The sequence below is a fragment of the Emys orbicularis genome, chromosome 7 (genome assembly GCF_028017835.1).
Source record: "Emys orbicularis isolate rEmyOrb1 chromosome 7, rEmyOrb1.hap1, whole genome shotgun sequence".
Lineage (NCBI taxonomy): Eukaryota > Metazoa > Chordata > Testudines > Emydidae > Emys > Emys orbicularis.
In genome coordinates this window covers 74,945,992-75,002,549 of record NC_088689.1, presented here as the reverse complement: position 1 = coordinate 75,002,549, position 56,558 = coordinate 74,945,992, and the positions used below count along the sequence as shown (strand labels likewise).

Genomic DNA, 56,558 nt, shown 5'->3' with positions numbered 1-56,558 from the left:
TAGGGCTTGACCTCTCCATGCTGCCTGGCTCTGTGGGGTTTCACACATGGAGCTCCATGGGTTGCTCCCACTTCCTGTTGGTTTCTGAGGACATCACAAGGCTCCAGTGCCCACTGTGGGCCCAATGAGCTACAAAGCCCATTATGGTTCGGGTCCCATGTATCTTAGGGTAGGGCCACACTGCAGCTTCAGGGGTAATGGCCAGCTCGGATAGACATACACGCACCAGCTCCGATTGACCTAGATTATTAGAAATAGCAGCAAAGCTGCAGCAGTGCTGGGGCGGCTCGGGCTACCCCCACACATACAAACCCCTCGGATACTCTAGGTATGTAGGCCTAGCCCGTCTTTCTGCCCATGTTGCTGGGGCTACACTGATCTTTCTAGCACACTAGCTTGATCAGACTAGTGCTTGTACCTTCACCCAAAGCTGGAAATTCCACCTCCAGCTGCAGAGCAGCCATACCTTTAAATATCTCCTCACGCCCCAGGGGTCAACCCGGCAGCTGCAGGCTCTAGGGATTCTTCAAGATCAGATTCTTTTGACTCTGCTGTGAGCTGTACTTGTGCATGCTTGCTGGAGTTCATAGGCCCGACTCTGTGCTCAGCTATACCTACAGTCAGTGAATTTCTCACAGGAGTCCTCAAAATCTGTTACACTGCAGAGAGATGCTGCCTGTCCCCTTTGCTCTTTCCGCCAGGGTGAAGAGGTCAGTGTTAAGGTTATCTGGGGAGCATTAGCACTGCATCGCCAGTTGACAATGGAGGTTTGCTTGGGCTTTTCCAGGTAGCCTTAACTTTGAATTTTTCTCTCTTATTCCAAGAAGTTACTATGGTCCGGTCTGCACCTAAAACTTAAGTTGAGCTAGCTACATCGCTCGAGGTGTGAAACATTCACAACCCTGTGAGAGGTAGCTAAGCTGACCTAAGCCCCAGCGTAGACACCCCTAGGTCGATGGAAGAATTCTTCCAGCGATCTAGCTACCACCTCTTGAAGATGTGGGTTAACTACATTGATGGGAAAACCTCTTCCATCGCTGTAGCAAGTATCTACTCCAGAGCGACGCAGTGCCGCCGTTCTGCCATAGCGCTTGTAGTCAGGGAAAAATTTGCAAGCGGCGGGGGAAAAAAAGCCTTGATCGGTGGCACTTCGGCGGCAGCTCTACCGCCGCCGCTTCATTCTTTGGCGGCAATTCGGCGGACTGAGGGACTTGCTGCCGAATTGCCGCCAAAGACCCGGACGTCCCACCCCTTTCCGTTGGCCGCCCCAAGCACCTGCTTGCTGCGCTGGTGCCTGGAGCCAGCCCTGGTTGTAGTGTCCATATTCCCTGAGACGCAGCTAATGGTCCTGGCTTAAAACAACACAAGAGTGTTCCCCAGCAGGTGGCAGTCAAGTCCTTTCTTTCCTTACTAATCTGCACCCACACCGCTTTCCCCACTCTATCCTCACAGTGGCAGCAAAGAGCAACAGTCTGATACCTCCAGGCAGAGCCCGGTTCTAGTCCATTCCTAGGCCTTTATTAGCACAGCAACGTAGGTGTGGGGGCTGTAAAAATGGGATTGAGCCCCCAGGTATGCAACAGAGGCAGGGACGACCCACCCAGCACAGCTCGCACACTGTGCTCGGCGAGGACTCTCGTCTCAGCAACGGCCCCTTCTTCCTGGTGACAGGTGACTAATCCACAGCCAGTGATGGGACACTGGATGGGGAGGGCTCTGAGTTACTACGGAGAATTCTTCCTGAGGTGTCTTCCTGGTGGGTCTCACCCACATGCTCCGAGTCTAACCAATCGACATATTTGGGGTTGGGAAGGAATTTTCCCTCAGGTCAGATTGGCAGAGACCCTGTGGGGTTTTCACCTTCCTCTGCAGTGTGGAGCATGGGTCACTTGCAGGTTTAAACTAGTGTAAATGGTGGATTCTCTGTAACTTGAAGTCTTTAACCCATGATGTAAGGACATCAGTAACTCAGCCAGAGTTAAGGGTCTGTTACAGAAGTGTGGGTTGTGGAGCAGGGGGTGGGACCTTGCACAGGCTCAGACAGGCACTCCCTGTAACGCAAAGCTTTGGGGCCCCTGGTTCGCAGGGTCATAGCGGGGCTGTGGTGATAGTGCGGCTTGCTGCTCTCGGTTTGCACAGCATGGCGACCCACCGCTCCATGCAGCATAGCAGCCACAGTACGTCCAGGGGCCAGAGAGCTGCATGCCCATCTTCTTTGGCCAGGGCCAGGAGTGGGCCAGCTCTGGGTAGGTTCTGCAGTGCAATGACCCAGACTCTGCATGGCTGATACAAACTATCTCATATGCCATGTGACCTGATTTCCTGCTACCAGAGAGGCTGAAGATATGTAAACCGTCAGTTCATAGATAACATGCTGGTAGATGGTGCTCAAGCCTGCGTGGCAGAGTCCCTGGGCTTAGCAGCACCAATTAAACTCATGCTCTGCGGATGGCTTCCCTGGCAGCTCCTCAGCTGGTGTTTGCGGTGGAATGAAAAAAGAGGTGAAGGGGAGTGGCAGGCCAGCCCTGGTGGAAGTACAAGGGCAGCTCTGCACTGCCGTCGTTATTGCCCGAAGAGCAACTGAAGAACAAAGATCCCCAGGGGATGCCCTGCCCCTGAGTGAGTCCCTGCCACACGGATACAGATATGGGCAAGGCTGACAGTGGGTGGCAGGGGCATTCCTTGGTCTGCACAAGCTGCATGTGCCCCCAGCTACGAATACAGACCAAAGGACACAGAAAGAGAGAAAGAACAGATTATCCAGCAGGGCCTCCCACCCTGCCAGCCCCCTGCCAACCTCTCTGTACCCCCAGCAGCCCCATCCTTGCAGGCATTGATTGTGGGGGTTACCCACATAAGAGCCTAACAGATAGGGACTGTGACTCACTGCGGTGAGGACGTGCTGGTGCTGCAGGTGCAAATGCAACGGTGGCCAAAAGTGCCTTTGCAAGTTGACCCCCTGTGAGACCCAGCTCATCCCAAGGGGCTTCAGCCAATGCTCCCCCGCGCACCATCACCGGGCTGTCAGGGGGAAAGGCCGCTCCAATCTCAGAGCCGAGAGAGAACTGGGGGCTGGGACGGGGCTGATGAAAATGTGCTCAGGCGCCGTCCCTGGGAGCAAATTGCCCCATAACCGGGCTCTACAGGGGGTCTTGCCCCTTCCTCAAGAGCAGCTGGCACCAGCCACTCATGGTGGCAGGATACTGAATGAGCTGGACCCCCGGCTCCGATCCACCCGGGCAGCTCCTGTGCTCCTAGTTGCTTGGAGCCCCCTTCTGCCTACTCCTTCCTGGAGTTGTGTTTAGCCCCCTTGAAATCTATGGGCCCACATGGAGGGAGGTTCAGCTCAGCCCTAAGAGACAGTATGGGTGGGTTGGGGGGTGGATCATCCCCCCACAGTGAAGAGAGACAAGGGAGGCCAGCCCCTCACAGTCCCTGCCCATGTGCTCTAGAGGGACATTCCTTCCTGACTCCAGGTCTGGCTGTCGCCAAGATAAATGTCACCGGCTCCTTCATCCCATAACAACTGCACCAGTCAGCAGTTTTCTCCTGGCCAGTGGGGCCTTTTATTCCTTTCTGGGCTCCTCCATTTAAAGGTCTGAGCATGCGGGCAGCAGCCACTGGGTGCTCAGAGCTGCTGCAGGTGATGCACACCCTGCGCTCTCCCCGGGGGTTTACTGCCCTTCTCCCCACACCCTCAACTGAAAGTCCTGTTGCAGGGAAAGGGTGTGAGCTGCTCTCTGTGTGAGGAGACAAACGCAAAGCTAGGTCTACGGTCGGATCTGCCACCAGCGGAGGGATGCAGCCTTTCCAACGGGGCCCGTGACAAGGCACCACCCTAGGCAGCCTCTAGAAGAACCCAGGTGTGCCTGCCTCAGTTTCCCCTCTCTTCCACCCACGAAAGGAAGTGTCTGATACAAAGCCCATCTCTGGGCATAATTTATTCTGTGCTGCCCCAAAAGCCTTGTGGTAAAGCACCTCTCCCATTCCTACAATACACACGGAGAGTAACAGCAGGTTTTTCCTATTCCCCTCTCCAGGGACACCCCCTCCAAGACACCACCCAAGAGTCAATAGCACCACTGCGATCCCAGATCCCGCTCTCCCAGCCTCCCGCTCTCCCAGCCTCCTGCTCATGGGGGTCCACCCTCCCAAAACAACCCTCTAGCTTCTGGGCCTGGTGTCCCCTGACCCAGCTGGTTCACCCCTGCCCCTAGGGGTCACTGCTTGAGCCTTGCACTCATCAGGGCTCCCCAGCTTGGGTCAGTTCTCCCCCACAGCTCCCACTTGCTGCTCTCCTTAGGCTTCTTCCCTCAGAAATTCTGCTGACTCCAGCCTAACAGGGGCAGCTGCCCTCCCTTAACCCCAACTGGGGGGATCAGCTGACAGGTCACAGGTGCAAGATCAGGGCCCCACTGTGCTAGGCGCTATGCAGACCCATAGTGCCCCAGAGCTTCCAATCAATCAGCTGCCCCAACATGCTGCAGAATCTCTTCTACAGGCTGCCAGACATGGGATTACAAGAGAGCAGAGACAGGATGCCCACCCGTTTGCAGGGAACTAGGGAATTACCAGTGCTTGGGGCACACGCTGGCACTCCTTTGCTGCTGCAATCTTTCCCTGGCTGCCTTTCAACCCCTCAGTGCCATGCTCCGCTCATCCCTAGCACACTCATGTTCTCCGGCTGCTTGGCCGTTTGCAGTTCACACTCTCCAGTGCTGGGAATTTGGTAGCAGTGCCTTAGTGATCTGAGCACGGGCCTGGGAGCCAGGGGCCCGGGCGCTGTCACGCCCCCTCCATGGCCTTGAGCAAATCACTTAATCTTGGGGTTAATGAAAGTCACTCACCTGCCTGCCAGGAGATTCATGGATTTACAAAGTGTGATAAAAGTTAAAGAGCAGCTTGTGAGAGGTATCAGGTATTGTGAAAGATGCTTGGAAACAGGGAAATAGTCCTTACTTTCCTCACCACTCCCTGTAGTTTAGTTGTTGCAATAATACCCAAAGCTAAATCCATCCTTGGTGAAGCCCCAAGGAGTTACACCATGAATAAACTGTGCCCAGAGTTTCAAAATAGTCATTAGTTTTGGTTGTTTGTTTCCTTAGGTATGTTGTCTAGTGGTTAGAACAGAGGCCTGGAAGCTAGGACTCCTGGGTTCTCTTACCGGATCTCCCACTGGCTTGCAAAATCATAGACTTGTAAGGCTGGAAGAAACCTCGAGAGGTCATCTAGTCCATTCTCCCCCGTCCCCACGCTGAGGCAGGACCAAACATACCAAGACTGTCCCTGATATATGTTTGTCCAACGTGTTTTTAAAAAAAACCAAAGACGGGGATTCCAGAACCTCCTTTGGTAACCTATTCCACTACTTAACTATCAGTATAGTTAGAAAGCTTTTCCTAATTAACCTAAATCTCTCTTGCTGCAGATGAAGCCCATTACTTCTTGTCCTGCCTTCAGTGGACATGGAGAACAATTGATCACCATCCTCTTTATAACAGCCCTTCAGATATTCTCAGCCTTCTTTTCTCAAGTCTAAACATGCCCATTTTCTTTAACCTTTCCTCATAAGTCAGGTTTTCTAAATCTGTTTATCATTTTTGTTGCTGTCTCCTGGACTCTCTCCAATTTGTCCACATCTTTCCTAAAGCGTGGTGCTCAGACTTGGACCCAGGACTCCAGCTGGGGCCTCACCAGTGCCCAGCGAAGCAGGACAATTATCTCCCATGTCTTACATACGACACTCCTGTTAGTACATCCCAGAATGATATGATCCTTTTCTGCAGCTGCATCCCATGGTTGGCTCATATTCAGCTTTTGATCAACTTTGCAGCAGTACGACCACTTAGCCAGTTATTTCCCTTTTTGTAGTTGTGCATTTGATTTTTTCTTTCTCGGTGAAGTACTTTGCACTTGTCTTTATTGAATTTAATCTTGTTGATTTCAAACCAAGTTTCCAATTTGTCAAGATTGTTTTGAATTCTAATCCTGTCCTCTAAAGTGCTGCAGGTTGTTTTGAATTCTAATCCTGTCCTTCAGTGTGCTGCAACCCCTCCCAGTTTGGGGTCATCTGCAGATTTTATAAACAGACTTTCCACTCTGTTATCCAAGTCATTAATGAAAATGTTGAATGGTATCAGACCCAGGACTGACCCCTGCAGGACCCCACTAGACATGCTCTCCCAGTTTAATAATTACTCTTTGGATACTTCTGTTAGTCTTAAAGGTGCCACAGGACCCTCTGTTGCTTTTTACAGATTCAGACTAACACAGCTACCCCTCTGATCTTTGGATATGGTGTTTCAACCAGTTGTGCACTCACCTGGTAGTACATCAATCAGGCTCACATTGTCACAAGTAGCCTCTAATTCTGTGGGCTTGAGAGGAAATGCTTGGAGCCTGGTTTGCAGGAAGTGCTGATCTCCTGCAGCTCTCACAAACATTGTCACCTCTGAAAATCCAGCAGAGGGTGGCCGAGGCCAGGAACTCAAAATTAGGAGCCACTTGTGAAAAGTCGGGCCTTAGCCTCGGTATTCCCATCTGTCAATTCTTACTCTCACACAGGTAGGGTGCGGTTTGTGAAGGTCCGGGTGGATGCTGGCTGAAGGATGCCACATATGCGCGAGTTACTCTTGTCGTCAGTCCTTCCATTGCCAACGCCCAGGGCACTGGCTGTTCCCCCTCTCTCTCCATCAGGTCAAGCTTCCCTTTTACTGAGAGCAAGGTCTGGAAGCCAGGAACTCCTATGGTGTAATCATGGCTGTGATTCTGACTTCTTCTAGAGCCCTGGCTGGGCAAGTCACTTTGCTGCTCTCTGCCTCATTTTTCCCCTGCACAAAATGGGGAGGATAATCCTGAGCCCACTCCCGGGTGCATGGGATGATTCATAAGGGACTGTTTGGAGAGCTATAAAACACTGTGCAAGACGCTGCTGACACCATGTGATTGTGTTTGGTAGCCAACAGCTCTCTAGCTATGTAATGATCCAGTCACAGAGCCTCAGGGTACGTCTACAGTACGAAATTAATTTGAAATTATTCTATTTGAATTTTCAGAAGCGATTTTATACATTCAGTGTTGTGTGTCCCCACTAAAGCACGTGAATTCGGCGGAGTGCGTCCACAGTACCGAGGCTAGCATAGAATGTCGGAGTGGTGCACTCTGGGTAGCTATCCCACAATTCCCGCAGTCCCCGCCGCCCATTGGAATTCTGGGTTAAGCTCCCAGTGCATGATGGGGCAAAAACATTCTCACGGGTGTTTCTGGGTGTGTGTCATCACTTGCTCCTCCCTCCATGAAAACTACGGCAGACGCCATACTGCCAGCAGAAGGTGCAGTGAGGTGCACCGCCTGTCTCCTGGTACTATGAATCCACCTCGCATGTCCTCTCGTCTTTCTATCTACTCTTTTATCTAACCATTTCCCCCCTTTTTTCAGCCACCGTGAACTGAGCAGCACAGCTTCCGCCGCAAACTCTGCTCTCCCGCTCTTGCAGCGCTAGCAAGCTTCCCACCTCCGTGAAAGCTACAGAAGACAACCATTTCCCTCCTTTTATCGGCCATCTTGAACCGAACAGCTCGCCTAAGTTTCACGCCCTTTTTCCAGGATTACCCGTGCAGGCGCCATAGCGCAGCAAGCATGGAGCCCGCTCAGATCTCCGCTGCAGTTTTGACCATTGTAAATACCTCGCACATTATTCAGCAGTATGTACAGTACCTGCAAAACCGGGCGAGAAAGCGACGACAGCGTAATTACTAAACTGATGAGGACAGGGACACAGACGTTCCTAGAAGCACGGCATGTGGCGATGGGGAGATCATGGTGGCGTTGTGCTGGGTTCATGATGTGGAACACCGATTCTGGGCCCGGGAAACAAGCACAGACTGGTGGGACTGCATAGTGTTGCAGGTCTGGGATGATTCCCAGTGGCTGGGAAACTTTCGTATGCGTAGGGCCACTTTCATGGAACTTTGTGACTTGCTGTCCCCCGCCCTGAAGCGCAAAGACACCAAAATGAGAACAGCCCTCACAGTTGAGAAGCGAGTGGCCATAGCACTGTGGAAACTTGCAACGCCCGACAGCTACTGGTCAGTCGGGAATCAGTTTGGAGTGGGCAAATCTACTGTGGGGGCTGCTGTGCTGCAAGTAGCCAACGCAATCATTGACCAGCCGCTATCAAGGGTAGTGACTTTGGGAAATGTGCAGACCACTGTGGATGGCTTTATTGTGCTGGGGTTCCCTAACTGCAGCGGGGCGATAGACTGGACACATATCCCTATCTTGGCCCCGGCACACCGGGGCGGCCAGTACTTAAACCGCAAGGGGTACTTTTCCATGGTGCTGCAAGCACTGGTGGATCACAAGGGACATTTCACCGACATCAACGTGGGATGGCTGGGAAAGGTGCATGACGCTCGCATCTTCAGGAACTCTGGTCTGTTTGAACAGCTGCAGGAAGGGACTTACTTCCCAGACCAGAAAATTACTGTTGGAGATGTTGAAATGCCTATAGTTATCCTCGGGGACCCAGCCTACCCCTTAATGCCATGGCTCATGAAGCTGTACACAGGCAGCCTGGACAGTAGTAAGGAGCAGTTCAACTATAGGCTGAGCAAGTGCAGAATGGTGGTAGAATGTGCTTTTGGACGTTTGAAAGCGCGCTGGTGCAGTTTACTGACTTGGTTAGATCTCAGCACAACCAATATTCCAATTGTAATTGCTGCTTGTTGTGTGCTCCATAATATCTGTGAGAGTAAGGGGGAGACGTTTATGGTGGGGTGGGAGGTTGAGGCAACTCACCTGGTGGCCAATTTCGCACAGCCAGACAACAGGGTAATTAGAAGAGCGCAGCAGGGCGCACTGCGCATCAGAGAAACTTTGAAAGCCAGTTTCATGACTGGCCAGGATATGGTGTGACAGTTGTGTTTGTTTCTCTTGAAGTTACCCGCCCCTTATATATAAGAAAGGAAATAAAGTCACAATTGTTTAAAAACTGTTCTTTATTATTTGTTGCACAACACATTGAGAGAAATCAGAAGGTAGACTGAGGAGGGGGGGAGTATTGGGTTTGGGGGGTGGAGGAGGAGGGAAGGACAAGTCCAGAAACCAAATCAAAAGTTCGCATATGCCAGCTTTCTGCTGCTTGGGCGATCCTCTGGGGTTGAGTGTGTGGGTCCCCGTAGCCTCCCCCCTCATGTTCTTGGGTGTCTGGGTGAGGAGGCTATGGAACTTGGGGAGGAGGAAGGGCGGTTATACAGGGGCTGCAGTGGCAGTCTGTAGTCTTGCTGCCTTTCCTGCATTAGATCCACTATACAGTGCAGCATGTCAGTTTGCTCCCCCATGAGCTTGACCACAGCATCCTGCCTGCTCTCATCATGCGCGTTCCTCCTCTCTTCGTGTTCCTGTAATGCTTTACGGGACTCCGCAATTGTTTGCCTCCACACATTCAGCTAGGCCCTATCAGTGCGGGAGGACTGCATGAGCTCGGCGAATATGTCGTCCCAAGTTCGTTTTTTCCGCCTTCTAATCTGGACCAGCCTCTGGGACGGAGTAGATAGGGGCTGCGTTGAAACATTTGCACCTGCGGGAGGAGAAAAAGGGAGGGTAGTATTTTAAAAGATACATTTCAGAGAACAAAGGGGACACTCTTTCTCAGTGAAACAGGCAATTCATAGTACACAGCACATGTTCTTTCAGTACAAGTTAGCATTTTGCCTTTTATACTGAAGTGCCTGCCACTTTGGTGTGAGTAAGCTATCACACACGGCCGGGCAACAGAATTCAGTTTACAGGCAGCCATGGTAAGCCCTAGGGGCACGCGGGGTTCTGCTTCTTCCACATTCATTTCAGTGCTTTCAAACTGCCGGGCCCCCTTTCCCATAGCAAGTAATGCCTGGTGGGTTTGCCATATAAAAGGAGGGCCTGTGGGCTCTCTGAGATGATCGCTTCACACAATACCCCCACAACACCCACTGCGTGGATGAGACTCTGAGCAGGGATGAGCCCTTTAAACTAAACGCGAACAGCCCAGCGCGGCTGGGTTTCCCCCTCCGGCCCCCCACCGCGTGGCTCCAATCAGGCTCTCACTCACCAGAAGTACCTTCTCCAGGGTCATGGTCCGGGAGCCCGCCTTGGGAGTGGGGGGAGGCTATTGGCTCCAGTGTTAAGAATAGTTCCTGGCTAGGGGGGAAAACGGATTCCCCACTTGCCGCCTGTACACTGTCTTCCTCCTCCTCCTCCTCTTCGTCCTCCAATGACTCTTCCTCCTCGCTCCGTGCAACTCCCCCCTTGCAGGTGTCCACGGACAATGGTAGGGTAGTGGTGGCATCACCCCCCATAATCTTATGCAGCTCACGGTAGAAGCGGAATGTATGGGGCTGTGACCCAGAGTGCCTGTTCGCCTCCCTGGCTTTTTGGTACGCTTGCCTAGCTCCTTGATTTTTGTACGACACTGCTCTGTGTCCCTGGAGTAGCCTCTTTCCGTCATGGCCCTGGAGACTTTAGCATATGTATTTGCGTTCCTTTTTTTGGAACGTAGTTCTGCCATAACAGATTCGTCTTCCCAACATGCGATGAGATCCAGTACCTCCCATTCGGACCATGCTGGAGCTCATCTGCGAATCCGGGACTGCGTGATCTTTTGTGATGGTGGACTCTGCATGGTCGCCTGTGATAATGGACTGTGCTGATGGTCACCTGTGCTCACGGTGACCCAACAGGAAATGAAATTCAAAAGTTCCTGGGGCTTTTCCTGACCACCTGGCTAGTGCATCGTAGTTGAGAGTGTTGTCCAGAGCGGTCACAAGGGAGCATTCTGGGATAGCTCCCGGAGGCCAATAACGTCGAATTGAGTCCACAATACCTTTAACCCGGGATTGCGATCTCGATTTAAGCGCTACTCCGCTTGCTGAGGTGGAGTACAGAAATTGGATTAAAGAGCTCTTTAAATTGAAAAAACCGGTTTGGTCGTTTGGACGGAATCATATTTTTTTCAAATTAACTCGGCTAATTCTGAAATAACCGACTAGTGTAGACCAGGCCTCAGGCACTGAACAAACTTTTACTGATGTCTACAGAACTGCTTCTCTAAAGAACTACAGTGAACCCAGCATTTCTCCAAGATCTAACTGCCTACACACTCAGACCAGCACAATTTGTAAACCCATCTGGAACAGCTCCAGCTGGTGACCCTCTATAAATTACACTCTGTTTTTGCTAAGCCCTGACATTCCCTCTGAGTTCACTTCTTCCCAGTGTCTGACCAACCCTCTATCCTCCTGGCCCCTCCTGGCCCCACGTTTCTTTCCATGGCACTTCCAAGCTTGGGACACCCTTCCTAGCAACCCTTACTTTCCTCTGTCCTTTCCAAACCCCTCCTGCATAGACTGTACTAGAGATTCCTGATGAAAAGAAAGTGCTAGAGCCCCCAGGCCAGGGCACCCTAACACCCACACATTCCCTGTGCTGACCGGTGCAGATTGCACCTCTTTGTAGCGTGAGGCTGTAAAGCCTTCGGGGCTGGGTCCCATTGTCCTGTGTTTGTCTGCGCTGAGTTCAAGCACTGTGGGAGGCCCTGCTGCTAGGGGAGTAAGAACATGTCGCTGGCCTGGCAGCCCCAGTGCCCAAAGGTCTCTCTGCACAGACACAGTACAGTGCAGGAAGTGCCAGGAGGAGCTTCCAGCATGCCTCAGCCCTGGCCTAGAAGGGCCCTGTTGGGGCCAGCGGTTTGCTCTGGTTCTCCGCCTGTACCCATCACCGTCGTGTCTGTCTTCAGAAGAAGGCAGACTTTAGCAAACTCAGGGAGCTGGTAGGTAAATTCGCATGGGAAGCAAGTCTAAGGGGAAAAACAATTGAAGACAGTTGGCAGTTTTTCAAAGGGAGATATGAAGTATGGCAAGAGGACACCCTGGCTTAACCAGGAGATCTTCAGTGATCTGGAACTCAAAAAGAGAGTCCTACAAAAAGTGGAAACTGGGTCAAATTACAAAAGATTAATATAAAAAAATAACACAAGTATGTAGGGACAAAATTAGAAAGGCCAAGGCACAAAACGAGATCAAACTAGTTAGAGACAAAGGGTAACAAGAAAACATTCTACAAATACATTAGAAGCAAGAGGAAGACCAGGGACAGGGTTGGCCCATTACTCAATGAGGGGGGAAAAACAATAACAGAAAATGTGGAAATGGCAGAGGTGCTTAATGACTTCTTTGTTTCGGTTTTCACCAAGAAGGTTGGTGGTGATTGGACGTCTAACAGTGAATGCCAGTGAAAATGAGGTAGGATCAGAAGAGGCTAAAATAGGGAAAGAACAAGTTAAAAATTACTTAGACAGGTTATATGTCTTCAAGTCACCAGAGCCTGATGAAATGCATCCTAGAATACTCAAGGAGCTGACTGAGGAGATATCTGAGCCATTAGCGATTATCTTTGAAAAGTCATGGATAACAGGAGAGATTCCAGAAGATTGGAAAAGGGTAAATATAGTGCCAATCGATTAAAAGGGAAATAAGGGCAACCCGGGGAATTACAGACCAGTCAGCTAACTTCTCTGCCCAGAAAGATAATGGAGCAAATAATTAAGCAATCAATTTGCAAACATCTAGAAGATAATAAGGTGATAAGTAACAGTCAGCATGGATTTGTGAAGAACAAATTATGTCAAACCAACCTGATAGCTTTCTTTGACGAGGTAACAAGCCTTGTGGATGGGGGGAAGCAGTAGACATGGTATATCTTGACTTTAGTAAAACTTTTGATACTGTCTCACATGACCTTCTATAAACAAACTAGGGAAATGCAACCTAGATGTAGCTACTATAAGGTGGGTGCAAAACTGGTTGGAAAACCGTTCCCAGAGAGTAGTTATCAGTAGTTCACAGTCATGCTGGAAGGGCATAACGAGTGGGATCCCCCACGGATCAGTTCAGGGTCCGGTTCTGTTCAATATCTTCATCAGTGATTTAGATAATGGCATAGAGAGTACACTTATAAAGTTTTCGGACAATGCCAAGCTGGGAGGGGTTGCAAGTGCTTTGGAGGATAGGATTCAAATTCAAAATGATCTGGACAAATTGAAGAAATGGTCAGAAGTAAATAGGATAAAATTCAATAAGGACAAATGCAAAGTACTCCACTTAGGAAGGACCAATCAGTTGTACACATACAAAATGGGAAATGACTGCCTAGGAAGGAGTACTGCGGAAAGAGATCTGGGGGTCATAGTGGATCACAAGCTAAATATGAGTCAACAGTGGAACACTGTTGCAAAAAGGTGAACATCATTCTGGGACGTATTAACAGGAGTGTTGTAAGCAAGACACAAGAAGTAATTCTTCCGCTCTTCTCTGCGCTGATTAGGCCTCAACTGGAGTATTGTGTCCAGTTCTGGGTGCCACATATCAGCAAAGATGTGGACAAATTGGAGAAAGTCCAGAGAAGAGCAACAAAAATGATTAAAGGTCTAGAAAACATGACCTATGATGGAAGTTTGAAAAGAATGGGTTTGTTTAGTCTGGAAAAGAGAAGACTGAGGGGAACACACTAGTTTTCAAGTACATAAAAGGTTGTTACAAGGAGGAGGGAGAAAAATTGTTTTTAACCTCTGAGGAAAGGACAAGAAGCAATGGGCTTAAATTGCAGCAAGGGAGGTTTAGGTTGGACATTAGGAAAAACTTCCTAACTGTTAGAGTGGTTAAGCACTGGAATAAATTGCCTAGGGAGGTTGTGGAATCTCCATCATTGGAGATTTTTAAGAGCAGGTTAGACAAACACCTGTCAGGGATGGTCTAGATAATACTTAGTCCTGCCATGAGTGCAGGGGACTGGACTAAATGACCTCTCCAGGTCCCTTCTAGTCCTATGATTCTATAATTCATGGCTCAGTCACTCCTTGACCTTCCTGGTGAGTTGCCAATGAGGGTGCAGTGCTGTGGGGCCACCCCGCCCCCAGGACTTTGGAACAACCAGGGAGGGGTCATGGCAGATGAGCCCAGTGCATGCTAGGACAGGACTATGGGAACAGAGTCAGGGCTGGATCCATGCCTTGCAGATGTGAGCAATAACATTCTTGGCTGTGAGCCTCATTAATACCGAATCTTGCTTTCATCAGTCAGCTCCCTGTCACCAGGGGCCAGTCCCTTCCCCGGTGCTGGGGGGCTTTGCAGTGTGGGAGTTGCCCACTCCCTGACTGAGGGTGCACGCCTTTAGCTGCTTCCCAACCCTCTCAGAGACGTCCCTTCTCTCCTCCCCTGGCAGGTGGCTGCTGGGGTGATGCCACCCAGGGAACTGAGGCACAGCCAACCACAGTCCCTCTGGCTGTGAACTTGTAACCCCCTGGTGGGCATGTTACAGGGCTCCTCTGCGGATCCACATAGGCGAGGGTCTGTCACTGCCCCAGCTACATAGCTTAGCTCATGCTGTAGCAGTTCATGCTGCTAGCTCTGAATCTTCCTGTCCAATCCCTGGTGTGTGGCCCTCACAGATTCCCAGGCAGGGCACCAGGGAGGCTGGACATGGTCTGCCTCCTACATTAGTTCAGTTTGCAAGCGGGCAGACTAGGGAAACGGAAGGGTTACAAGGAGGTGAGCAGCTCTAAAGGTTCGTTATCTACTTAAACCAAGAGTCCATCTCCCATCCTGCCTGCTTTCTCCGTGCAGTGGGTGCCAGGAGCTGCTGGCTTGGCCTGTGTGCACCAGAGCAGGAGTGGAATGGCCTGTGGGTGCCAGTTCCAGAGCCCGTGTCCAAAAGCCTGATGCTCCGTTTGCAGCCACCAGGAAGCAGGCCTGAGCCCACCATCCTGCAGTCAGTTCTGGGGAGGAACATGGCAGCTGTTTAGCAACGCACAGCAACATGCTGTAACAGCTTGGGGTAGGATGTGAAAAGGAAGAGCATGTCCTCCTGATAGTGAAGGGGGAATTCCTACACTGGGGAGTTAGGGTTTGGCCAGACACCCATTCTCTCATGGGTCTGCCCACAGGGATCTGTAACGATCACAAGTGGTGAGTGCCTTGGCTTCACGGCTCCTCCAGAAACTGGTCCCTCCCCCTCACCTTAGGCCATGTCTACTCTAGCGAGTTTACAGCGGGCACAGCTGTACCGATGTAGCTGCGCCGCTGTAAGATCTCTCGTGTAGATGCTCTGTGCTGACGGAAGAGAGCTCTCCCATCGACCTAATTAAACCACCCCAACGAGCGGTGGTAGCTATGTCAGTGGGAGAAGCTCGGCCACTGACATAGCACTGTGCACACTACCACTTATGTGTTTTGTTCACACCCTGGAGCGACATAAGGTTTGCCGACATAAGTGGTAGTGTAGACAGGCCTGAGTGTTGTTACCTGCTGGATGGAGCAGGGTTAAAATGCTTCTCCTGGCCAGAGCAGGAGGCATTTGGGTCCCGGGGTGCTAGGGATGCAATGAATGAAGGTCTGGCAGGGAAGGATCTGGCAAAGACAGTGGGAATCCCCGCACCCGAACTGCACCGCTTCCCAGCAGGACCTCAGACAGGCTGAACCTGTGAACATAGCAGGGCTGTGTCTGCAGAGCCCAGGGTATGTCTCCACTGCAGAACCCCCCTGACAGCAAGTCTCAGAGCCTGCGTCAGCTGACTTGGGCTCGCGCTATGGGGCTAAAAAATCACAGCGTAGAGGTTGGGGCTTGGGCTGAAGCCGGGGTGCTGAACCCTGGCGAAGGCGGGGGAGGTTTGGGAGCCCAGGCGCTGAACCCCAGCGAGGGGGAGGGGCTGGGAGCCGGGGTCCCAGCCCGAGCCCAGATGTCTTACACTGCTAGTTTTAGCCCTGTACTGTGAGCCAGAGACAGCTGAGCCAGGCTCTGCGACTCACTACCACGGGTGGGTTCTGCAGTGTAGACGTGCCCATAGACCAGAGGGGTCCGGGGCCTGGGAGCAGAGCTGGGCTCACAGACACACGAGATCTCACTCAGGGACAGAGAGAGAAAGGCGAGGTGGTTCCAACAGCAGTGTGGCTGGTGGCACCCCGTTTACCGCCAGTCTGAACCCTTCCCTGAGCTACCCTGGGGCTTCCAGCACTGTAGCCCCGGGGCCTATTGAAACCATCTGTCTTGTAAGGGCTGCCTGGGGTCCCTGCACATATGCACCTGCAAGGCGGGGTCAGTCTCCAACTTGCTGCTCAGAGCTCAGGGTGTGACACAGGTGTGTGGCAGGCTGAAGGCCCAGTCTGAGAGACACTGAGGCTGCATGGCCCTCCCCTCGTGGAGCAGCCTGGCCCCTTGTGGGTCTGTCTGGTGCACTAAAGGCTACTCCCAGGAGACTGTTTAAAGGCTGGGGCATAGCACAGACCCCGGTGAATCCATGACACATGATCCCTGCAGGGAGAGCAGGCAGGTGAGCCTGTCAATACAACACTCAACAGCTCCCTCTGTGTGTGAGGGCAGGTTCCCTGCCCACTTGCCACCCATGCTGTGCTGGGACTTGTTCTCCCAGGGAGCTCCTCTCAAGGGCGCTGGAGGGACGTGTGGATGCCTGATACTGAGCAGGATCCCACTAGAACATGTCTGGTCAGGCTGGAGTTAGAAACACCTCAATTCCCCCATGTCGGCCCTGCAGCCTTGGGTTGGGATGGCATAGCAGGTTGTGTGGCGTGGTGTCAGCCAGGGCCGCTGCTTCAGCGAGCGCTCAGTGGAGCATCTCTAGGGCTGGGGAAGGCCCCTCTCTCTTCTTCTCTACCAGCCTCTTTCTCTCTTCCCCCACCGTGGCAGATCCCGCAATTCCGCCTCTCCCCCCCCGATTCCAGCTGGGACGGGTGTAGGGTATTACTTTACCAGAGCGGAAGAGAGAATCCAAGTACAATTGCATAAGAGCATAACTGTGAAATAGACCTGTCAGATTAATTTCATGCTCCCCTCTCCTGCGCCCAACTGGTGCAGGAGGCAGCTTCATGGGCACTGCCCTGGCAGTTAGCAGGCAATCCGGACGTCCTGGGGACTGTGACTCACTGCAGGGAGGACGTGCTGGTGCTGCAGGTGCAAATGCAATGGTGGCCAAAAGTGCTGCCAGACAGCAGAGGCAGACGCCGCTCTAAGAGATAGTTTGGCATGTGTTGGGCTGCTCCCTGCCCTGCCTGGCCCCCGGCTGAGGGGCCGCTCTCCGCCCTGTGAGCATCTTCCCGGAGCTCCAGGACCCTGCCCGGGAGCAGTCAATGCAATGCTGGTTCCCAGCGAAGGCCGAAGGCGGCTGCTGGTGGTTGCCCAGCACGCTGGGCCCTTGGCAGCATCCTGATGTGCGTGCTGGGGGTAGAAAGACACCGGACAGAGGGACAGAGCCAGGCTCTACAATGAGCGCACTGTTCCCCCTTGGATTCATGTGCCCTAGTCAAAAGACAGCCTCGCTGCTCTGCAGGGCTGGGCGAAGCGGCCAAGGGTGGGTTGTGAGGTCATCCTTAATGAGAGCAGAAATGCAGTGTCAACAATGCCACCCATTGTAGAGCTGTGCTTGTCCACCATGGCTGGGTTATTTCTGCTCCCAGAACGGGGCTGGGAGCGGGGCCAGTGGGGGCGGGAGGCTTGGAAGGGAGTCAGGCAGCGGGGACTGGAATGAGCCAGGAGAAAGCAGAGAGATAAAGGTCCTTTCTGATAACCCATCTGTTAGCGCTGCACATTATAGGTGCTGTTAAGATAACAGGGTGGATCGTGGGGACTTTAGCCACATCGGGCACATTGGCTAGGGACAGCCTGGCACCTGGGTCAGAGCTACTCCCCCAGGGCCCTGCAATGTGGGACTGATGATTTCATCCACTCTAAGTCATCCCTTATCTAGCTGCAAACCTGGCAGCTCTCTGCCAGAGAACTGTAGAGCCTTGGGCTGCATCCCAAGCCAGTCTGCGGCCTTGGGATCCTGCAGAGGAGTGGGCAGGCTGGGGGAGACGGGAACCAGCTCCTGCCCCCGCACCAGCCCTGCAAAGCCCCTCACAGGCAGCCTCTGCTCGGGGAGCTTCCGTTAAGGGTGGTCCCTGGGGAAGCCCTAGTAAGTCTGTAACACAACTCCAGTGCAGCCACGCTGCCAGAGAGAAGTTGGCTCATGGGAGCCCAATGGATCTATGGGACCCAGGGCGTTAATAGGGCAGCTGTTTGTTCTGTCTAGTGGGGAAGCACACATGTGGTATGGGAGAGAGCGGCAGGAGCCGTGTTGCCAACTCCTGTGATTTGATAGAAAATCTCATGAAATTTGGTGTTTATCTTAAAGCCCCAGCCCCTGTAGTCAGGAGATCCCGGAGAATCTCATCTCTTATTAAAAAGCCAGTTTCTAGCCCTAGTGGCTGCAGATAAAATCTGGAAAATGGGACCCGAGTCCACCCCAAAGACTCAAAACCCAGAAAGCCCATGAAAAGCCCCCAGCATTATATTGTGTTTAATAAGCTCATGATTTTGTGGGACCTGGCTCATGATGTGTGAATGGGTGAGTTGGCCATACTAGTGGATGTGCATCTATGTCCATGGAGATACATTCATGGTGTGTGCATAGATATCTATTGCTCGTGGAAGGGACAGTTTATTGAGTGACAGTATTGAGTAGTGCATGAAACATCAGGGGGCCAGGAACTTCTGGGCTCTGAGGCCAGTTCTGCCACTGATTCACTGTGCAGCCTCGGGCAAGTCACTTCACCTCTCCGTGCCTCAGTTTCCTCACCTGTGAAAAGAGGCACCAGGAATAGGCTGTATGCAGTGGGGAACTTTGCAAAGAAATCAACCCCTTTGAAAACCACATAGCCAATAAACTCTAAACTGCTGGTATGTGATCAGAATGATGGACCCAAGGGGCATTCAGATGCTGTGGAGATGGCAGGATGTACCCAGGATAGATAGATGCTGTAGGATGGCTGTTCGGAGGGTTGGGTGAAATGATTCAGTGGGTCTCGGCACATCTCTTAGTGCAGGGGGTGAGCAAACTTTTTGGCCTGAGGGCCACATCTGGGTATGGAAATTGTATGGAGGGCCATGAATGCTCATGAAATTGGGGGTTGGGGTGTGGGAGGGGGTGAGAGCTCCGGCTGGGGGTGTGGGCTCTGGGGTGGGGCCAGAAATGAGGAGTTCAGGGTGTGGGAGGGGGCTCTAGGCTGGGGCACGGGGTTTGGGTGCAGGTGGGGGGTGAGGGCTGCGGCTGGGGATGCGGGCTCTGGGGTGGGGCTGAGGGGTTGGGAGTGCAGGAGGGTGCTCCGGGCTGGGACCAATGGGTTCGGAGGGCAGGAGGGGGATCAGGGCTAGGGCAGGAGGTTGGGGTGCAGGAGGGGGTCAGAGGTGCAGGCTCTGGGTAGCACTTACCTAAAACAGCTCTCGGAAGCAGCGGCATGTTCCCCCCTCCGGCTCCTACGCAGAGGCGCAGCCAGACAGCTCTGCACGCTGCCCTGTCCGCAGGCGCCGCCCCTGCAGCTCCCATTGGCCACAGTTCCCGGCCAATAGGAGCTGCGGGAGCCGTGCTTGGGGCGGGGGAAGTGTGCGGAGCCACCTGTGCCCCTACACGTAGGAGCCGGAGGGGGGACATGCCGCTGCTTCCGGGAGCCATGTGGAGCCATGGCATGCGTGGAGCGGAGCAAGACCCTGCTCCCCGGCTGGAGCTCAAGGGCCGGCTTAAAACATCTGAAGGGCCGGATGCCGCTCCCGGGCCGTAGTTTGCCCACCCCTGTCTTAGTGGGCAAGTATCCACATCACAGAAACCACCACTGCAACTGCGTGGATTGACTGGCCCATGAAGACTGAACATAATGTAAGAACACAAGAATGGCCATACTGGGTCAGACCAAAGGTCCATCTAGCCAAGCATCCTGTCTTCCGACAGTGGCCAATGCCAGGTTCCCCAGAGGGAATGAACAGAACAGGTAATCATCCAGTGATCCATTCCCTGTCACTCATTCCCAACTTCTGGCAAACAGAAGCTAGGGACACCATCCCTGCCCATCCTGGCTAATAGCCATCGATGGACCTATCCTCCATGAACTTATCTAGTTCTTTTTTGAACCTTGTTTTCGTCTTGGCCTTCACAACATCCTCTGGCAAAGAGTTCCACAGGTTGACTGTGCATTGTGTGAATACATACTTCCTTTTGTTTGTTTTAAACCTGCTGCCTATTAATTTCATTTGATGACCCCTAGTTCTTGTGTTATGAGAAGGAGTAAAAAACACTTCCTTATTTACTTTCTCCACACCAGTCATGATTTTATAGACCTCTATCATATCCCCCCTTAGTCATCTCTTTTCCAAGCTGAAAAGTCCCAGTCTCATTAATCTCTCCTCATACGGAAGCCGTTCCATACCCCTAATCATTTTGTTGCCCTTTTTTGAATCTTTTCCAATTCCAATATATCTTCTTTGAGATGGGGCGACCACTTCTGCACACATTATTCAAGATGTGGGCGTACCATGGATTTATATAGAGGCAATATGATATTTTCTCTTATTATCTATCCCTTTCTTAATGATTCCCAACATTCTGTTTGCTTTTTTGACTGCCGCTGCACATTGAGTGGATGTTTTCAGAGAACTATCCACAATGACGCCAAGATCTCTTTCTTGAGTGGTAACAGTTAATTTAGACCCCATCATTTTATCTGTACAGTTGGGATTTATCACCATTGAATGTCATCTGCCATTTTGTTGCCCAGTCACCCAGTTCTGAGAGATCCTTTTGTAGCTCTTCGCAGTCTGCCTGGGACTTAGTTATCTTTAGTAATTTTGCATCATCTGCAAATTTTGCCACCTCACTGTTTACCCTTTTTTCCTCAAGATGGCTCCTGGATTTGGTGAAAACAAGGGTGCATTTTCAGCAGAAAGAAAAAAAAAAGTTGAAAATTTTCTGCAGAGATTTTTGTTTTTTAAAAAAAATAATTTGTTATTTTGGGGTTTTCAGTTCCCTCCCCACTTCCCGTCTTTTCCCCTTGCCTTTTTTCCATTTCCACTGACAAAATGGAAACTAGAAAAGATGGGAAAAGAGGAGAAAGGGGGAGAGAAAAGGGGTCAGGTGGGGGGCCCAAACAATGCAAAACTAACCTCGACACCCAACATCATTTCAGTTCTCAGCTATTTCAGTGTTGGAGGGGGAGGGGTCATTGAAAACGCCAAAAAATGTCAATGCAAATTAAAACATTCCCACAAAAATTTTGGTTTAATTAAATGCATTTTTTGATGAAAAATTTTCAACCAAACCTAGATGAGTCCCTCTAGGGCAGAGGTGGGGCATGTTGCTGGGGCAGCATGGGGGCAGTGTGGATGAACACTGGACTGGATCTCAGAAGACCTAATTCCTATTCCTGGCTATGCCACTGGCCTGGGTGACTTTGGGCAAGTCACTTTGCCTCCTTGTGCCTCAGTTTCCCCATGTGTTAAATAGAGATAATGATACTGACCTCCTTTATAAAGTGCTTTGAGAGCTACTGCTGACAGGTGCTATAGAAGAGCTACAGATTATTATTACTGTTGTCCTGGAGCTGCCCAGGCTGAGCCCAATCAGGGCAGCTTTGACCAGCCTTCAATGAGCTTGGACACGTTTCTAAGTGGAGGAAAGTGGATGCTGAAAGCTGGGATGAGCAGCTCTCTGTTGCGTGGCCACTTTGTCCTTGCCCCTCAGCAACAGCACATCTGTTCACTGCCACACAACCCAGAAGATTGCATCAGGCCCTGTTGTGTAAAACCCCATGACATCCGCAGGCAGGAGTCACCAGACATAGACTGCCTGATCAGTTTGCCCAGAGGAGTCAGGAGAGAGGGCTAGAAGGCCCTCTCATACACTCTATGATTCACTTCTCATTCCCAAGAGGAAATCTGGGTAATACGGCTCCCTGTGACATCAGGCAAACAGCTCCCTGTGGGTTATGGGGCCTACCCCAGCAGAGCAGCTTGCAGGATGGGGGGTCCCTGAAATCAGCAGAGCTCTGCTGATTTAACACCAGCTGAGGATCCGACCCTACGTTTCCAGCCCTTACAGTTGTGGAGAAACAAGGTGGGTGAGGTAATATCTTTTATTGGATCAACTTCTCTTGGTGAGAGAGACAAGCTTTCGAGCTTCTCTCACCAACAGAAGTAGGGCCAATGAAAGATCTCACCTCACCAGCCTAGTTTCACTAACATCCTGGGGCCAACACGACTACATACTGCAGACTATTGTGGAGAATGCATTCATGTCACATTTTGAAGGTTAAGTGATTAACACAATAATGGCTGCAGACAGCCTGCAACAAAGCTCTGAGAGAACAAACTGCCCCACTTATCACATTGTGGTATTAACTCTGAAGCATAGTGATGCTCAATAAAGTGTGAAGAGAATTATTTCACAGCTGATCAAAGCACATACTAGAGAAGAGGGTGAATCATATTATGAAGATCTGCACTATCTGCTGTGAATGGTGTCTCCTTTTGGCATCGAAGAGGGTGGAGCTTGGGTAGTGGACTGAGCTTGAAAGATGACCAATACCTTTTTGCGTGCTGTGTAGGAAACAGTAAGAATACCTGCTTGATCCCTGAGTGATTTTGTAGTGGAGCACTTAGAAAATTATCTATTGATGTATAACTGAGCACATGTGATCTGGAAACTGCTAAAAGATGATAAATATGTTGTCATTTTTTGAGTCACTGTCACTATCTACACTTTAAATTGCTTCTTTGTGATTAAGGTTTCCAAGGAGGAAATTGAGAAGTTCAAGGGCGTTCAGCAAACTCAGGTGGTTGCAAAGTTGCAAATCCAGGATCAGTTCCAAAGTTATCTGAGCCATCAAGTCACAAAGACATTTCTAACGCCAAGATCCCAATAGCCTCAGATTTGCACTCGTATGCCGCTTACTAGGCAGAGATCCAAGCCCTTCCCACAAACACTCGTTAATTCTGTCTCTAGCCACCAAAGTCAGTATTACTTCCCCCCATTTTACAGATGCAAATAATTTTTTAAAAATTAAACATATTCCTTTTTTCCCCCTTCTATCCGATGGATAAAGCAGACCTGAAAGTTTTTTTGTTTTTTTTTTAATTTCCTTCTTGTTTTTATCTTTGAAATGCCAGAAGGGTCGAGTCAGCTCTCCTTGCTTTTCCAGGAGGACTTATGAGAGTTTTTAGATGTTTGTTGTGAGCGCTGACACCTCACAAGGGGTGAGGCTGTTGAATCTTTAACAAAGACTTCTTTCCTTCATTAGCCATCAAAGTTGTTGTTGAAAAAATTAACAAAGAGTTTTAAAGACCCTGATTAAAGATATCTTTTCCCCCCACCCCTGCAGCTCAGCTTTCGCTCTCTTGTCTCCTGGGATGTCACAATTTCACTAGTTCTCCGTGCACCACAGAGTGTTCCAGGCTAGATGAGATCAGAAATTCTCATTAAAAAACCAACACACTCTTCTCTCAGGTCTTGTCCCCCATCAAAATGAAAGGAAAAAGGACACAGGCCCAATTCTTTCCCCCTTTGCAGGTCACCTTTCAATGTAAAGCCAGATAATAATGCTGTTATTTTCCTGTCACTTTCCCCCAAAGGGTTCAGTACAGCTCCTCTTTGGAGGACATGGGAAGAGAATCTGGTTTTGTCTTTCTAGGAACCAGCACCTTTGAGTTTGAGCAGAGATCAGACCAGGCAGAGACAGATCCTGAATGGGCCCAATTGACTGTCACCCTGTACTTGTGTTGTCACTCATGTCAGGTGATGAATTCCACCGTTCTGGGGCGCTGGGTACGTGGCTGCACCCCCTTCTCGGGGATGCTGAGGGCTGCACCTCAAAAGGTGACACTAATTTGTGCCCCTGTTGCAATGGCCTCTGTGGGCCAATGTTGCAGGGGTGCAGAATCACTAGGGTGCAGGGCCATTCACTCCGAATGACCCTCCCACCCTGGACCGCTCCCAGAATGCCCCTGTGCTCAGAGGGGTTTGGAGGTGGTTGCGTAGGGGACACAGAGCTGCCAGGCCCCCTGCCCAGGGCTATGCCGCCTGGGGGAGCTGAGGACTCAGGAGACCTGGGTTGTACTCCCAGCTCTGCTGCTGCTCAGTTTCCCCACCTGTAAAATGCGGATAATGATACTGACCTCCTGTGTAAAGTACTTTGAGATCTAGAGATGACACATGCTAGATAAAAGCAGTGCATTGTTATTTATACTAGGGTTGGTTGAGAGTTTCCCCTGGAAACTGTCTTTTTGGATTAAACAAAACTTTTCACAAAACGTGTCTCCTTTTCATGGAACATTTAGATTTGTTGTTGAAAAAATGAAAATTTCCAGTTTTCAGCCAAAAGAACTTTTGTGTATTTTTTGTTTGTTTTTCTTGTTGAGGCAAAGTTGGTATTTTCAACAGACTGCTTTCCAACTCCTTTTCTGACTCGCTCTGTTCCTCGCTCCGCAGCGCCTGCTGACAGCAGCTGAGAAACCTAATAAGTGGGAGCTCCTGGGTGTGGAGCAGGCTTTTAACATCTCATGATTGCCGACGCTTGTGATTCCATTGCAAATGTCATGGTGTTTGGGCTTTCTCCTAAAGCCCCAGCTCCTGGAGTCAGGTGATTTCAAAAGAATCCCAGCCTTCCTCTTTAAAAGAACGTGTCCAGCCCTCCTGATTGCTTAGAAATGGGACCCCCAAGGCTCGAACACCAGAGGCAGATACAAAGAAACCCAAATATAGCATTTAAAAGCCTCTCATGATTTTAGAGCCAATCTCGCGATTTGGAGGCGTGACTCGTGGTTTGGGAAAGGCAGCAATACTGGTATCAGGTGACTAAATGCAGCTGGGCTCTATGGAAAATTTGGCTCCAAATGTCGTAGCCAGCTTTGCACCCTGATCAGCGCAGTGTAGAGACCCAAGGCTTCCAGCTACACGCCCACCCATCGCCCGTGTCTGAGCTAGCCCTACGCCGCCAGCTGCCCTTGCCTAGGTTGTGTCCATTGCTTCCCAGGTGGCCCCTTCAGGGGCGCAGGAAGCCTTTAGCAGCGGCCCTGTTAGCGGGAGGCAGCTCTTTGCAAACCAGCTAGAAAGGATGGCGCATCAGAGAGGATGCAAACCGGCTCCCCCCGGCTGGGCTTTGCCAGGGAAGGCAGCTGAGGGATGCTGCCCAGGCGCTGGAATAAGGGCGGTGGGAGATACTGAGAGCCCAGCTACCTGGCAGGGTTAGCAGGAAAAACACCCCCCAGGCAACTCATGGCATTTCACTGGCAGCTGTTTCCTGGGAATCCCCCCAGGGAAGCCCCCTCGTACGAGCCACTCGCCCTCCCCCTCCCCCAGCAGCGCCCTCTCCACCAGCCAGAAGCAGAGGGATGCAGAGGGTTCAGTTCTAGGAGCCAGCACAGGCGAGACCTCCTGACCCACTTTCCAGGGCAAGGTAACTCTAGGTCATCGCCGTCTCGCTCAGCTGAGGCTGGCAGCTGCGCGTTTCTCTTCCCACTGGGGGAGGGCCCCGGCTCCCAGCCTGCTCGGGGCGCATGGCTGAGATGGCAGCGGAGCTGAGCCTAGGACAGAGCGCTACAGTCCAACAGCAAAGCGAACAGCAGATTGCTGACAGCCAATGGCGAGGGCAGCCTTAGGTGGCACCAAATTTCCGCCAACCAATAGGATCCCCCCAGCAAGTCTAAAGGCATCATTAGCGATTCTCCCATCCTCATCCTCTTCATCAGCATCCTTCTCCTCACCTGGCATTGCTCTGCCAGTCCCAAGAAGAAAATAACAACAGCAGCAAGCGCAGGGCACCGGAAGGCTTCACTACCTCAGCCCTGGCAGCTGCAGCCTGCTAAGCCAAGGAGGGGGGACGCTGCTGAAGTGCTGCGAGGGCTCCCCGCGGCAAAGCACGATCCATCTCCCGGGATCACGTTACCACGGGCACCAGCAGAGGCGGCGTCTTCACTGAAGCGCAGAACGGCTCTGCCAGCAGCAGCACGAAGCTCTCCCTGAGGGGGTCACAGCGGATCTCCGCAGAGGAAGCCGCCGGCAGTAGCTATACATACAGCTCTACACACACGCGCGCAGTCCCCAGATGCCTGCCAGCGTGCTCCAAGAGGAGGTAAGCTCATCACAAGAGAGTAGGGTGACCTGATAGCAAGTGTGAAAAATCGGGACGGGGTGGGGGGGGGGAATAATAGGCGCCTATATAAGAAAAAGCCCCAAATATCAGGACTGTCCCTATAAAATCGGGACATCTGGTCACCCTACAAGAGAGAGCCCTGGGTAGTAACTTCTAGAGACCTGCTACGTGAGCTCTGCTGAATAGATCCCTGATGCCACCAGCTCGAATCATTTCTTTTTCACAGGGGGTTTAGTTAACTAGAACTGGTAAATTCTGGGGGGCGGGGTTAAAATCTCGTTGCTTTTGTGTTACTCTCAAAGCATTAACAAACGCAATTTGCTGCTAACCTGAGACCGACTGAGCCCACAGAGGTGGCGCAAGATCTTAAATAGTTAAGTATGCCGCTGAAATCTCCTTGAGGAAGGGGGTGTGTGGAGAGAGGAGTGAATCATCAACTGCTGGTTTTGCAGGGAATTTTTTTGAACAAAGCCTTCAGAGCCATAGAAATGGTTCCATGCGAGTCTCTTGTGCAGGTGGCCGATGGTTTTTATTAAAACTCTCAACGGAAATCTTGTCCTGTTTTTAAACCGACGTTCTCCTGCAGTGTTTGTAACCCAAACATTGCAGCACTGTGCTAGCCTAGGACACTCAAGGTGAAATTGACTAGAAACCAAAGTGAAATTGATTATGCTGTGAACAAGGCAAGAGTAAATGAGAGGTTGCAAATGTCCAGTCATCCTCAGCTTTTAATAATAACCTGGGGTGGGGGGAAATTAGCCTTTTAAAAATGAATGATCTCCGGGCAGTTTCCGTTCTAGACGGATTTAGCTGATTCCCCCATCTAACGCCTCCTATCCACAGCCCGTCTGTGCAAAGTGGGAGGGAAATGCTACCAGCTCAGAATGGCAGGGTGTTCCCGCCCCTTTTCAGGAGTGTGGAGGACTACACGAGGTGCAGGGATGTGGAGAGCCCTGCCCTCTCTCCAGCAGAAATGCATGCCAGGACTGATGTTTTCCTTTCGTTTTTTAATATTTATTTAGGGACTAGATTTAACTGACACATCGCCTACCTTCTCTCTTTTTCTCAAGGTTGTGAATGGCCCTGCGCTATGTTGCTTGTGGGGTGCTGCCGTATACTGACCTGAGATTGTATTACTGGGGTCTGGTCCCGAGTCCAGCTATAAGGGGCACATAAACTCTAGTAGGCTGTCTGGGCTGTCTGTATACCGGGTTCACCTACTGGGTGCTTAATGTTGGCGGGGGGGGGGTGGGGGGAGGAACCATCTGTTCTGCACATGGGAGCTGCAGAGTCGTTCATGAATGAGGGGGCACTCATGTAAATGATCTAGCCACTCCCCCACCTCTGGACCCCAAAGCAGCCCTGTTCAATCCCAATCCTTCTCTCAGGGCAGAGGCAAGAGGAGCCAGCATAGCCCTTAGGCCAGGAGATAACTCCTCTCTCTCTCCTCCCCACCCCATTGGTCTCCAGCCAAGTGAGCCCCCCCATCATGTCTCTCAGCTGGATTTCAGAGCTGTCTGTGGGCCATATGGCCTCTCGAAGGCCTACGCAGGGAAGATGACCAGCATAGTTGTGCTGCTATAATTATATCAATGTCAGTAAAATTCCCTATGGGGTCAATCTGGGATAAGAGCATCAATGTGGGGTGTAATTATACAGGGATAGCTATGCTGGTAATTTTCCCTATGTAGACAAACCCTGAGCCCCCTTGGCCAATTATCATGCAGCCAGGGAAGTATATACAACCTCCTGGTAGGAGGTCATATGGGTATATCTGACATTTGGGCTGGGGAGAACCCTAATGTGCCTAATATCTGGATTATAATGCATTTCTCAGGCACTTTAGGTCTGTCCCCAAAACCTCTGGATGTATCATTACTATGAACATAAGAATGGCCATACTGGGTCAGACCAAATGTCCATCTAGCCCAGCATCCTGTCTTCCGACAGTGGCCAATGCCAGGTGCCCCAGAGGGAATGAACAGAACAGGCAATCATCAAGTGATCCATCCCCTGTCACCCATTCCCAGCTTCTGACAAACAGAGGCTAGGGACACCATCCCTGCCCATCCTGGCTAACAGCCATTGATGGACCTATCCTCCATGAATTTATCTAGTTCCTTTTTGAACCCTGTTGTAGTCTTGGCCTTCACAACATCCTCTGGCAAAGAGTTCCACAGGTTGACTGTGAGTTGTGTGAAGAAATACTTCCTTTTGTTTGTTTTAAACCTGTTGCCTATTAATTTCATTTGATGACTCCTAGTTCTTGTGTTATGAGGAGTAAATAACATTTCCTTATTTACTTTCTCCACACCAGTCACGATTTTATAGACCTCAATCATATCCCCCCCTTAGTCATCTCTTTTCCAAGCTGAAAAGTCCCAGTCTTATTAATCTCTCCTCATACGGAAGCAGTTCCCTACCCCTAATCATTTTTGTTGCCCTTTTCTGAACCTTTTCCAATTCCAATATATCTTTTTTGAGACAAGGTGATCACATCTGCATGCAGTATTCAAGATGCGGGCATACCATGGATTTATATAGAGGCAATATGATATTTTCTGTCTTATTATCTATCCTTTCTTATTGATTCCCAACAGTCTGTTTGCTTTTTTGACTGCTTCTGCACATTGAGTGGATGTTTTCAGAGAACTATCTACAAATACTCCAAGATCTCTTTTTTGAGTGGCAACAGCTAACCTGGACCCCATCATTTTATATGTATAGTTGGGATTATGTTTTCCAATGTGCATTACTTTGCATTTATCAACATTGAATTTCATCTGCCATTTTGTTGCCCAGTCACCCAGTTTTGTGAGATTCTTTGTAGCTCTTCGCAATCTGCCTGGGACTTAACTATCTCGAGTAGTTTTGTATCATTTGCAAATTTTGCCACCTCACTGTTTACCCCTTTTTCCAGATCTTTTATGACTATGTTGAATAGGACTGGACCCAGTACTGACCCCTGGGGGACACCACTATTTACCTCTCTCCATTCTGAAAACTGACCATTTATTCCTACCCTTTGTTTACTGTCTTTTAACCAGTTACCAATCCATGAGAGAACCTTCCCTTTTATCCCATGGCAGTTTTCTTTGCTTAAGAGCCTTTGGTGAGGGACCTTGTTAAAGTCACATTGACTAGAAGAGAGTTGTGGGGAGACAGGGCCCCCAAGCTGGGATGCAAGAAGACAGCTCTCCAGCAACAAAGCTGTCTGGCAGCATGGATTTGCCCAGGCTCTTCCTTTTAAATGGAAATATGTTTGATTCCAAATGTCTGCAAGAGAACCTGTAGAGTGCCTGGGGATCCTCCAAGGGGAATTCCTCAGCCTCTATAACAGTCACTGTGGGGAGGTATTGCTGAGGCTGTGGATTCTGCCCCTGGGAAAGGGAGGAGTTGGGTAGCCACATAAACAGCATGGATTGCTTTTAATGCCTCCCTCAAGAAACTGGCCACAGTGGAGCCCTGGCCCCAGAGGGTGCCCTGCCACCAGGAAGAACGTGTGTGTGAGCCAACTTCTAATGCACTGCCACCAAAGATACCAAATAGCCTTTGGAGAGGCAGAGCCACTGTCCAGGCTTCCTCAGCGTGTCCAGAAATATCAGGCCTGATTCTGCCATTCCAATTGGGTAGTGACTACACACCCAGTTTGCACAGGTGGAAATGGCTGAGCAAAGCATAGCACAGCCCAGGCCCATTTGGGCTGATTCTCAGGGGTCAGATGCTCCAACAAGTGCTCGGCCCCTCTGAAAATCAAGCCCATCATGCCCAGATTCAGACCTGAGATGGGCACTCCGGTGTGCAGACATGAAGCAACCACACCTGGCTGAGAGGAGGATCAGTTACTCCAGATTTAATGAAAGGATCCTGCCTAGTGAGGTCACTCGTGCGTGATCCTTTCATTATGCATGTGTGATCTGGCACTCCTGCTAATACAGAAGGGTAGGGTATGTGAAGAATGACTGTTGTGTCATGCTTGCATCAGGGGAACTGGGAGCCAAGACTTCTAAGTTCTATTCTTAACTGTGCCACTGACTCACTGGGTGACTTCAGGCAAGTTACTTCTCTCTGTGCCTCGACTTCCCCATCTCTGAATGTGGGGGATAATGATACTGACCGGTAACCATGAGGTGCCAACTCCAAGGTTTTATCTAGGAGCATGCAACACTGTCCTTATCCCTATCACTCCTCACCCAGAGATCTCAAAGCACTTGGCACAGGTCGGCCAGTATCGCTCTCCCCACTGGACAGAGAAGGAAAGTAAGGCAGTGAGAGGTGAAAAGGTACCACAAATGGGTTGTGAGGCTTAACCCAGTAATATCTGAACTGCCCTGAGATCCTCCATGGAAGGGGCTGTGGAAGGGAAAGGATGAGTATTAGGAGAAGCCCTGGGAACAAAGTGTGAATCTCATTCCCCCTGTTGCTGGTTTGCACAATGTAATTTATTGGTGGCTGAAAGAAACGAGCCCAGCCCAAGCTGTCAGGGACCCTTGAGTGATCGATGTAAAACACCCATTGACAAAGCCAAATGAGAGTGATTCCCTGCTCCCTTAAGGGGATCTCTGCTGGTGGTGGTGAGGGGGTGTCTTTAAACACCTTCGCTCCCACTCTCCATGCCCCCCAAAGCCCCAGGGCTGAGATCCACCCCTGTATAGGGCACGACAGATCCTGAGTGGTGCCTAGGGATAAAGTAGTGTCTAGGCTTCACTCTGACCCACGGTGAGGGGTGGGTTGCACCACAGGAGAACAACATGCCATTGGCTGGGTGCTGCTGGGCCTGGCTGGAAAACCCCAGACCAAGTCCTGCTACCACTCAGAGGCTGCTTTAGTAACCTTCTCTCCCCCCACCCCCCTGCTCAGGATATGATGCGGGGGATGGCGGGGGGTGGGGTGGGGAAGGGGAGACTGTGATGGAGAGACAGCCAGCCCCAGCTCCTAATGCTCCTCTGTCCTAGGAGATGGGTGTGATGGTGGATCAGCAGCCCAAAGCCAGCCCCTCTTGAGCCCAGTGGTGGGGACCAGATTGTAACCAACACAATGTTGTTTGTTTTTAATGTCCCCTCCCAATGCCAGCTCTCCAAGGATCTCCCCTCCTCCACCGTCACCGCCAGGGCAACGAGGAATGGGGGAGCAGGCATGGAGAAGGCCCTGTCCAACCAAGAGGACTTGGGAGGAGACCGGGGCATGACGGACGATATCTTTGACGAGAGCTACTGTGAGAAGGAGGGCCCCAAGCCTGCCAAGAGATACGTCTGGAGGAACATCGTCCTCATGAGCCTGCTGCATTTAGGGGGCTTGTACGGGTTGTGGCTGATACCTGCAGCAAAGCCTGTCACCTTGGCATGGGGTAAGTGGAGGGGACTCTCCCATCTTCCCTGTATGATGGTGAAACTGCAGGGGGCGGAAGAATACAATCACCCAAAAGGGGATGAGGCCAGTGCCTGAGGGTAATAAAGAGTAGAGGTTGCAGAAACTGTCACGGGGTCTTCCAGGAGCACAAGAGTCAGGCTTGCAGAGCTAGGTGTCTCATGTGAGTGAAGGCACAGGAATGAGTTAAAGCTGGAGCTAATTCTTGTATCGCTTCCCCAAACACACAGATAAAAATTGAAACATTCAGTTAGACTCCAAGGCAACCTTGTACAACTTCATTAGGCTGTTTCACACGCAACCAGTTCCAGTCAAGGCTGCAGTGGATGAGAGATGACTAAGGCGAACCCGCTGGGGTCAGATACGCTCTCCCCGCTCAGACCCTCTGGCCAGTGTTAGAACCAAACTCATCTTCTGAAATGCATGGCTGAGCTGCAGCTGGGATCAGGATGGGAGGTGCCAGCTCTCACCAGAGACCCTGTCTTTCACAAAACTTTTTCTGACCTATTTTGAAGACTTGAGCAGTTTGGTTAGTTCAGATGACAAGGTGTGGCGAAACGTGCCTGAAGTTCTGACTGCTTCTCTGATCCCAGCCTCTGACTATTACAGAAATGGAGCATTTTAAACTAGAGATGGGGGTCTCATTCATGTCTGATTTACACGGCTGGGTAAGAAAGCAGAGTCAGGCCCTCCAGTTTAGATAGTTCTAGCCAGATGCTCCCTAGGTAACAATCTGGCAAACCAGGCTGCTGGACAGTCCCTTGTGAGATCTGGCTGGGATCTCCCTTGCTGTCCTTCCATGCCACTGCCAGGCTTGGGCTGGTCTACTCTCAGAGGCTACCTTCTGGGATGCTTGGGCCTCTGGACCTGGCTAGAGGCTGGGAGGATCACCTTCCAGAGAGATCTCCTTCCAGAAGCAGGCAGGAGGCTTAATTGTTACCCCTTGGATTTCCAAGACCTGCTGGTTTGACTCTCTGCTCCCGTGACTGTAGCAGGCAGTGGCTGGTGGGGTTGCCACAGGCATGGTTCACAGTCTGCCGAAAGGCGGTGGCGAAGGCACCAGCGTGAAGCCAGCATCACTCAGAATGCTGCCATACACAAAATGGTCCCTTTACAAAAGAATCCTATTGGGCTTTTACCCTGTGAAACTGATACGCTCCAAGGATAGCGTCTTCCCCTGCATCCCCCATAATCTGGGAACTGCGCATGCTGTCCCAGGGGCTGACCTCGCTGGGGGGAATATGCAGCATCAGCTTGTCCTTGGGGGAAGCTTTCAAGGCCCTTGACACTGTTTTGTGCAGCAGAAAGCCTTGCTCTTCGGGCCCCGTTGCTCTCTGGTGCAGCATTATCTGTTCTGAAAGCCCCAGCTCCAGCCTTGCATGCAGAGTTCTGGGAGCCTCACAGACCTGCTCCAATGGAGCGTCTGGCTGCACCCTAGAGATGGGCCTGCACCTCAGCATTCAGCACGGCAGCCAGACGCCCTCAGAACTAAGTCAGGGTGGGGTGAGGAGGAAGGGGGTTGCTTTGGTGGGTTTCTTCCAGGGAAATGGGACAACCATGTGGTCCAGCAATAGGATGAGCTGGGGTCTGTGTGGGAGTTAAATGATGTCTGTCCTTCTTACCCTTCCCCACCTAACAGCATTTCTAATGCATCCCTAAGCACGTCTGCCCCCTCCGTTCTCATCCCATTTTGCTCCAGTGCCCCCCAGTCTGTGTCTCACCTTCCTCTGTCTCTGGTAGTGCCTTAGATCTGTTCCTCACAGCACACTTGTGTTCTCAGTTCTGTACTGTTGCTTTTCTTTGCTGTTTTCTGTTTCAGGTTGATCTTTCTGGATTTTAATTTCAGTTTAGCAGTGTCCTACCACCTGGGACAGATGAGCATCCCTTATTCAGAATATATACTACAGTCGTAGCTCCAGTCTATGCTCTACCACTACTGTAAGCTGCGGAGTATGGGACCAATAGCCTATTATATTTTTGTAAGGAATTACTCATAGTTATACCATCCTAAACCACTCCTCTGTTGGCTTGATGTTCACATCCCTCAGAATCCTATAGACTCTCTGGTTCTATCCCCTTTAATTTCCATCTTGCCGGGTTCTACATACTAAGTTCTCATTGCTTTTCAAGCTCTCCAGCCCTTTGCTGATGTTTGCCCTTCTCAGTTCCTGCCCATGTTACATCACACAATCTCTTTCTGGACCAGAGTTCCCCAGAACTACATAGTATTGCTGGTCAGGCAATGTCCCTCCGCTGCAGCATCTGTGAGATCCCTTTGGTCTCTCAGCATTGCTGCTTTCTGTGCATCTCCCCTATCATTACTGTCCAGCCAGGGATTCTCTTTCCCCAGAGGCACTACCTGCATTTGACAAGGCCGACTCTGGACTCTTTTATGTCCTGACTGTGGCCCTCTGTTGTGGCCAAAACGCACGGAAGGGAAGTCAGGGAGGGTGGTATACCCTCACGGCCCTGTGCTGGGGGCCATTCTGTGCATGCTGTCCTCCTTGCGCTGTGGTGGAGCAGCCTAGGGATTGCTTTGATTTATGGCCTGTAATGGCCATAAAGGGGCTATACATGGAACAGCATGGTGCAGGGGTGTTTTAACAATGCCCATTTCCTGCAGTGCCAGGAGTGGGGAACATGTGAGACATTTGTTCTGCGGTGCTGTGGGATCGTCCTTGCACTATGGTGACGCCTCCCTGGGCCAGTTAGGCAGAGCTGGTAGCCAAAGAACCCTGGCGGCGCAGTACAAATCAGCTGCACTCCACCTGGGGATCTGGCCCATATTATCTAACCTCTCTACAGACGCTCCCGTGTTACTCTTTCCTCAAAGCTGTTGGCAACACCTCCTAATTTAGTATCCTCTGCCGATTTAATTAATGTGCCGCTTGCCTCTCCTCCAGCTCAGAGAGGAGGCAGGATATTTCTGAACAGAGCTGCCATCCAGTTCTATCCACAATTACTCCTAAACACTGGCCTTTGGAAATGGTGCATACGTGGTGCCCTTATAGCTGCTCCTGGGAGCCTGTTCCATAGAGGAGTCAGACTTCCCTTCATCTTCAAGCACCACAGCCCCAAAGATAGGGGAGTAGTTCATCCCCAAGTTGTGCAAAGAGTGGAGGAACAGAACTTTCCGTCTCAATGCCAGTGAAGTCAATGGAGTTTCTAGATTCATAGATTTTTCAAGCCATTCGGATCATCTGTGTAACACAGGCCAGAAATCCTCCCCCAGATTCTGTTTGATCTGTAGTGTATCTTTGAGGCATCCAGTCTTGAACTGAAGACTTCAGGTGATGGGGAATTCACTGTGTCCCTAGATGAGTTATTCCAATGGTTGTCCGTGGTCCCCTGGAATAACTGAAATCTGAATCTGGCTCGCAGAGAGGGTAAGGCCAACACTTTCAAAGCGGCCATTGAGTATTGGGTGACCAATAAGAACAAAAAGATGGTCCCTGCCCCACAGAGTCTTTGATTAGCTACAGCAGTCGGTCACAACCACCAGGCAGGGAGAGCACAAGGTTACTGTCACACGGTTTTGACTGATATCAACAGGGGTCTCAGCTGCAGCTGAAATCAATCAGAGCTGCAGGTGCTCAACATCTCTGCAAAGCTGACGGCTGTCTCATGTTGGGCACCCAAAATCAGAGGCTACTTATTTACATTTCAGTCCAAGGTCCATGCCCAAGGCTGCACAGTGAGTCAGTGGCGGAGCTGGGATTACAAGCAGAGTTTTGGGCGCCCGGCCCTGTTCTTTAACCCACTCCCCGCTGCAATAAAACCTACTCTCTTGTTCTGCCAAAATTCCTTCAGTGCCTTGTCTCCCTTTCCTTGTGTGCCTCCCTGTATTTGTCCACCACTCCCCTATCAGTTAGCTCTCCCGTAGGAGGTGCTATAAGCCAATCACTGCCTGGCATTTGTCTAGCAAAGGGATAGCTGAGGTTCCTGAGCCCCTCTGTCACTCTGGTGGCCTTTTCCAGTATCTTAGCCAAGAAACAACATGACCAAGACTGAAAGCAGTGGCCCGATGCAGTGTCTCTAGGCCCGGGCTCAGGGCTATAAATAGAGCATCTAGTTCCCTAACCCACAGTTTTCTTTTTAATGCCATTAAAGTTGACTAAAGATTCTCCAGTTTAATTCTCCAGGGACCCAGCTAGGGATGCTCTGGATCTGTCCCCTGTATGTTGCCTGGCTGCACCCTTCAACTACTTGTAGAAAGCATATGGCCTAGTGGTTAGAGCATGAGCTGGACTCCTGGGTTCTAGTCACAGCTCTGCCATGGACAAGCGGTGTGATCTTGGGTAAGTCAATTTGCCTTCCTGTGCCTCAGCCTGTCTGTACAATAGGTATAAAGTCACACAGAGGTTTCATGAGCTGAGGTTTGCAATATGTTTCCACAGCATCTTATGTCTAGGGAGCACCGTGGGTTCTGACAAATTCCCCGTCACTGAGAAGCCTCTCTCTCCCCAGCCCTTTCCTCTTGCTCCTTCATGTGCTTGTCACTGGGGTTCCAGCGGAAATCCTCACCCGGACCTGCAGAGCTGTATGTGACTGATTGAACCTTCCCACTCTTTTTCCTTTTCCTGCATTTCCCTGGTTCCAGCAGGATCAGCCATGTGGAAATACTGAGAGTCGCCTTTCCTGCCAGAAATAGGGGACTCATTCCCTCAAGGGCTCCTGACCCAGCTTTGCAGACCTGAGACGTGCTGAGACATTTAGGTTTTTTTTCTGAAGCAAAACCACACTCCAAACCTTTTGATGCTCTCCTGTCATTAAACCAAAGCTGGGCCCGACCCGAAGCCCCAGGCCAGAGCCCCCTCCTGCTCCGACAGAGCTGTGGGGCAGGCCAGCTCAGAACTCTGTAGCCCAGGGCCGTCTCTATCAACATTGCTCCTCTTCTTGTGACCTCTTCTCCTGTTGATGTCAATGGCAAAGCTCTCACTAACTTCTATGGCGCAGAGTCAAGCGCTTTGTTCTCCACCTTTCTGTTCCTTGCCCCCTTCCCCGCCCAACCTCCATCCTCCTCACATCACTTTCGCCTGCCTTGGGAATCAGTTGCTCACCCGGTGACCCCTCTGCCCCTGGCAGATTTCAGAGCCTCCAGGGGGAGAGGAAGTTTGACAAGGGAGGATATGTAGGGATAGGCAGAGTTATGGAGAGCGTTGGTGGTGGTGGCCAGAAGCTTGTTTGATATAATAGTAGCTGGGGAACAAGCGGTGGATTTGAAGAGAGGAATGATGGGATCTGATCAGCAGACATGGAAGATGACTCTAGCAGTTGCACCTTGTACAGTGTGGAGTGGGGGGCGAGTATGTGCTTGAGACGCCAGAGGAGGATGGTGCAGTAGCTGAGGCTGGACATGAGGGCCTGAGGAGAGGTGTGGCCCTGAGGGTGGAAAGAAAGCCTGATCTGGGAGCTTCGAAGAGGAAGAAGTGGCAGGTGATTACTGGAGAGTAAGCACGGATCGGTTTGAACTAAGGAGCTGTGTGAAAAACAAATGGGCACTCCTGGAAACTATGGTGACAAACAACAACCAAAGGCTTTGTATTTAAAAATAGATACCCGGAGGATAACTCTCACTTGTCCTTCTTTCTCCCAGCAGCCACTGGCAGAATCCACATTGTTAGGATTTTAGGTTGGGTGTGTTAAAGGGCATTAAGTGGGCACCAGAGGTACTGCCAAGTTTACCTGTGATTCCTGCTTATATACACAGGCTGAAATCAGTGCAGTTGAATCATGGAAGGTATTTTCCCAGGGGATATTAGGATGTGGATTTTGCACTGAACAAGGATCGACTGGTAGGCACTGTGGGTGCATCCCCTGAGATTACAGGGAGGGAGGGGAGAATGTTAAGGTTTCTTCAGTTCTTGTGACTGAGCTTTTGGCCCTTCCTTCTGATCACATTTTGCTTTTCAGGTGCATATCCAAGTTCCCAGTTCTCCTCTGATATTCGAGCCCTTGGGGTGCTGTTGGAAAAGTGCCACAGGGTCTTAGCTCTAGGACCAGTAGCTATAATCCATTTTAAACTCTGTCCTCGGGCCAGTATATGGGGATAGACCTATGCACACGGGGACAGGGTGTCATGGGTCTGGAAGACAGAAGAGCACATGCTTTTTATCCAAACAGGCCTCTCTCCTTAAGGGATGGAACTCCACCTGACTGACTCATGACAGCACCACGGGGGAGCAAACAAAAAAAGCCAACTTGATACTCTTCCAATCCACCACCAATCACTTGTGGCCTGTGTACGACTTGGCAATGAATCTAGAAGCTGAGCAGAGAGGAGAACTGAGGAGTAGGGAGAGGAGGTGGGTGGGAAGGGGGAAGCTGAGCAGTCTCCAGTCAATGATGGAGCTGAAGGTATGGTCTAGGATCTGATGGGACAGCCATTTTCCCCAGCTCACTCCTGCTTGGTATTCAAAAGGGTGGGGGAGAGAAGATGACCCTGTGTGTAGTTCACTTTCTGTAACATCTAAAAACACCTGCCAGTCAGTGTGATGTCTAACATTGTAGTGTGTTTGGGGGGCGGGAAATAAGCATATCTATAGGGAAATCTTAAGAACTTAAACCTATAGCGAGGCCCCTCGGTAACTATGCAGGCTAGCTATCCAGGCTTAAGTCATCTACCACGGAAAGGTGTAAATGCCAAAGAAGTCTAACTAGGAAAAATATGATGAAATGAACTAGGAAGAGGAGAATTATCCAGATTATCAGGGGAAATGCCAGAAGAGCGAGATCTGTTAGAGTTGTTGCCACAGGGCTGTACTGGATGCAGCAGTTTTATTCATTGAGTGTCCATCATCATGGTATCAAAGCACAAGTGTCTCTTTTGCCTGTGCATCTTCAGAAGAAAGTTCTGCTTTTGTGTTGGATCAATGGAAACTTTCCAACTGGACAACTTGCTCTAACTTAGCTGACTCATTGCCTTTCACCCCCTTTTCTCATGTCCAGGGTTCCTGTGTTTCCTGCTGAGTGCTCTGGGGGTCACAGCTGGAGCGCATCGTCTCTGGAGCCATCGGTCCTACAAAGCTGGCTTGCCCCTCAGGATCTTTCTGGCTATTGCCAACTCCATGGCTTTTCAGGTAGGAACCCCTCTCACTGGTTGTCAGCTTGCCTGTCCATAGGGAAGCAATGAGTCCTAAACTATATCCACATATACAACAGGGAAGCAGGTTGAAGTCACAGTCCCTTCTTCTGTACCATTCCCCTCTGACAGCTGTATCTCCAGAGTTATGCCTGAGATCACAGATCTTCACCTTTCACATGAGGGGGAGACTCACTGAGTAACACTGCTGCTGGGATGGGTGAGGGGTATTGGGAGTGGAAGAATGGCTAAGGAAATACACCAATAGGAAATCACTCCAAACCAGGAGGATTTCGCTCTCCCTCCAGGGGCTCTTCTCCTCTTGACAGTTATGTCTGATTCCCATGAAGGACTTGGTGGAATTAGAAAGTGCTGACTTATGGGCCTAACTTTCCTCTTGCTTAGAAAGTTGCTAAAAGGAAATACTTTCGCCCAGCGTGTAATTAGGCTGTGGAACTCACTACCACAGGAAGTCATTGAGGCAGAGAACTTATCAAGATTCCAAAAGGGATTGGACATTTATACAGATAACAAGAATATCCAGAATTACCATCATAATTAATGACAACAAATCTTCTGGCAGACCTCCCGCTAAGGGCGTAAGCCAGGCTCTAACTATTAGAGACCACATCTGCCCTAATGGGGGGCAGATCATCCCACATCTGCTTCTGTGGGGTTCTTACACCTTCTTCCGAAGCAGCTGGTGCTGGCCACTGTCAGAGACAGGATATTAGACTTGGGTCTACTCAGATCTGGTAGTTCCTTGCAGGCAGACTGGCTGTGTCTCCGACTCTCCAGAACCTTCCCCCTCTCTGGAAAATGGATTATCTCCTCCTTGGCCCTGCCCGTTACTGCCTGGAGCTGCTAGCAAATACAGTGTGATCACAAGTGAAGCTCTTTAGGAGCTTCCTTTGCTCTGATGGTAAACGTGCCAGCTAGCAGCCGTCAGAGGCAACCAGGGTGATGGGTGCTTAAATCATAGAATCATAGAATATCAGGGTTGGAAGGGACCTCAGGAGGTCATCTAGTCCAACCCCCTGCTCAAAGCAGGACCAAACCCCCAACTAAATCATCCCAGCCAGGGCGTTGTCAAGCCTGACCTTAAAAACCTCTAAGGAAGGAGATTCCACCACCTTCCTAGGTAACCCATTCCAGTGCTTCACCACCCTCCTAGTGAAAAAGTTTTTCCTAATATCCAACCTAAACCTCCCCCACTGCAACTTGAACCATTACTCCTTGTTCTGTCATCTGGTACCACTGAGAACAGTCTAGATCCATCCTCTTTGGATCCCCCTTTCAGGTAGTTGAAAGCAGCTATCAAATCCCCCCTCCTTCTTCTCTTCTGCAGACTAAACAATCCCAGTTCCCTCAGTCTTAGTCATGTCATGTGCTCCAGCCCCCTAATCATTTTTGTTGCCCTCCGCTGGACTCTTTCCAATTTTTCCACATCCTTCTTGTAGTGTGGGGCCCAAAACTGGACACAGTACTCCAGGTGAGGCCTCACCAATGCCGAATAGAGGGGAATGATCATGTCCCTCGATCTGCTGGCAATGCCCCTACTTATACAGCCCAAAATGCCATTAGCCTTCTTGGCAACAAGGGCACACTGTCGACTCATATCCAGACAAGAACAGTCCGAGGTTCACCCATCACTACTGAGTTTGGGGTTAGAGGTGGAAACAGGAGAACCTACTTCAGCTGTGCCCTGCCCCTCCCAAGGTGCATTTCCAGCACTGGCACGGTACATGTTCCAATACTGCTTGTATAGGGAGCCAGGCTCTGCCACCACTTCGAGAGCCTGTTCTCGCAAGGTGCTGACTGCCCCGAACTCCAGCTGACTTCTGGGGGAGCTGAGGATACTTGGCAAGGCGCAGGACGGGGCTCTCGGGGCCCAGTGGTTGGAACTGGGAATCGAGGCCTGGCACTCATATCCAGCTCTATCACTAATATGTTGGGTGACCCACAGGTAAATCACATTCTCAATGCAAGAAGGATGGTTTTGTGGTTATGGCGCTAGACAGGGATGCAGGAAGTCTGGATTCAGTTTTTGGCTCAGATTTTTAAAGGTACGTAGGAGTTGCTATGCCTAACTGATTTAGGAGCTTAAACCTCATTTCAAAAGTTATTTAGACACAGCTGAGATTTAGGCTTCTAAACCACTTAGGTTTTGCAGCCCCTAAATACCGTTACAAATTTGGTCCTTAGTTGCTCTGGGCCTCACCCTTCCCACCTGTAAAATGGGGCTGAGAGTGATGCTTTTCTACCCCAAAGGGTGATGAGGAGAAATCCCCCGTGCTTATGAGATGAAGGAGGAGCTCTGATACTTAAGTGACAGGTGCCCATAGAGGAGCTGACTCACCACCAGTGCCCCCCTCAAGGCTGGGCATGGCAGCGCTTTCCTGTTTAGCGCTCCCGGCTGATAGGTGCCCCAGCCCTGTGGTGGCCGGCCTCTTTGTGGCATTCAGCCCTCTGGCCAGGTCACTTTAAACCTCTCCCCTTCTGGGGTAAGAAATTCCAACAAATAGTTTCAAGGTCTCTGTGAGGTTTCCAGCCTCTGGGACAAGCAGCTCTTACAGCCTCTCTCCAGGCTCTGATTAGTCCTTATCGCCTCATGTCAGGGCTTCACGCCACCTTCCCAGTGGCTGGGGTGGAGAACCCAGGCCCGCCCTCTTCACGGGTCCCAGTCCAGGGACCTGAGGACGAGCCGCCAAGGTTTGTTCTGTCACACACCTTGCCGCTGCCTCCCAGAACCCCTTCCTCCCATTAGTCTTCCTCAGCCTTCTCGCCAGCCCCTTCCTGGGCTTTTTGTAATGAGCCACATCTCCCAGGGTTTCTCCTCTGAGGTCTGGGTCCTGCTCTCATGGCAGAGTCAGCCACCGCAGCTCGCTCCAGGCCGGTGTCTTCCAGAGATGTCTGAGTGCTGCAGAGTCCTTCCCTGCAGCTCCTCAGTCTTGTCCAAATACTTCGTGGGCTTCCCCGTCTCCAGCTTCCTCCTGGCTCAGGGTGACCCACCTCTGGTCCCAGGCTTCCTCCTGGCTCTGGACCTTCCAGTTCTGGCTCCAGGCTTCCTTCTGCATTTAGTCCAGGAAGCTCCCAGCTACCTGTCTCCTGCGCCTCCCCCGGGTCTTCTTTTCTTACTGCCCTATGCCCCCTCCTTTAGGAAGACTCAGTTCCTTCCCAAGTGGATTTGATGACCAGTGTGCAATATGCCTCCAAGTGCCACCCACTGGCCTAATGGGGCTCAGGCTCCTGTTAACCCATGGTTAACCATAACCTGTGTGGGGTTTATACATCCTATCACAGTGCCACAAATGTGCCTGCATAGTGCTTCAGTTTCCCAGCTGTAGACCGTCGCCGAATGATATTTACCCAGCTTTTCAAAAGTGCTGTAAGATCTCTGTGTAAGAGGGATAATGTAAATGTGAACTAGTTTTATTACAGCTGGTCAAAATGAACTTTTTACATAAAATCATGAACATTTCAACATTTTCAAATCTGGGTTCGTTCCCACGGGTTTTTGAAATGGACTGATATTTTGGCTTTAAAAAAAGTCAACAGAACTTTCTTTAAATGTTTTTTTTTTTTCAGGAAATGTTTGAAAAACTATTTTTTTCCATTTCAAAGTGGAAAATTTTCATTTTTTGAGAACATCCAATTTTGGGGGGGGGATTCACCCTGGGGCTAAACTGACGAATCAGTATTGGCAAAGCAGCAGAGACAGGGCTAACCAAATCCCCCAAATGATCAATTAAAAAAAGTGAATTAACAAACAATAGAAACTTTTGAGGAAAACTTAAATGTTCTGAGCAAAAATTTCTGGTTTTGAAAAAATGGCCATTTTTTTTCAAAACAAAAATCAAATAAAACCCATAAAAAATATGGACTTAAAGTCAATGAGATTTAGGCACCTAAACCAGTTAAGGGATTTTGGTAAATTCCACTAGGTGCCATTTTGCTTCTTTAGACACCCGACTACGTTGTGTATATATAGCCCTAGCTCTAATCCTTGCTGATCTGGTGAGTCATCCAGCCATGTTCATTCCAGAATGACATCTACGAGTGGGCCCGAGATCACCGCGTCCACCACAAGTTCTCTGAGACCGACGCGGACCCCCATAACGCCACGCGGGGCTTCTTCTTCTCCCACGTTGGCTGGCTGCTGGTGCGCAAACACCCCGACGTCATCGAGAAGGGCCGGAAGCTAGACCTGGCTGACTTGAAGGCCGACAAAGTGGTGATGTTCCAGAGGAGGTGAGCCGGGTGCAGCCGGGGTAGGGGAAGAAAATAGGGTGATTGTGGTGCAAGGTGAAGGGCAGGTGTTGTGACCAATGTATCACTGGGGAACCAAAGGGGCTCTGAGGCATGGCATCCGGCTACAGGAATCTCTTGCAGGGGTAGTCAGTAGGCGAACCACGGGCCAAATCCGGGCCGCCAGACACGTTTGAATGGACCTCAAAATCTTTTATTTACTTATTATCATTATTTTCTCTGGAGTCTGGACCTTGACTAGACCTTGACCAAGACATTTGGCCCTTGACAAAAAATAATTGACTACCCCTGCTCCAGAGCAAAACTAACCCTCTTGTGAGTCACCCCGGATCCTTTCTGCAGGTGACCAGCCCCAAATGAAGTCAGTGGGACACTTCAGGTGTGTTTGGAGCATCGGGGCCATTGTTTGCAAACCTGGGCAGAAATCCATGAGGAACAAGTTCCATCCAGCACAGCAGTGGGATATATTACATGTTTTCCTTTGTTTGTGGGACAGGAGGAAATGGGGTCAGAAAAGGCAGGGCTCCAGCCTCGCTGGGAATGTCGCTGGCACAGAGGGCCCAGTGCCAACCGGCTGAATCCCTCTTGTATAGAACATGTCCCACTGCTGCTGCAGCCTTAGCAGGGGTAAAGCCCTGGGCAGCCTGTGAGGAACAACAGTTCCTAGGTAGGTGAGTGAGAGGAGAGGCTTCTGCTCGTATCTCAGGGCCTGCCTCTTGCCCAACCCCCGTACTCCTGTGGAAATGGAAGAGGCACAAGATTCCCTTCCCGCACACACACACACCCCAGCTGCACTTAGACTCCACCATCTGGTGTCTCCCCCTTGCAATCTCTCACTTGCTGGGATTGGGTTTCCCTCCTTCTATCCCCTCCCCCGCCGCGCACACATGGCCCGGTTCCCCAGGGCAGCCGAGCGCCAGGCCTCCCCCAGTGTGAGTGACAGGTTCCTTGACAGACGGAGGAGAGGAGTCTGCTGCAGCCCACAGGTAAGGAGCCAGAGCTCGAGCTGCAACAGCGCATGCCCTGAGGTCTGGAGGTCCCTGGTTTAATCCCAGGTGCGTCAGCCAAGATGGCAACTATCGCGCTCCCCCCGTACAAATGTGACCTGGCAACAATAATGATAAATGGAGCCCCAGGAAGCCTGGCAGCTCTGCTTCAAAGCACCTGTACTCCATTCCCAGCTCATCTGCTGGGTCCTTCTTACCCCTGCTAGCGGGTGTGTGGCTCTCATTGTGTGCCCAGCCTATCCCCTTTATTCTTCTGTGCCCACTTTGTCACTGCCCTTGTTTTCCTTTTTCTCCAGGGGTCAAACCGGGGCAGAGATGGGCTGGTTCTGTGCTGTTTTCTTTGTATAGTTAAAATTAGCACCTCTCCCCTGCCCCAGAGACTCAGCCCTGGTAGATGACCTGAACTGCCCGTGCCCCTCAATGCTCCTCCATGGGATGCACCCGCCCACTAACTCTCTCCCCATTCTGTTTCCTGGCAGGTTTTACAAGCTTTCTGTGGTGGCCATGTGTTTCCTGTTCCCCACCCTAGTGCCCTGGTGCTTCTGGGGGGAATCTCTCCGCAACAGCTTCTTCCTCCCCGCCATCCTGCGCTACGTGGTAGTGCTCAACGCCAGCTGGCTCGTGAACAGTGCTGCACATATGTTTGGCAACCGGCCCTATGATCGAAACATCAACCCCCGGGAGAACCACTTTGTCACGTTTGGAGCCTTAGGTACGTTGGTGATGCCTTTTAATTCCAAACCACAAACTGACTATGAATGAGACAGGCAGAGAACACTGCACCCGCCACTGAAATGCAGCTGTGTCTGGGGAGGAACACAGCAGCTGTTCAGTAGTGCATAGCAACAGTGCAGGAGAGTCTGGGAGAGAAGGGAAGAGGAATAACATCCATTTATAAAACTGTGGGACAGGGAAAATTTTAGGTGCATAATTACATAAAATGGACCAGATCCTCAGCTGATGTAAATCTGCATTGCTTTGAAGTCCATACAGCTATCCTGATTTACATCAGGATCTGACCCTAGGAACCCCAATGTTCCTGCACTCACATACGGGAAAGCCAGAAGCGCATAGACTCCATCTGGGTGATTTCGCCCACGCACCTGCAGACCTGCACATTCACTGGAGTGTCTCATGCTCTAGTCAGTGGGTACATAGGACAGTGGGGTTATCTTCTCCAGTGTCCTGCATATAGCACCTCTTTATCTCACAATGAGATTTATTTGCCCTGCCTGAAGGTCTCACCGCCTGTTTGTTATGATGACAATTGCCCCCCGCTCTCTCTTTTCACCTCTGGGAAATGATGCTTCTGAAAAAGCTGGACACACCCAGCCAGAAGTGCCCAGTGGTTTCTGAATTGAGACAGCCAAGTCCTGATTTTCAGAGGTGCTGAGGACCTGGGGAAAATGAGCCCAGAATCACCATTAGCTTTGTACTGCTTTCCTGGGCCAGATTCTCAGCTTGTGTTTATCGTAGCTCTGTGGACTTCGGCAGCACTCCACTGATTTACATGAGCTGGGGATCTGGCCCCAGACTTTCACTAGCGAGAGTCGGAGCTGCATAGTTCCCATCTGGATCTGAGCTTCTCAGACTCTGGGGATGGAAGATGGATGGATGGAGCCTCCAAGAAGGGCCAGGACTCACTTCAGATCTCGCCAGGAACTCAGCCAAAGCTAGATGGCTTCTCTCTGGGAGATGGAGGAGGAATCCGAAACCCCCACAAGCCTCACTAGGCTCTCTGAGGGGGCCCATTTTAAGGGCTTTAATAAGGGGAGGCCCAGGCACAAGCAGAAGTGCGGGAAATATCCTGAGTTTTCTCACCCAATTTGACAGCTTCAAGAGGGTCAGGTAAACAGCCAACCGAGCTCTGGCTGGACCTGTGCTGAGATTAACCAGCCCTCACTTGTTCTCCCCTCCAGCCTGCCCTGACCTCCTCACATGCCCTTAGCACCATCCTGGTCCTCCTCTGGTGTTGGACTCGGTGCAGAGGAGATGGGGCTGGTGGGTGATGTTACACATGGGCAATTGGGGCTGAGGAGTCTGAGCTGGTGTTGGAAGAGGGGAGAGCAGCAGGACAGCCAGCCACCAGGGGCTGCTCAGCCCCTACTCCCCCCCGCCTTTCCCTGCCCAGTCAGGGTGCTGCGTGCCTGGCTCCGAGCGCTGTCCCTTTGTGACTGGCCGTTTGCAGGCAGGTCCCATTGACAGGGCTGGTATTTTCTGACATTCTCCCTGCCTTGGCCTCTCACCGGTGCATTGTCACCAGCCTGTCGATGCGGGAGTGCGCACGTAGCCAGCGCTTCCGCCACTGCCTTGTCACACCCTGCTCAGAGCAGGGTCGATGGCCCAGTGGTAGCAGTGCTCGGGCTCACCCCACGCTGGCGCTTCCACTGATGGAGTTGTGCCAGGGATAGACCAACACTGGGAGACTTTCTAGAAACCCCCCATGTAGACACAGCCTCGGCACACAGAGCCCAGGCTAAGCACAGGGCCTGGGCCAGCTCCCAGCGAAGTCAATGGGCTGCAAGGGGAGGAGGATCACGGGGCTGTCCCTGCCCCAAGGGGAGCACAGTCTGCATTCGGCACAGATGGCCCATTCTGGGGACATGGTGCCCGAGTCTGGGGAAGGGACTTCTACAGCGTGACGGTTTCAAACCCAGCTTCAGGTGCATTTACAGTGTCCTGTCCCTGCTCTTCCGTTCCAGGTGAAGGTTTCCACAATTACCACCACACCTTCCCCTATGATTACTCCACCAGCGAGTTCGGCTGGCACTACAACTTCACCACAGCCTTCATTGATCTCATGTGCCTCCTGGGGCTGGCCAGCGACCGCAAGAAGGTCTCCAAGGAGACCATCCTGGCTCGGAAAATTCGGACTGGTGATGGCAGCCACAAGAGTGGCTGAGGGCCTGTGTCATCCCCCCACAACCTCTTCACTCACCCCAAGCGAGCTGGGTACAGGGTTTTATGTTCTATTTACTAACCATTGAATAATGCTATCAGGTTGCTTCAGATGATGATGATTTTAACCCCCTCCTGCACAATGTATTTTAAATGATGTATTTAAGACCTATAACTTTGTCTCTCTAATGCTCAGCAGCTCCATCCCTCTCTTCTCTCTTTCTTCTTTTTGTTCTTCTTTTGTCTCTCTCTGGCAAGATCTCTCCCTTTCCCTCTAACCCCTCCATGCTTCATTCTCTCCTTGTCTCTGCCTCTCCTTGGCGGGGAACTGGTCAAAAGCCTGTCCGGGGCAGATCGTGCCGCTGGCTGGACAGTGGGAGTGGAGGGGAGTCTGTACCAGCTGGCTGAAGAGTTGAGCCAAAGTCAGGGAGTCTTTCCCTAGAAATCCCCCTTTCCTGCCTCTGGTTCTCCTGCCCTCCCAGGGCTGCTGACTCAGGATATGAATGAGTGTCTCTCTATGAGAACAGCAGCAAAGGCCTTTCCCAGAAGGAATAGCAGACCTGTCCCCTTCCTTGCTATCAACGAGAGAGCACGATGTTGTCTCCTTGGTGCTGGGCCTTCTTTGGCTCCTGTAGGCCAAGGAAAGGTGATGCTGGGGAGGGAGAGGAGACCCCTGAAAGCCTCTTCTGGAGGAGTAGCATCAGCTGCAGAACATGGTGGCGTGGGGTGCGACAGCTGCCTTCTCACCTCGCTGGAGTGTCGCAATGGCTCCTCTTGCCGCCCTGCAGCGTCTCAGTGCTAGAATTGCCTGGAACGACTCAAGCTGGGCTCCTAGCTGCCTGCGTGGAAAAGCTGCAGACAAGGACATCTGGGGAAACGAGGGGCTTGATGCCATTGAAATACACTGGCTTGGGATGGGACGGCGTGGAACCGTGGGCAATATTTCCCAGGAAGAGACTCTTCCGGAAGAACGACAGCAGGAGAAGCCAGAAGGAAGTGACACAAAGCCCCATCTCTGTGTTAAGCTGCTTTGTGTGTCGGAGGAATGAGGTCCCATTTCTATGGAGAATGAGGTCCTAGTGTGTGTCTGCGTCATATGGATTCTTGTTACTGAACACGGTTGAAATGGGGAGACGAAGGGGCAGCTGATGTGGCCACATCCAAGCGAATTGATCATGTGTGTGACCAGCTAGAAAGCGGGGATGATGCTATGTCAGAGACCCAGGGGAGCCTCGTGTCTGTGCAGATGGGCTTCCTGCAGCCAATTAACAAGTACCTGATAGAAACCGACACCAAAGCAGGGGACACTGAGAGGGTTAAAGCATGAGAAAGTTACAGGGTCCCAGCCCAGTACTCTGTGTGACCTCTTCCCAGCACAGCCCCTCTGAAGCCAGGAGGTGGAGCCACGTCTACTGGGCAGATCCAGGCTGGAGATGGGACTGAATTGCCCCACTGTGCTGGGGACAGGAAAGCATGTCAGGTGGCCCGTGATCCGCTCCCAGCCCCTTCCAAAGCAAATCAGAGATGCCCTGGGGCCAGTGACTGCCTGTTGCACACACTGCGGTGGGAAGTGCTGGTGCAGCCGTTGCTGATGGCGGCCGTTCCTGTAACTCCCCCAGACACACGGTGCTAGAGCAGGGTGCTGGCTGCTGGGCCGTGTGTAATTCGTCCCCTGCAGACAGGGCCTTTGCTCCGGCGAGGGGGGTCCGCTGCATAGCGCCGCGGCCTGGGCACGGAAGGGGCCTGTTTCACTCCTTGGCAGCACTGACAGCGGAGGCTAATGCCAGGCTGACTGCGCTGTCTGAGGCCTCAAGACATTGGGGGGAAGGGTTAAAACCCTTGTGCGTTTCACCCCATAGCACTTGCAGATGCCGCGGACAGGCGTGGCGGGGTGAGGCTCCATTCCCATCAGCCACTCGCCAGATAGTGCTGTGGCGCTGGGTGAAAGCTAGCGAGGTGCCCAGGCTGCTGGATCCTGGGGCAGAGCTGGGAAAGGCTGGGCTGGGGTGGAGGAATGATGCTGAGATGCTCCTTCCCCCGTCCCAGCCGTGCTGCGTATCCTCAAGGGCAGGCTCCAGCCTTCCCACGTAGGCCAAGGTGAGCACAGCACTGCTGATGTCTTGCTGCGGTCGCAAAGCTCTTGCTGTCAGCCAAGAAGTCGTCCCTGGCCTTGTTCCTGTACATTGCTGTGACCAGAACTGTCCATCTTTGCTGTCCAGCAGTGCAGCCTGCTCTCTGACTGAGCTTTCGAGATGAACAGGCTCAGGAGCAGGCCACCAGCAGATAAGCCAGTCGGGAAGCTTTTAATTCCTGAGCTTTATACCCGGGAGGTGGATGGCTGGGCGGGATTCCCCACGGCTGAGATTTACAACTGCTCAGAGGGTGGCTGTGGATAGTTTTATCCAACCGGATACAAAGAAACCTGCATGTCATAATCCTGAGCCAGATCCATCCCTGGTCCAAACCCCACTGACTGGAGTCTACACCCTGGGTGAATTTGGCCTCCCCCAATAGTTCTTCCCTCACCTCATCAGCCGGACATGTTGTGTGATGCAACCTACTGTTCAGATACATGACACAACATGCTACGGCATCCACCATCCTCTCAGGAGAAAAGCAAGGGGTTGATCTGGACGTTGCCTCTAAATCCCAAGAGTATTGATCACATCCAAAAATCCTGACACAGTGGGGAAGCAGAGTGGAAGTAACCAAACAGCGCCGGTGTTTGCCCAGTCACTTTGTTGGTAGATTGGCATACATCTCTGGGTGCCTTAAGTCTTTAATACACATAGGAGTATTGACAGCTATTTGCAGGATGTTTTTTTCTTTGATGAATTATGGAAATGTAATTAATTATTTAATTGCCGTCATCAACTTGTGGGTGCAGGTGATTTTGAATGTATTGAGTTAGAATTTGTTAGATTAAGGAACAGATGCATCATTTTAAATAGAACCTTGTTTGCTTTGTATTTCTTTCTTTGGTGGCATGTTTGTATCCTAAGTGTGTTCTCTGTGAGTTTAGCTAAAGTGAGTCAGAGTGAGAGGTGGACGTAGACAAAGCACCAGCGTGTCTAGTGGCTAGAGCAGCAGGCCTCCTGAGCTCTATTCCCAGCTTTGCCACTGACTCACTGAGAGATCTAGGGCAAGTCAGTTAACTTCTCCATGCCTCAGTTTCCCTCTCTGTAAAATAGGGATAGCACCCTACCTCACAGGGGTGTTGTGAGGCGTAATTAATACTTGTAAAGTGAGATCAGGGTGTGGAAGGCCCAATATACATGCTAGTGGTGGCGGTGGTGGTAAATGACTGGATTGCAAACAGTGTTCTCAGCCCCTCTGGTATCCTGGAGACGGGACGTGCAAGTGTTGGATAAGTAGTGAAGGATTGGAAGGTTGAATCTGTGCATTGTCTAAGCTCTGTTGCTATTGAAATGTGAGTGGGATACAACTTTCCTGGTTCGGTTTCTGCATTCTAAGATCTCCATGTTTTGTCTACTGAAAAACTTTTGGAAATAATTTCTACTAATTTGGAATCAGGCAGCTGGTTGTGCTGATCTGAACTAGTATCTGTTCATAATAAAAGTTTACTTTAAAACTTGACTGCCTGACGACAAAGGGCTGGGCGGGCTAGAGTCTTCAGAGACTGCTGTTCCTGCAGATATTTCCTCCTATGCGGGGTTGGGGGGAAGGGAACCTGTCTTTTTAAATCTGGTGAATAAGCTGGTTTGAGGGCACTCACTCACAACCACGTACTGTGCAGTCACACCCCTGGAAGCGGGACGCTAGCCGTCCCTTCCATTAGGGGTTACTTCAGTTTAAATTCCACTCAGAGCCTCTCACCAAAACACTGCAGCAGCTGACTGATATGCATGCAGCAAAACACAAAATGCCAGCAGCTCAGCTCTGGGCACAGCTGAGCGTGGCACAGGACTTCAGTAACCTCATGCTGCAGGGGAGAAAGGAGGAATTTTCCTTCTGTGATAGAGCATCACTGGAGAGTGGTCCTGTCCCCTCTCCTCCTGCAGCTGGGCAGAAACTGGTCAGGGCAGAGACAGCCCCATTTAATACATGTCTATAGACTCCCCCTCCTCCCCCCATCACTTCAGTTGTCTCGGAAACTGTAGTAGGGCTGGACCATCATTAGACAGCACTGTCCGGCTTCTCTAGAAGGGGGGGAAGGATAGCTCAGTGGTTTGAGCATTGGCCCCCCCCTAAACACAGGGTTGTGAGTTCAATCCTTGAGGGGGCCATTTAGGGATCTGGGGCAAAAATCTGTCTGGGGATTGGTCCTGCTTTGAGCAGGGGGTTGGACTAGATGACCTCCTGAGGTCCCTTCCAACCCTGATATTCTATGATCTCTGCTGTCATTCTTGTAGCCACTCTTAACCACCAGATGTGGCTCCTAGATACACATGATGAGCCAGATTTCCCAAAGAGCTCAATGCTCATGAATGCTGTCAGATTTTCAAACATGTTGAGCTCTTCTGAAAAATCTGGCTCTGCAGGAGGGCCATTGGTATAGACTGTGTGTGGGAGGGGGCAGTTTCATCTTATTTCTGAGGCTTTCATTGTTCTCCTCCTTGTACATGACAACCAGGCCCATGTGCCACAAGGCTGCTCTGAGCTATCAGAGGGCTTCAGTTCTTCAGCCATGGCATTCAGTATGCCAGTCTCCAAACAAGCTTTGAAGTAGAAGAGACCTGGCAATGCCTGTCTGATGCTCCTTTTGTCCAGGCTTTGCAGCATATACCCATGTGTCAGAACAGGACGCTGCACACATTCCCTTCCACTTGAGATGAAACAAGAGGTTTTTATGGCAAATTTCAAAGCCTCGGATTAGCCATTTGGTAGTAACGATCACCCTGCATGGATTCGTCAACGTGTTGAACTCAGATTGCCAGCTCTCCCTCCCGGTTAAGGTTGTTAATTAAATTCCCTGTCCAAATTCCTTTCCCAAACAATAGAATCCCTCCCCACAGCACCGAATCAACAGCTCACCCTCTTCCCTCAAGTTGATTCCTGTATTAATACTGCTAGAGCTTTAAAATATTGCTAGAGGGGGAGATTTTCAAAGGTACAAATGGGACTTAGGGCCCCCAATTCCTGTGTGCCTAGCAGCCCATTGTAACTCTGAAATCTCCCCCCTGATTTCCTCCCACCAGCGAAAGGAATATTTAAGCTGCAGAACACAGCCGCATTTGAAAGAAGTTGCTAGCAAACACGCCCATGCTTGTTAAAGGGTCTGCCCTGATGTCCTTCCGGCAGGGCACAGGCTGTGAAAACCAGCACCAATGTAATCCAAGCAGTCAGGTTAATGGGTCTGCCATGTACATTAGTACTGGACAAAATACAAGGGAACTGCCAAGGAATCCACAGTGGAAAACATCTTCAACTGAGAATCTACCTAATGGAGCGAGTATAGGACACACCACAGTAACTGCAAAGATTTCACTGGGGCTAGAGGAATTTTTATTGTGTCACCCTACCCTGGTGCCACACGATGAGCACATCACAGTGAGGGCAGAATCCGGCCTCCTCCCCATAAATCTGGGCTGAGTAGACGTGTTGCATTTGCCACCTTTATGGCAATGGGGGATGATGGAAGGCAGGGGGGCTCCCACCACAGAAGCACCAATAGCCACCCCCTCAGGAGAGGGGAACTGCCATGAAGAAGCCAGGGTAAGCTGATTACTGGGGGCAAATTGATAGTGTAAGGCCAGGACTGGGGTCAGAGGAACAACAACAAGGGAACCAGCAGTGGACAGTGCTGGCCTCCCCAGGAGGATGTGGCTTTGGCAAGCTCCCCTCCTCCTGCAGCACCTCGCCCACAAGGAGAGCACGGCGCTGGCCTGAGCTGCGAGGGCCGGCGGGGCCAGCAGTGCATTGGCTGGCGAGCCGGGGTGGGGCTGGCACGCGGCCCCTCTGTGCCCGAGAGGAGCAGAGGTTACTGCCGGTCATTCACCGCCTCCCGCAGCGCGCACGCGCACTGCGCCCTCTACAACAGCCTACAGCGCCTGACCGCGCCGCGACCAATCCGCAGCCCAGCTCCTTGTCTGATCCGGGCTCCGCCAATCAGGGCCCAGGGCGGCTGCTCCCGCCCCTCCTGTGAATGACCGGGCAGGGCGGGCTGCGGCTTAACCCCTCCCGCGCCAGGGGGCAGACACGCTACACCTGGAGCAGGGTGGGGATGGGGGTGCCTCCTCGCCGCGAGCTCCCTGCGCTGCACCGAGCTAGTGTGGAGCTCTCCCTACTGCGGGCTGGGTCCTGTCCTGGTGCCGCTCCCCTGACTGCACCCAGGGGGGTGACCCAGCCGGGCACCGCCACCGGGCAGCGGGCCCGGGTCCCCCACTTCCCCACTGCACTAGAGAGCTAGTCTCAGCGCTGGCCCCGGGCCTAGTTAAGCATCGATCCGCCGGGAACAGCCCTTGGGCCAGAGAGAGACACGGTGGCCCAGTGGTGTGGGACCCAGCTCAGTAGGCAGCCTGCAGGCCTCCCAAGCCCGAGCACCGCACACGGTGTGGGCAGCCGCACAGAAGTTTGTGAATTGCTGTGCGCCCAGCGAACACCCACAGTCCAGGAGCAGCCCAGACTCCCCAGCCAGCCAGCCAGCCAGGACTTCTGTGAACAATGAAACCGAGACGCCCCTTGCAGCGGGGCTCTGCCAGTTCTCCCATAAAGGACTCAAATCAGTTGCAATTGCAAATATAAATATTTAATGCATTTGAATCATTGATAAGCTGAGATATAGGAGCTTCCTGTGCCTGTTTTATTCCCTGCGTGGGTTCTCATCAGAGTGTCCTGGCCTGGGCTAATAACACAGTATGGCATTGTTAGGCATGTCGGGGCCATGGGAGCTACTCAGAGATCCTAGCCATTGATTATCTGCTAGCAGAGGTATTGCTGCTCCCTCCTCTGCCTCCCATTGCACGGCCTAGGGCAGGGATTGCCCATTGCCTCCTGTGTCTGGACCATCCATTTTGACTCCGCTGACTTTCCTGTGCCCTTTTGGATCAGTGTTTGTAACTGTCAGGGTTTTATTGTCTCACAATATTTGGTGCTTTTCTCAAACTCCTAGCTCCTGGAGTCAGGTGAATAGGAGAGAATCTTGGCTTTGGGTTTTTTCAACAAAGTCTCTGGCCCTTGTGAAAAGCTTGAAAACGTGACCTCTACAAGGCAAAGATAACAAACCCAGCACTTATTTGTTACTCTTGTGATTTTTAAGCCAACCTCATGTTTGCAGGGGGCCCAGACACAGGAGTTTTGAACACTTGGGCTTGGCTATATCCTTGTAAGTGGCTTCTTTCCAAAATGAATACACAGACAAAATATAAAACAATACAAACTGATCCTGAAGATACTAACAATATCCTTATTACTGTTTAACCAATGGGACTACTCGCGGTACAGCTAGTAGTGAATATTTTCAGAATCAGGTAGTTATTTTGCATAAAACATTTCCCAAGCAGCCCCTTTGTCACTATGTGTCACAGAGTCACTGTGGCGATGCTCTGGAACTACTCCATACAAAGCCAGTCAGGACTCTGGGGGAGCATGCCTCCTTTCTGAGCATACTGTCTCCAGGGCAAGAAGCTAACACAGTTTCGACCTTCCTTCAGCATCCCCTTCCACACCGTGTGCTTCCCGCAGCGAGTCTGCCCGGGTGGGGCTCCTGGGGAAGCCAGAGGGCCCTGCATCCCAACTCCTCAGTCAGACGTGACTCTCAACCAGCCAGTAAAACAGAAGGTTTATTAGTCGACAGGAACACAGCGTAGAACAGAACTTGTTAGCACAGAAATCAGTGACTTTCAGCCAAGTCCATCTTGGGGGGAAGGGAGCCCAGAGCCAGGGCTCTGATCCTCCCCCTGCGCCCCAAGCCAGCTGAGACTGACTGCTTCCAGCTGCCTGGCCCCTGCCCTGCCCGTTGCTCCTCCTTGGGCCTTTGTCTTGCTTCCCTGGCCAAGAGTCACCTGATGGCACCCCCCTCCTGGGTCTCAGGTTATGAAGGGGCAGCCATAGAATCCGTGCAGGCAGCTGGAGCAACCCCCGCAAAAGTCACACACCCTTATTCCCACCACTTAGACATTGGTGCAATACACATGGAAACTGAGGAAAACACAGCATTCATGTAAAACAATAAGACTCACATAGGCTCACATACAACATAACAAGGGAAAATCCCCACTTTGTCACACCATGCTTTACAGAGATCAAATGCAAATAACTTAAGAAGGCGAGAGAAATTCAGAGGCATGGGCAAAGGGATGCTTTCAGAGTAAATGGAGGAGGTGGGGAAATGCAGGATGGCTGTTCCAGATGGCAGGCACTGCAGGGGAGAAGGCTCTTGCACAAGTCTGGAGGATGTTGGGGGAAGGGAATCCAGGCTCCGCTACAGAGCGAAGTGCATGCAGTGCAAAGTACTGAAAAGATATGTGCATAGCTTATCTTGTGACCTGTAACTGCTCTGAGGTTCCTTTCTGGGTACATTTGTAACTAGCTGCAATGTATCTGGTGTCCTTAAGGTATAATTGTGACAGACATGGACAGACCTTAAGAACATATAAGAACATAGGAACAACCAAACTGGTTCAGACCAAAGGTCCATCTAGCCCAGTATCCTGTCTTCCGACAGTGGCCAATGCCAGGTGCCCCAGAGGGAATGAGCAGAACAGGTAATCATCAAGTTGATCCACCCCCGGTCACCCATTCCCAGCTTCTGGCAAACACCTTATTGAATTACATTAAGTATCATGGGAGTTCATTGTATTAAAAATGCAAGTGTTTATGTATTACTGTGGGATTGTATGTAACATCTCTAGTGGGGAGACATGACTAATGCAAATGCTGGGAAATGCTGTGAGCTTCAAAGGACTCTTTGAAACAATGTGCCAGACAAGAATGAATTTTTAAAGTTAAGTGGGTCTCCCAGGATGTCTCTAGGAGGAGATGTATGCGAGCAGACCCCCTCCAGTTATGCACAAACTCAGCCTTTTGAAGCTGTGTCTTGTCGTGGGGACCTTTATCTGCTGCTCACCTGTTACGTGAGGACAAGATCAGAGGCCCACGCTGTATAAAGGGACTCACAGATTCATGGGGGCGCTTGTAACCACAGGAGAACCCCTGTGTAGGGTTTGAAGGACTGTTCACCTGACATAGCCCTTGTTGGAGTTGGGGTGAGCTCTGGTGCACTTATCAGCATGGATGGAGGTGCTCTTAGGGTTGTTCCTATCGTTTCTCTGTGATGCTTTCCCCTTAAGAGTAAATGTGTTTGCTTAGGAAAAGCTGTCTCGGAACTTATAATTGTGGGCAATAGGGCTGTGTATAGCCTCTGAGGAGATGGAAAAGCAGGCCTGGTTAGGCAGTCTGCCCTGCTGGGGAATTCACAGTGTGGACAGGGAACCATGCAGCCTGGAAACATCCTGGTAAGGCAGGGGATTGATGCATGTCTCTGCCCAGCTGAGGTGATGGCTGGGGAGATGGAAGCCTGAGAGTTGCTGCCCTTGGTGGAGCACAGAGTGGGAATACAGGTGCAGGGGCCCTGAACTGTGACAATACTGTGCTATTGATATAAAGACATCCAGGTCCCTTGACTTCAATGGGCCTTTTCACCCCAATAAGGGCTGAAGGATCAGGCCCCTCTACTGATGATCTAATCCTGGTGTAACTACAGATTAGAACACAAACCTCAACATGTGTTGGGTGGTGACTGAGAGCTGGGATAGAAGGATGGGCTAGTGGTTCACCAGACAGTCTCGGAAGATCTGAGTTCCTGGCTCAGCCACAGACTCCATGTGTGACCTTGGGCATGTGGCTTAATCTACCTTGTGCCTCAGTTTCTCCTCTGTAAATCAGGGATGATACATTCCTGCCTTCCAGAGCAGCTGTGCTGAATTGCTAAATCCAGTGGATGGTTGTGAAGGGGCCTACATACTGCTGTCATGAGGG

At 51.1% G+C, this 56,558-nt stretch overlaps 1 protein-coding gene across 2 annotated transcripts; it reads left to right on the top strand.

Moving 5' to 3' along the window:
- Positions 1-25,949: 25,949 nt before the first annotated feature.
- SCD (stearoyl-CoA desaturase) lies at positions 25,950-46,623 on the top strand. 2 transcript variants are annotated; one of them, XM_065407636.1, is made up of 7 exons: positions 25,950-25,976; positions 29,313-29,347; positions 31,094-31,344; positions 38,313-38,443; positions 42,491-42,696; positions 44,201-44,433; positions 46,424-46,623. In XM_065407636.1, the coding sequence occupies exons 1-7, from the start codon at positions 25,950-25,952 to the stop codon at positions 46,621-46,623; spliced, it is 1,083 nt and encodes a 360-aa protein (XP_065263708.1). The 2 variants fall into 2 exon arrangements, with proteins under 2 accessions (XP_065263708.1, XP_065263709.1); XM_065407637.1 differs by lacking the exon at positions 29,313-29,347 and having other exon boundaries at positions 31,071-31,344.
- Positions 46,624-56,558: the final 9,935 nt, after the last annotated feature.

What these genes read in the sequence shown, in the direction of transcription:
- SCD (XM_065407636.1), top strand. Translation starts at nt 25,950, where the DNA reads ATGCCTGCCAGCGTGCTCCAAGAGGAG. An exon ending in GCCTGTCACCTTGGCATGGG is followed by an intron (nt 31,345 to 38,312) that starts GTAAGTGGAGGG and finishes TCTCATGTCCAG; the next exon opens with GGTTCCTGTGTTTCCTGCTG. An exon ending in CCAACTCCATGGCTTTTCAG is followed by an intron (nt 38,444 to 42,490) that starts GTAGGAACCCCT and finishes TGTTCATTCCAG; the next exon opens with AATGACATCTACGAGTGGGC.